The sequence below is a fragment of the Spermophilus citellus genome, assembly GCF_964194105.1.
Source record: "Spermophilus citellus genome assembly, chromosome: 2".
NCBI classification, from domain to species: domain Eukaryota; kingdom Metazoa; phylum Chordata; class Mammalia; order Rodentia; family Sciuridae; genus Spermophilus; species Spermophilus citellus.
In genome coordinates, this window is record NC_138183.1 from 238,875,719 (window position 1) to 238,947,302 (window position 71,584).

At 46.6% G+C, this 71,584-nt stretch overlaps 4 protein-coding genes and 1 pseudogene across 6 annotated transcripts in view; 2 read left to right on the plus strand and 3 right to left on the minus strand.

Moving 5' to 3' along the window:
* Positions 1–7,386: 7,386 nt before the first annotated feature.
* On the minus strand, positions 7,387–30,594 carry NLRP5 (NLR family pyrin domain containing 5; the record flags this gene model as incomplete). The annotated part of the gene is made up of 12 exons (XM_081280396.1): positions 7,387–7,519; positions 9,519–9,689; positions 9,952–10,016; positions 10,081–10,171; positions 11,514–11,684; positions 13,265–13,441; positions 14,358–14,528; positions 15,488–15,658; positions 17,916–18,083; positions 19,864–20,034; positions 23,155–24,730; positions 30,282–30,594. The coding sequence occupies 12 exons, from the start codon at positions 30,592–30,594 to the stop codon at positions 7,387–7,389; spliced, it is 3,378 nt and encodes a 1,125-aa protein (XP_081136522.1).
* An 11,286-nt stretch (positions 30,595–41,880) lies between these two features.
* LOC308641806 (olfactory receptor 4B1-like) lies at positions 41,881–43,431 on the plus strand (annotated as a pseudogene). Its single transcript has 2 exons — positions 41,881–42,426; positions 43,259–43,431. The product of its transcript is annotated as an olfactory receptor 4B1-like (transcript).
* A 1,262-nt stretch (positions 43,432–44,693) lies between these two features.
* On the minus strand, positions 44,694–45,648 carry LOC308639545 (olfactory receptor 4X2-like; the record flags this gene model as incomplete). Its single annotated transcript, XM_081277751.1, has 1 exon — positions 44,694–45,648. Exon 1 carries the CDS (start codon positions 45,621–45,623, stop codon positions 44,694–44,696), a length of 930 nt encoding a protein of 309 aa, XP_081133877.1. The 5' UTR covers positions 45,624–45,648.
* Positions 45,649–59,491: 13,843 nt separating this feature from the next.
* LOC308641807 (olfactory receptor 4B1) lies at positions 59,492–60,424 on the plus strand (the record flags this gene model as incomplete). Its single annotated transcript, XM_081280397.1, has 1 exon — positions 59,492–60,424. The coding sequence occupies one exon, from the start codon at positions 59,492–59,494 to the stop codon at positions 60,422–60,424; it is 933 nt and encodes a 310-aa protein (XP_081136523.1).
* A 5,536-nt stretch (positions 60,425–65,960) lies between these two features.
* LOC308639349 (olfactory receptor 4B1-like) overlaps positions 65,961–71,584 on the minus strand; it is a gene marked incomplete at both ends in the record, with an annotated part of 70,573 nt that continues 64,949 nt past the window's right edge. The window contains one exon of one of the 2 annotated variants that reach the window (XM_081277618.1): positions 65,961–66,751. In XM_081277618.1, the coding sequence (XP_081133744.1) occupies positions 65,961–66,751 (791 nt within the window). The remainder of the gene's footprint in view (positions 66,752–71,584) is intronic. The other variant, XM_081277617.1, reaches the window with a different exon arrangement.

Sequence of the window (71,584 nt, forward strand, 5' to 3'; positions counted from 1 at the left end):
GTAATATGTCTCTCTTTTGCCTTTGTATATTCGGAACTATCTTTCACTGCAGCTTTCCTGTATTTCACTTACATTTGCTTGTTGTCTAAATCTGGTTTCCAAAACAGTGTTTTCACCCTGTCCACATGCCCTTCTGGGTCTTCAGAAGAGATGTCCTGTGGTGCACCTGCACTCAGCACCCCCAAGAAGACCACAACGTTTTGTCTGAGTCTTTATTTCTACTCCTCCTATTTCTTGTCCTCTAAACATGGTCTCTGTGTGACCTTATTGCTTTCTAAGGATCTATTCAATTCATGCATGATTCTCCTCATGGGCACTTTTCCTCAGTGGCCATTCAACCTCTGACTCAACCCTCTCTACCTCCTAGTCTCTCAACATTGTCATCACCAAGATTCTCCACTGACTGATATGCAGGTAGTCCTGCTCCTTTCTGTACTTTGTCTGAGCTAGCTGAGGTCAATGTACATGAGCCGTGGTCTCACATAATGAGACTCTAGAGCACCTGATACTGGAGCCAGATGACTAACCCTCATACCACAAAGCTTCCTTTCTCCAGTGATGGAGACAGCCTGAGGTGGTTAAGCACCATCAGGACCCAGAGAAAACTCATAGAGAGAACTTACAGTTATACATACAAAGAGAAGTCAAGGTTCATAGTAAGTTCTTAGATTCCTGGGCTATTCTACCAAGCCATTCATGGAAGACAGCTTATGTCTGCTAACAGTCTGGGGTCATATGCATGTGTTTTTCAGATAGTATCTATGTGATATTGCAAACTATTTCTCTCTTTCTTGTACTAGGGATTGAACTCAGGGCCCGGCACATGCTAGCTAAGCATTCTAACACTGACCTTCACACTCAGGCTTTTATTTTTTATTTTTAGACAGTATCTCCCTATATTTCCTAGGGAGACCTCCAACTTGGGATTCTTCTGATTCATATTCAGGCTAGCACCACTGTGTCTACCTAGAGAGTAATTTAACCTCTTCCTCACTCAGGGCCCAACTAACATGCTGATCATAGCTACCTCAGAGATAGACGTCGTGACTCCCACTCCCAGGTCTGTCCCAGGGTAAGTTCTGTTCCTGTCCTCTGTGCTGCCTTGGATATTTCTCAGTTAGGAAATCCATATTGTCAGGCCAGAGTCTCTCACAGCCAGTGGCCCCCTTTCCCTTGGATATTTTGGAATCACAGGGCTTCACATTGGATTATATTGTTTTATGTGGCCACCTACCTCCTGCAGCATGGGTCTCCTAAGGGAGAGACTGCATCTTCTCACCACGCCATCTCCACCACATGCTGACTTCTGTGACCACCAACTAATAGCACTCAGTGAGTGCCAGGGGTTGAGTGACCCTGGGTGGGTGTCTTCCCTGGCCTTCTAAGCACAGTATTTGCGATATCATAGGTTTCCAGTAACTCTGAAAGAACAAAGGTCCTCAAGGACCAAGAGCATATCTTCTTCATTCCTCAATCCCAGAGCCTGGCACAGAATTGCCCCCAACACCCACACAAGAAAACTTTGTGAAACCCCACATGCCTCAGGACCCCAGTCCTGTGCTTTAAGAGGGAAATCAATCATCACATACCAAAGAAGCCCATGTTCACACAACAAAAGTGACACCAGTGTTTCTGTCCTTTGCTGAGCTCACCACAGTGACCTTTTCCGTTCTGAAGTCAGAGATGCAAATTCCTCCTTGGGCACAGCTCTGGGCTCTGGGAAGCTGCCAGTTAGCCAGTGGAGAAGCCTTAGGCCAATCTAGGACCAGAACTCCTGCTTTCCAGGAACCTTAAGACGGGGGATCTGCTCCACTTGCAGCTTTAGACTTAGGTAAGTGGGAGACTGAGGCACAGGGTCCCATAGGTTCCTGAATTTAAAAACAAGAGCCAGGTAGACTCACCTCCCAGGTGCTTCACAGAGAACTAAGAACCCTGGCAGCTCAGCCTTAAGTCAGCTGTTTATGGGACACCTGGGGGGGAAGGCATGATCAGGTGAGAGGAGGTCTCTAGGGATCTGTACCCTTTCCCCTTCCTAATCAGGCAGAATATCTCAGGGGAAGCAGGACCTGCACAAGCCTAGTAGGAAAAAAATAATTGGGAAATGAGAACAAATTAAATTCACCCAGAATTCACAGAGCTCTCACCTACATCACACTGTTCACAAGGCAATGATTCCTCTCCTGCTCATCAGGAGCTTGATCCTGGGGCTTGATATAAAATGACAGTACTCAATAGTGTGGGTCCAAGGCTTAGGGAAACTGACATAGCACATCTCAAAGCCTGTGTGTGGAAGAGGAATAGATGGGTGTTTCCCATCCAGGGGTGATTTACCCCAGAGGACACTGGGTAATGTGTGGAGCCATTGGCTGTTGTCCAAGCTGGCTGGTGAGGGAGGGGTTGCTGACACGAAGCAGGGAGAGCCCAGGGAGGCTGTGACACATCCTACAGACCAAGACTGTCCATATAGAAGAGTACCCAGCCCAGTGTCCATAGGACTGCCCTGGAGATGCCCTGCTATAGCTGAATCAGATTTGCTCTGAATTCATAAGCATTGAAATGAGGCGTGGAGAACATGGGGATTCCTTACAGTGCTTTGACCACACCTGTGTGTGTTGTAAATTTAGTGTGATGGAATGTCTTAGAGATGCCACTAGGGTACTTTGTAATATGAATAGGATTTCTTCAAGCCTCATTCACTAATATCAACTCAGCCTGAAATCAAAGTGTCTCAAGTGTAAACTAATGACTAAGGAGAAAACTATGAAGAGACAGTTTATGATTTAGGACAATGTTTGACAAGATTACTTTTCCACCTGTGATAACTGAGTTAACCATTGTCCTCCACAGAGAAAGAAACCTAAGAAAGGAGGTTAGCAGGTACTTACATCAAAGCCTGAAGTATTCATGCAAAACCTCTATGTATTCCACAATATATCCTCAAGAAATTGAATTTCTGTCAAATCTGTGAAAGTATTGTCATATTGGAAGTTTCAGCTTTTTAATAAACCTGAGTTAGATTTATCTTAATATGAATCTTTGAGTGTTACAGGGAAACTATATTGTTAAACTTATTTGTGTTGTTAGACTGTGCCTGCTTACTTAAAATTATACTTTTTGGCTTCAGAGGTTGATTTTATTTCTTATTCTGGTAAAGATTATTAACCCATTGAGTATGGCCTTTTTTTTTTCATTTCAATTAGATCCCAATCCTTTTCCTTTCAGAAATAGGAATATATTTATTCACAACCTTCTTTGTGAAAAGTTATTTGGTGTGTTCAATAAACGAATGGCTATCAGTTCATGCTTTTCTCTTAACAAATGGAAATGTTAAGAACCCATTGTAGCAGAGCTTGTTTACTACAGTCAGTTACTGAAATCAATGCCATGTCTACCTATAAGAGAATCTCTTTTTTATTGTGGTGTTTTCCATTTATGAAATGGAAAACTACTTATTAAATACAAAGAACAACCTCTTGGAGGCCACAACACAGATGACTCTCCAAAACATTACATTGAGAGAATGGAGCCAGATAGAAGAGTGTACGTGCTTCATGCTTGCATTCATAGGAGGCTAGGAAGAAGCTAAAGAATTCCATGATGATAGATTAGATGAGCAGGTGCCAGTTGGCCAGCCAGGGTTAGAGATTACCTGGGAGGAGTCATGAGTAGTTTCTGGGGTAATAGAAATATTTCCTTTTAGTTTGGGGTGTTGGCTCCACAGTGTATAAATTTGTCAAAAATTATTGAATTTATTGGAATGTGAAAATTTATTGAACTCAAGGTCTTGACATTCCATGGAATCACAGAATTTCAATTGTTTGTGAGGTTTCACAATTTTAGGTGGTAGATTTGGATTTTGTTCAGTCAGTGGGGCATCAGAGTCAATTGCTTACCTACCTCACTGTGCCCAGGTGCACCTCACCAAAACCCCTGTGGTAGACTCTCCCTCTTCACATTTTAGCATATCACATAATCCCATTGTCTTTTGCCAATGCTCACTCTCTCAGCATATTTGCATATAGGGGTGGACCCCTGACTTAGTTCTGGCCAATAAGAATGAAAAAAGAAAAAGAAATCCTGCAGGAGATTTCTCATAATTATTTCTCAAAATGTGAGCTGGGACTTTACCATCCTATATATGAAGATATGATGCTTGGAGCAGCTGCTGTACTGCATCTTGCAACCCTTACAACAGCCTAGGGAGCCAAGCAATGCCAATCCAGACTGCCATCGTCACAGAATTAAAAGTCATCCTGGGAACATTGACCTCCAAACTTCTCCTCAAATCAGCAATACATGATTCTGTGGCTCCAACCAAGGCCAAACAGTCTTTTTCCGTAAAATAAGAGAATAAATATTGAGGGCTTTATGGACTACGCAGTCTCTGTCCCATTCTGCTCTTATAGTGTGGAAACAGACACAGAGAACATGCAAAATATGGGCCTGGCTGTCATCCAATAAAACTGTATTATGAACATAAACATTTGAATTTCATGCTAATGTGTGTCACCAAAACTTCTTTTTTGATTATTTTTCCTCAACCATTAAAAAATTTAAGAGCCTTTCTTAGGTCACAGTGCACACAGGAATAAGCAGTGAGATTGGTTTGATTGAAGCTACTCTTCACTAGGTTGAAGCAAACACAGTCCTAGCTACATCACTTCTTTCCCTGAGACCACAGATAACCACTGTTTAGAAAGAAGAGTCTTTGGAAATTGTTCAGATGTAGATGATAATGGTTAATAATGGCTATCTTGTATTTTGTCACTCCTGCTTTGAGACATGTGCCTTCTAATAAATTCCCATCTTGGTCATTAAATAAGACTTCTACTACTGAATTTCAGGCAAGAGAACCAGGCAAATGGGAGGAAGGCACCCAAGGAAGGAGAGAATCTGTCCTGGGGTCTCCCAAGATCATTCTGGTAAGGAGAACTGGCCACAGCATGGACCTTTGTCTGCAAGTGCCACGATCCTTCTATCTATCACTACATGCTAACCCCAGAGGTGCAGTGAGTACAGCCAAGGTCACACTGCTGAGAGGTGACTGGGTGGAATTCCATTTCATGGGATCCATCCTCCATTCTAAACACTGTGCAGTGCTGATTACTGCAGAAGAGGGAGAAGGTGTCCCAATGTGATCACACTGGAAACCACTGACCACTAGGACAGGACGTGAAGTCCTAGCATGAGGTTAAAGTGGCCCATTTAACCTGCAGGAAAACAGAGGTAGGTGAACTCTGCTCCTTCACAGTTGACTGAACTCAGATTGCACTTTGAGTCCTCTGCTCCTGGTGTTCCTGGCTCATGTTTTCATTTTCACTCCATCCTTGAGTTCACCTCTAGCCCCTGGAGCTCCTCGTGGCAGTTTTACCCTCACGTTTCTCCATGTGCAGATGATGGGATTTAGCTTGGGGGTGATGACCATGAAGAGCACAACCACCAGTTTGTCCTCAGTGACTGCAGAGGACAGCTGTTGTTAGAGGAAGATGGCAGGCTCAGAAGTCTGCTGGGCATGTAGCTCAGACGTGGCGTGCTTGCCTAGCATGAGTGAGGCACTGAGTTCATCCAATGGTCACCACCCACCTGGTCTGCAAGTGGGGTGGTCCTGGCAGGAGCCCATGTTCTACAGGAGGTGGAGGCATCTCTAGCTTGGAATACTACTTGGTGTCCCCCTCCCCATTTCCCTGGTCCACCCATGTCCTGCCCCATGCTAACCTCACTCTCAGCACCCACAGTTAGACTGACTCTCCCACAAAGAGGATCAAGTATTCCTGCAAAGCTGCCAGCTGGCTGAGGAAATCGCTAAGAGCAAGCAGACTGAGTAGGTGTCCCTGCTGCTCAGAGGGCAGCTATTCCTCAGCCGCATGGCAGAGGGGCAGTTGGACCACCTGAGCTGCTCTCTCAAGACCAACTTGGAAATAATCCAGGTGGGAGAGGTGCTTTTTTAAGCAGGTGGTTCGTGGCCTGCGGGAGAAGGGCGTCTCTGGCTTGAGTGGGCGCTGCTGCTCACTGGCTCTGCCTTCATAGGCCCCTTGTGCCCAAGTCCTCGTCCAAGAGATGAGCTGGAGGTGGAGTTAGTGTACAGATGCTAAGAACAGAGCCGGGCCCACAGTCAGGGCCCGGTAAACAGCTCATCGTCCACCATAGGACACCAGTAGCATAAGACGAGTCCAAGGCTGCAGCTGGACCTAAAATGTCCCCAGAGTGGTGGGAGGTGGAGGGACTCTTGGGAGGTTGGCCCAGGGAGGTCCTGGTTCATGAGGGTGTCCCTCAGGGGGACCCTGGTCCTTTCTCCTGTAGTCATGAGTCTCCTCAAGGGGTACCAAGGTCCCTTCCCCTCTTTCTCACCCTATTCTGAGATGAGCAGGTCTTGCTCTGCCTGAGCTCCCCCCATGACCAGCTGCCTCACTACCTTGGGTCAAGCAGCCGGCCCCAGAGAAGACTCTCAAGATGCCCAAGCCCACTGGCCAACCTGCGTCATGCCTGGGCCACAGCTGGTCACACACATGCCAAGCCTTGGTAAACCCTCTGCTGCCAGGACACCACCGCCCCCTTGTGTGTGTGTGTATGTGTGTGGGGGGTCCTGGATTCCTTGATGCTGCAGGTTCCTTTCTCCAGCGTCTGGGCCACATGTGGACTGAAGCCTCCAAAGCCGTGGGCCCAAGCAGCCTCTGCCCTTTGTGAGCCAGTTGCCCTGGGTGTGCTTTAGGGTGGTGAGCTGACCAATACCACTCTTTAGGACAGAAGAGCCATTCTGCAGCCTGATACTCAATAGGGGCCACCCAAGAGTTCTTGGCCTGCCCAACCCATCCAGCGACTTGCCAGGGAAAGTGCCTTCCACGAGCCACACAGTGGCTGCCCTTTGTTTCTGGGGCTTCTTGATGACACACTGCGTGCTATGAGCCAGCCCACACTGGAGCACCCAGTCCTGGAACCCCCGCCTGCAGAGACCATGGCAGACCTGCTCTCGTCACCCCAGGCAGGGGCTCCAGCTTTGTTTGGAGGTGAGAGTGGCAGGTCACTATCCAGATGACCAGCCAGAGCAGAGCTTCAGAGCCAGCAACAGTGTGATGCCTGTGGGGTCACCTCTCAGGACCCAGGTCCTCCCACCCTGTCCCTACACCCTCACTCCCAGCTGGTGGAGACGCCCATTCGGGTACATTTCCAAATGTTGTGTTTATTTTACTCCCTCTGTGCTCACTGTGGGACCGACATAGATGCCAAGGTCCTGTGACTTGAAGGTCCCCACCTTCAAATGCAGCAACCAAGTTGTGTGGGAAGAGAATCACCACCACCATGGGGAGGGGACAGAGAGCCAGATCATCCTGCAGCCCTGAGGAGCCACTCCTAAAGGTCCAGATGGCTGCAGATGGAGGTCTCCCATCTTTAGCTTTTCCACCAGTACCGGTTGTCCTCGTCAAAGGAGTACCAGCTGCTGTCGATCACCACGTGGGGCCTGAGCCGCTGCACATCCTCCAGCAGCCATCTTATCTGCACGGGATACTGCTCCTTCCACAGGCTGTGGGCAGAGAGGGCACCCGTTACGCCGAGACCTTGACTCCCCCTTCCTCCAGCCTCCTGGGATCCTGGAGAAGGATCCAGCCTTCTCCCCCACACACACCTGAGGGGGACAGTACGTTCCCCACAGAACACGGGTCAGACCCTTCAGGCAAAGGAACCCCTGGATATGTCAGAGGCCACCCTGGGCTCCCATCCTGTTCACTGTCACCAGCCCTTCCCAAGGATCTCTGTGCTAGGCCTTATCATGAGGTCTGGAGGAACAGTGATGGACAGAGCAGTCCCCAACTTCACTCATCTGAGGAGAGAAACAGGTATTTAAGTAGATTTTGTAGAAGGGAAAATGGGCTCAGAAAAGGTCAGTCAGCAGAAACCACGTCCGCTTCTCCACCACGTCCACAGTCACACGATCCCCAAAGACTGCTGGACCTAGAATGTCCCCAGAGTAGTGGGAGGTGGCAGGACCCTTGGGAGGTGGGCCCAGGGAGGTCCTTGTTCATGAGGGTGTCCTTGGGCCTGCTCTCCCAGCCCTGTGCCTGCTGTTCCAGCATTGGGTCAAGCAGCCAGCCCTGGAGAAGCTTGTCGACTCTCAAGATGCTCAAGCCCACTGGCCAACCTGCGTCATGCCTGGGCCACAGCTGGTCACACACATGCCAAGCCTTGGTAAACCCTCTGCTGCCAGGACACCACCGCCCCCCTTTGTGTGTTGAGGGGGGGTCCTTGATTCCGCAGGCTCCTTTCTCCAGCGTCAAATCATAGCCCCGCTCACCATCAGGATGAAGGCTTTAGCTTCTACTGATAGTTTCCGTGTTTGGCAGGGAAACTGTCTCTGTGCTGTGGCCTTCATGGGAAAGAGATCTTGTTCTTAAAGGATGGGACCCTTGGCCCCTGGGAACTCCCTAAAGTGGCTCCATCCATGCAGCACAGCAGTGTGGGGCAGACTCTTCAGCCTGGCTCTCACTAGTGCCGCCCTCTGGGGCTGGGCCACCTCTGTTTGTCCTGTTCTGGATCTTGCCCAAGCTCCTGTGTCACATGTCACCACACCTTAGATACAGAGCTGCTGGAGGCCTTCCTGGATCCTAAAGATCAGATTTTAAAAATCTGGACTGAGGCTCTCCCTGACCACGGGCTTATCGTCCACCATCCTGTCAACCCCAGCTTTTTACCACTGCTCCCTCTTCTCATTACCTTCCCTGGACTCTCAGCCAGGAATGCTCCCACCTCACCGTGTGCCCTGAGGGCTCAGATCAAGTGCCTGCTGCTGGGGAGCACTGTGACCTGCGAGTGCCTCCTCAAGTCTACGGCTCTTACATCTCACGCCCTCCTTGGCATTGACCATCTGCAGTGACCCCGAACCTTATATTTTAATTTAACCTTTAATACACTTAAAAATGACTGCTTACTCTCTTCTAAGTGCAGTCCGGGACAGTGAATACACTTGTGTTGTTGGACACTCCTGCAGAACTTGTGTGTCGTCCCCAGCTGCCCAGTCCCCAGCCACTTCCCCTCGCACCCGGAGACCAGGCTATGTACTTCACGGGAGAGCACATCAGTGTCCTGGCTCACTCAGTGTAGTGTCCTCAAGGCTCCCCTGCGGGGCCAGGTCAGAACTGCCCTTCAAGGCACCATGTTCCACTGCCTACGTGGATGGCACTGCTCACCCATCACCTGCCTCTTGGCTACCACTGGGTGCTGCTGCTGCGGCAGGGGTGCCAGCGACTAAGGTCTTGCTTTTAGCTGCTGAGTAGAGCCATTCTGTTGATTTCTGGGCTTGAATATCAGTAGACTCCCTCCTCCTCCTCCCCCTCCCCAGCCCACCTGAAAGCAAGTTCCTGAGATGCTGAACCTCCACCTCTAACTCCATATGCTCCCGGCGTCCAGCATGGAGCCTGCGGCCCAGCCAGTACTCACAGCTGGGGACAGAGCTAGCTGCTTCTCACCAGCTAGCCTGCCTGCCTGAGAAGTAGGCCTGTGCCCCAGAACACTCGCCAGGGACTCACCCAATTATTCTTAGGTTGCACGTGGGCCGGGAGAAGGCGGAGCACAGCAGGGTCATCCCTGAGGGGTCGAAGTTGTTGCACAGCAGATTCAGGCTGGTCAGGTAGTGGTTGCAGGACAGGGCGGAGGACAGCACCTCGCAGCAATCAGTGGTCAGTCTGCAGGCCTCCAGCCTGCAGCAGCGGGTGCCCAAGAAAACCCAGGATCAGTGCCGTGTCCTGCACCAACCCGTGGATTTCATCTCAATGTCAAAGAAAAAGTGGGGGGTTGCACCCCATCTCTGGCTGGGCAGTTCCAGGAAAGACTCAAAGGTTCCCATTCAGACACATTCCAAAGCGGTGCTACTGCCCCTGAGCTCCCTTTGAGGGCTGCTGGGTGACCCAGATCAAGTTGTGGGAAGAAGGATGAAGGCCGAGAGCTGAAGGAGAGCAGCACGGGGGCAGCAGGGACTGCAGAGGTGGCGGCAGTGTCTGCAGGACCCCACCCTTGCCGGGGGCATGCTGGAGAGCACATGGCCACAGCTCAGCCACAGGCAGTGGCGAGGGCCAGGCTTTGAGGGTTTACCACACGATAGCGGAAAGCCCTAGAGTAAGGCCCAGTGAAGACGTGGAGCCGCCTAGGTGTCCAGAGGCAGAACACGGAGCCCCCCGGCTTGCTGCAACAGGGACAGACAGGGTAGTGACGCCCAGGAGTGCAGGAGGTGGCTTTATGTTCATTGTGGATTTTGAGGTTCTAAACTCACATGATAGAGTGTGGGGCTGGGCACAGGGTCATGTCTTGGTTTTGGTTCTGGAGCAGTTAAAGACAGAAAACGCCCATCAGGGAGGCCAAGGACAGGGCATGGGGGTCAGGGGACAGCAGCACTAGGCGCTGTGCAGGCAGGACCTGGGGTCTCTGCTGCTGGCGATGTTGACTCTGCATTAGGGAGGCAGTGGCTGCAGACCCCGAGGGCTCTCTGGAAGCTCATCCCATGCTTTCCTCACATGGGTTGCGCGGTGTCTGGAGGGGTGGTGTCATTTAAGCCCTAGAGGTTTACAGGCATGGAGTTGGTTTGAAATAAATGTCACTGGGAAGGGAAAAAAGATTAGCTGGAAAACTGATGCTGGGAAGGTAGGAAGTGATGTCCATGATCCTCAAGTGCCCCTGTCCCCAGCCCGCCTGTGCCCGTCACTTCAGAGCCTGTGGTTCCCAGGTCCTGAGGGCAGGCTGGGATGTGGGGAGCACTTCAGGTGGAGGCCACAGCACCCACATGACAGGACATGGAGACCCAGATGGCTCTAAAGAAGGTCACGTGGGGTGGGTGGCCCTGGAGGGGGCCATACAGAACATGATACCGGCGCCTGGGTGGTGTCCAGTGAGTGCAGCGGAGCCCCCAGTGGACCCCCTGGCGGAGCTGGGGGGCCACACCTCCACCTAGCTCCCTAGCTTCCTCCTCACCACGGGGGCAGGCACTGTGCCTCCCCCTCCCAGCCCCTGGCACCCCATCGACCTCGTCTATGGGGTTGACTGTCCTGCTTTTCTCCCCATCAATGGAATCAACACGTGTGACCTTGTGTATCTGGTCCCTTTCACATAGTGTGTTTCCAAGGTTCGCACGTGCTGTGGCAGGTACCAACACGGCTGAGCCGTGTTCCAAGCATGATCCAGGAGTGTCCTACAGAGCCCCAGTGACTGACGCCCACTGGAGCTGGGAGCCACTGGGGTGACTGCTCAAGTGCCGTCCTTCCCCTAAATGGCCACACCAGGCCCCCCACCCCATTTCCCAGCACCACGGGCTGCTTGGGGGTGCCCAGGGCTTTCTCCTGCAGACCCTGTGCCCATGCCCCGCTGCCCCTCATCTCATCCACAGTAGGGGGCTGGAATTGAAGCTCAGGCCTGTGTTAGCTGTGCCCGTCCAACCTGGCAGGGCTGCTGGCCTCAGTGGGCCTTCCTCCTCCACACGGGGGCCCTCAGGCTTCCTCCCAGCCCTGCCCTCCGAGGTTATCCCAGGAGCTTACCCGAGTCTCCTCAGCGAGCCGTCAGGCTGCCGCAGTCCCTCGCACAGCGCCGTCACTCCACTGTCCCCCAGGGCATTGGCGGCCAGGTCCAAGCTCTGGAGGTGCTTGTTCCTGGTGATCACGCAGGACAGGTTCTTGCAGCAGTCCGCAGTGAGCTGGCAACTCACCAACCTGCAGAGACCAGAGGCGGCCGACCTTCAGGGACAGTGCCACAGTGGGGCAAGGTCAGAGACCCCTGTGGGTTTCGTTCACTCCCCGTGGCTCAGAAGGGGGCGGGCTGCTGGCACCAGAGGGCCCTCTTGGGGAAAAGTGAGCAGGTCAGAGCTCGAGCCTCTCCTGGAGGGGCCCAGGTCCTTGGGGGTGGGGTGCGGGGAGCAGAACAGAAAAAGGAGAAACTGGCAGAGCCCAGAGGGGAGGGGTCAGCAGGGGCTGCCACAGGCTGGTGGCCTGGGTCCCAAGGCCACATGGGCAGTGGGGGTGGAGCAGCTGAGGAATGGCTGCAGAGCTCATCTGAGTGACAATGACCGAGGGGGGTCCATGACCACCCAGGCTCAGCATCCCAAACCCAAAATGCTCCAAAAGTCAAACCCAGTACTGATGAGAAGCCACAAATGGCAACACCAGTCTATACCTGTCCTCGTGTGCCAGGTCAGTCAACTCAGGGGCCTGAAGACTCTACAAAAATCGCCTTCAGGCCCCGGGGATGGTGCACTTGAGAGAAGTGATTTGTGTGTAGACTTGGGTCCTTCCCTGACATCTCCGTCTACAAACATTCCAAACTGTGAGGTAGATCCAAAGTCCAGAACACTCCTGGCTCAAGCATTTTGGACAAGGGACATTCTACTTGCATCTTCAGCTTGGAAACCATAGGTAGAGTGACCCTGGGGTCAGAGAGTCCTCCTGAGGCATGTGGCTCAAGACAGGGAGGGACTCAGCTATGAGAGCTCACATCTGAGGGTCGGGGGCAAGATTGTCTTAGGGACAGCGGGCAAACGATGACAAACTGAGGATCCCCTAAGCGCCCAGCAGTTTAGTGCAATCCCAAAGGAAGGGAGTCTCCATTCGACCAAGAGTAAAGTTCTATACCACCCAGAAGTAGGGCCTGAAATTAAAACCAATGAGGAATTCATATTCAGCGGCATAGTGGGAGGGCAGAGATTTCCAAATCGCCCTGCTTTTTTGTCTACCAATTCCACCTTTGTAACTGATTGACAATGCTATTAAATGTTCATGACTGTTGGGGCTTGGATGTGGCTCAAGCGGTAGCGTGCTCGCCTGGCATGCGTGCGGCCCAGGTTCGATCCTCAGCACCACAAACAAAGAAAGATGTTGTGTCTGCAGAAAACTAAAAAATAAATATTGAAATTCTCTCTCTTTAAAAAAAAAAGTTTATGACTGAGACACTGGACCTAAGGGAAGTGCCCACCTTTAGGGGATTTTAAAGGTCACATCCACCATTGAGTGGGGTGCTGGGTCATGCTGTAGCATACCCTATCAAGGGCAGAGTATGGGACAAAGCAGAGGTTTCCATCTTTGACACTCTAGTTCCTGCTGGCTCGGTAGCACCCTCTGAGGTTGGATAGAGGAGTGCATTAAGTACCCACCCCCAGGACCTCCAGTGCAGGGCATCTGCCCTTGCACACTCTCTGTGACCCCACACTTCACCTTGCCACAGGAAACATGAGCTCCTGTGGACCCCGGCACCCCAGGCCTGCAGAGTGCAGGCTGCCTCCGACCCCCGTGGTACTCACTCCAGGTCCTGGAGGTGGCAGCAGGGTTCCTGCAGGACCTCACACAGAAGCTTCAACCCTTTGTCCTTCAAAGGGTTCCTGTTGAGGCTCAGGTGCGTCAGCCCCAGATGTGGGTTGCTCGTGAAGGCCAATGCCAGGAAGCCGCAGCCCACCACGTCCAGGTCGCACTGGTTTAGTCTGTGGGACACAAGGGCAAGGAAGGGGTTGGGCCCACTCCCCTCAGGAAGGGCCATGTCTGATCAGGAGGGCTGTGGGGCTCAGGGTAGTGGCACTAGGCACATGGGGTGCCAGATCCTCCTCTTTACCTCTCCTCGGACCCTGAGGATTACCTTCCCGTGGCTGCCATTCACAAGTGGCCACGACGTAGTAGCCTAGGACTCGAACCTACCATCTTAGGATGGAAGTCCATGCGGCATGGGCTTCCTGGGCCAGGGCCTAGCAGGGAATAGGGCCGTGTTCCCCACAGGCTCCAGGAGGAGCTGCTCCTGCCCTTCCCAGACTTCAGGACCATCCTCCAATGGCTGGTTGATAGCATCACTTGGATGCCCACCTCCTGCTTCTCTGCACCCCTCTTTTAAGGGCCCCTGTGATTACCACTGGCCATCCCCATAATCTACCAGGGGCCTCCCATCTCAAAATCCTCAGTCTCAGCCATGGAGTCCCTTTGCCCTGTAAGGCAGCATGTTCACAGGCCCCAGGGATGAGGTGTGGCAGCTGGTGGGAGGCGCCATTCCACCTCCAGGGTTCAGCATCCCCCATCCACCTGGGAGCCCTCGGGCCTGGAAGGCACCTTGTGCTTAAGGTCATGTTCTTCCTTGGCCTGTGTATTAGGGGCTGAACCCAGGGGTGCAGACCACCGAGCCACATCCCCAGCCGTTGTTGGTTTTTTATACTTTGACACAGTGTCTCGCCAAGTTTCTGAGGCATCTATGGGGGTCCCAGGCCCCATCCTGCAGATCCCGGGGACACTTGTCTCTGGTCCCTTTGTGGCAGCACCCTCCACATTCTGCCCCGGTTCTGTGCTTCGGGAACCACAGGGGCTACGTTAGAAGGCTGTGTGGCCACCCTCGGGCAGCGGGGCAGACAGACTCACATCAGCCTCTGGAGGGCACAGTGGGGAAGCCGGAGGGAGCGGCACAGCAGGCCCAGCCCTTCGCTCCCCAGCTGGTTGTTGGACAGGCACAGGTGCGTCAAGCTGTGGTTGTGGACCAGGATGGAGGCCAGATCTTGGCAGCCAGCGGCTGTGAGGCCACAGGTGTCCAGCCTTTAGAAGTGAGCCCGGGAAGAAATGAGTTTTTCCCCCCGAGGCCCTCCCTTGTCCCCATGAAGTTTTCCTGTCCCCCTCCCTTCCAGCACTGTGAGCCTGTGGGGAGTCCCGTTTGTGTGGCATTAGGCTCCCAGGGCCTCCTGGTTGGAGCTGTTTGAAGGAAGCTCTGCATCTGAAAACCAGAGCAAACCAGAGCAATCCAGAGCCCGACAGCTGCTCTCCCAGGGCTGTGGCTATACTAACGGGGTCAGCATGCCACGTGCCTGGCACACGGGCCCTGGGTGGACCACGAGAGCTCTTCCTGTGAGGAGGTCGACTGGCTGGCTTGGGCCAGTGGAGGGGGGGCCCCTGGCTCCTATCGAGATCCTCCATCCTTCTCTGGCTTCAAGAGGGTAATTTGTGCTACCGTTCTCAACCCTGGCTGTGACTCTGGACCTAAGGTGATGTGCTCCGGTGACAGCCAGGCCACAGCCTGGAGACCGGTCAGGGGTCGAATCCCTGCTTCCCTGCCTGATAAAGTTGGTGGGCATGCAGCTCTACCTTGCCCCCCCAGGCCTGCTAGACCATGCCTGAACCTGTCCCTCCCCTGCCCTTGGGCAGCAGGCAGAGGAATCTCACTGGGATTGTGGCTGATGCTCTGAGGGACCCGTCTGGCCCAGTCTGTGCTGGAACCTGGGTGCTCTGTTCTGCCCTTCCGTCACCGAAGACCAATCTCCCCATCTGTGGAGGCACCGCCTCCTTCTGAAAGGCTTCAAGTGGACACGTGGTTGCTTTCTGGGGTGGATTCCTGCTGCTGCCCTCACATGGCTCAGAAGTGGAGGCAGACATTACTTACTGGGTCCTCCTGACACTGGGGCACTCCAAAACGCCATCCTCCCATGTGTCCCCACTTTAGGTTGTAGGGGGACAACCCCATTGTGCAGAGGGCCTCAGCCCTGGTGAGGGGAGCCACTTACACCAGCTCTGTCAGGGTGCACAGCGAGGTCCTCAGGGCTTCACAGAGCGGCTCCAGGCCCTTGTCTGTCACCTCGTTCCTTGCCAGGCTGAGGGATTTTAGGCTGGTGGCTGTAGCGAGCATCTGGGAGATCACTGGGTAGCAGGCTTGGGTCAACCCACAGGAGTCCAGCCTGCAGAGACGGGCAGCATGAAGGCATCTCCCCTCGTGCAGGCCTGTTCCTCTGCTCACCTTCCTGGTCCTTGGATGCTGCTCCTGCCGCAGCATCTGAGCACAGGCCTGGCCCCAGGTCCTCATGGGTTTGGCTCCTCACTCAAGTATCCTGGGTTTCACTTCTTTGGAGTGAGCTGCACGGACTACCTTATACTGCCCACCGAGTTTCCCATAGCAGTGAGCACCTGGGGGTGTCCCTGTATGTCTACCTCCCTGCCTAGAACGTCACCTCTGTGAGGTAGAGGCTGGCTTGCCTGGCTCCCCACTGCATTCCAGCAGCCACAGGACTGCCTGGCACACAGACAGCACTTGGCATCTGCCAGAAGGCCCAACCTGAGACCTCTGGCTGTGTCGGAGGGCAGAATGTACATTTGGCCTGTTGCCCAGCCATCCCACTCCAAGTCCACCTGCCACTCAAGCACCTGCTCGGCAAGCAGCTTACCGTCCTTGGAACTGCCCAGTTTATCCTCTGGAAAACGGGGATGATGCCCCCACGCCAAGCACGTGAGATGTCCAACAGATGCGCAGGTTGGATCCAGCCACAGTAGATGCCAGCCATGCCCACCTGCTTGTCACGTGTGGAGTGGGACCACATTGCCCAGCCTGCCTTGCAGCAGGTCCTTTCACAAGACTGAGAGCCAGCTAAGGTGGCGAGGGAACCCTCTGACCCCCTCCAGCAGCCCCTCAGTGCCCATAGAGGGTTGGTGTCAGCATGGCTTTGGGTACCAAATACCCCAGATGCAAAAATGGCATAATCCTTGCTTAGGACCACACAGCCCTCCCATGGGCCCTCATCTGGAGACTTAATACCCAATATGGGGCAAACACCACAGGGAGCTGCCATGCTATGTTCCCTGGGAACAGTGATGGGATAAAGGTCTGCCTGTTCTCACGGACAGTTTCTTTTAACACTTCCAATACCTCCAGGTTGATGAGCCTGTGGGCACGAACCTGTTCCAGTCCTATAAACAGGATGTCAGCTAAGCAAAAGAATCTGACCTACAGGATTCCGAGCTTCACAATGTGGCCCACCTGCTATCCACGTCAGGTCCTGACCAGGGAGCCAGCCAGTCCACCCTGCACCCTTTCACCAACACTTGGGACATGACATAGGCCACATGTCCATAGGCCTTGGGGATACGGTGGTGAGGGAAATCGAGGTACCCTGCTGTCCGGAGCCACCAGGAGCAAACCCAATATGCCTTTGGATTGCTGTTGTCCCCACTCCAGGCTCTGAATGGCCTGTCCTGTCCCCCTCCTGTCTGGCAACGTCCCCTATTTTCCCTTTGAACCCCAGCCCTGACTGGTGGAGGAGGGGAGAGTTGGCAGCTGTCTCATGTGTGAGCCACACACTGGGCAGCCCTTCTCGCCCTCAGGACATCTCTGGCTGGCTGGGTGGCTGCACCGTGAAGATAAAGGGCCCAAGTCACAGGCCCAAGCCCATGTGGCAGTGGCACAGCCCCTGGTCTTCCCTGGCTGCCGGGCATCAGTGATGGAGCCTGAAGCAGGGTCCAGGTTGCCTGTAGGGGAGTCCATGAGTACGGCATTGCTAGACTAGGCTCTCCTGACTAATCTGGTCGTCATTGCCAGAAGCTGGACACACCAAGACACCTCTGGTCAGGTGAGCCTTAAGCCGACTGTGGCACGGCCCGGTCACCCGTTGGCACTTGGCCACAGAGGAGCCCACCTAATGGCCCATGCAGGGAAGGACCTCACAGGCTGGAGGAGGAGTCTGTCTCAGGCAATGACACCATGATTCTACCTTATGGCATCCTCCAGTGGCTGAATTGGAGGGAGAACACCAGGGGCCACAGGGCTCAGTGGGGAGGCTGCGGAGGGAATGAGACCAGGGAGGGGCGGTGCCAGAAGGCCTCCTGGGTACAGGGATGGGCATGGATTTGTGCTGAAAAGGTTATTGGAGGGGCACTCATGTGCCAGGGCCTCCTGCTGTTGACGCTGTGGTGAGGTCATGTAGGACGTGACAACTGGGGGGACTGCCTGGGGGTGCAGCGACCTCCAGTGACAGCTGTTTTTAACCTTTGTGAAACTCTGGAGGTCGTTACTGCTGTGCGGTAACAAAGCCCGTCTTCATGATGTCTGAGACAGTTTGTTGCCTTAGCCGTTTTTAACTGTGCCATTCAATGGCACCAAGCACCTGCCTGGGTGGAGACACCCTCAGCACCACCCATCCCAGTGTCCTCAGACCCGAGGCTCACCTCAGGGCCTCTAGCAGGCAGCTGGGGTGCCGCAGGGCCTCACAGGCCACCTTCACGTCCTTCTCCCGCAGGGCCGTGCTGCCCAGGTCCAGCCGTCGTATGTTCCGGTTGATGATGAGTGTCATCCAGAGGTACTGCAGGCCGGGTGTGACCTCCGCATCTTTAAATCTGCAGAGCAGAGGGGACGTGAGGTGCCAGACACCGACGTGGCTTTGCCTCCTCGCCCTTCTCCTGTGCCAGCTCTCAAGTCGCTTTTTGAGTTTTAATTTTAAAACAACATACAGGAACATGGAGAGAGAGCACTGGGCACAGGAAGAGAGGACACAACAGTGCTGGCTGGGGGCAGACTCGGCCTGCTGAGAACGGGGTGGAGCTGGAGACGTGCAGCCCAGTCCAGGGAAAGCCGGCTGGGTGCTCCCCTCTGGGATGAGGCGGCATTGGAAAGCAGTATGGAGGTTCCTTGGAAAACTTGGAATGGAACCACCATTTGACCCAGCTACCCCCCTCTCCTCGGTCTATACCCAAAGGACTTAAAATCAGCATACTACAAGGACGCAGCCACATCAATGTGTATAGCAGCCCAATTCACAATAGTTAAACTGTGGAACCAACTTACATGCCCTTCAGTAGATGAATGGAAAAAGAAACTGTGGTATATATACATAATGAAATATTACTCAGCTTTAAAAGAATAAAATCATGGCATTTGCAGGTAAATGGATGGAGTTGGAGAATATAATGCTAAGTGAAGTAAGCCAGTCCCCCAAAACCAAAGGACGAATGTTCTCTCTGGTAAGTGGATGTGGATTCCATATGGGAGTGGCGGGGTGTGTGTGTGTGTGTGTGTGTGTGTGTGTGTGGGAAGAATGGAGGGACTGTGGTTGGGCAAAGTGGGGGGAGGAGAGGGGAGGGGCATGGGGGCAGGAAAGAAGGGTGGAATGAGGCAGACATCATTATCCTGGGTACATGTATAACTGCACATGTGGTGCGATGCTACATCGTGTATAACCAGAGAAATGAAAAGTTATGCTCCATTTGTGTACAATGGATCAAAATGCATTTTGCTGTCATAGACCTAATTAGAATAAATAAATAAATAAACAAAAAATAATAAAAAAATGTCACTGCAGGAGCATTCAGGGAATGCTAAGGACGACAGCTGTGAGCTAGGGGACCAGTGAGCCACTGCCCGAATCTCCACCACTGCTGGGTACAGTGATGCCCACAGACATGCTGCTGGGCAGGGGTGGGGTAGGGTGGAGGAGGTTCCCGGGGAGTAGCACTTAGAGGGACAGCCAACCCTGGGGAAGTCCAGGTCACCATGGGGTGTGAGGAGGAGGGATTCCTCCTTATTCCGGAGCCAAACTCCTCAGTCCAGCTGGCTGAAGAAAACTGGTCACAGAGAGAGGGGCAGGGTAGAGGGGGAGGTTAGCAACCGAAAACTTGAATACCCTCATCCTGGTGTTGCATGAACGTCACTTGGTCTTGGACACAAAGTAGGCAGCAGAGCTTCTGAAGTAGACCTGGCGCTTGGTCCTGCTCCAGGAGCCTAGAACAGTGCCCCAGCTCCATGCTACACCTAGAGCTCATTGGGCCCTCCTGGTTGGTGCTATGCTCGGTCCCCATCACGGAGGACAGGTTTCACAGGGTCTGTGGACCACGTGTTTTGTACTCACTGTTGCCTCCAGCTCTACCATCACCCGGGATGAGCTCTCCTCACGTTTTCCCCTCCTAACCAACTCCTACTCACCCTTCAAAACCCAGAGTAAGGGAACCTGCTTCAACAATCTAGTCGCACAGCACGGTTTCTAGTCACTCCCCACCACCTTCCACAGCACGTATCCCCTCAGCACATCTGTGGGGTTACAGCTGGGTCTCCTCTCAGGACAGGGAGAACTGTGACAGTCCTGGGAAGAGCCTCTCTAGTACTGGGGCTGGGCAGCCTTACATCAGATTCTGTATTTTACAGGTCGGCCATCTTAGCTTGAGGCAGAGTGTCTTCATGGCCCATTTATTCAGGATGCTGTTTCCCAGGTGGAGCTGCTGCAGATTCGGGTGGGTGCCTAGGACAGAGCAGAAGCTTTCCCACCACTCGTCGACGAGGGCCTTCTGCTGCAGCCTGTTGGAGACACAGATGTGAGAGATGCACCTGGATGCCAGCAGCCCTGGGACAAAGAGGAGCGAGATGACCAGGTACAGCAAGATGGGCCCCTTTCAGGCCCCCTTCGTGCACTGCAGACTGGCTCTTACCCAGATATATACATATGGTGCCATGCTACATCGTGTATAACCAGAGAAATGAAAAGTTATGCTCCATTTGTGTACAATGAATCAAAATGCATTCTGCTGTCATATAGACCTAATTAGAATAAGTAAATAAATAAAAATAATAAAAAAGGATGTCACTGCAGGAGCATTCAGGGAATGCTAAGGACGACAGTTGTGAGCTAGGGGCATGAGGGTGTGTAGGCGCTACCTGCTCTGGGGCGGGGCATGAGGGTGTGTAGGCGCTACCTGCTCTCAAGCCACATTAGAGTTCTAGGTCCCCCGATAGATGCTGTGTCCACTGTGAAAACTGTGGCCATCCCACAAGAAATAAAAACAACCACGGCATGACACAGCAATCTCACTTCTGTGCAGCTCCCCCAAAGACCTGAAATCTGAAGAGGTATTGGCACCACAGCCTAGACCTGGGAGCAACCTGATGTCCCTCAGTGGATAAATGGATACAGAAGTGGTCTCTACACACAATGGAATTTTTATTTTGCCTTAAAGAAAATTTCCATTTTCAACAACAGATGAATCCAGGGGATGTTAAGCTGAGGGGAACAAGCAGGTCACAGAAGGACAACTACTGTGTGACAACTCAGGTGAGGGACCCAGGATGGGTCAGCTAGAGCAGGGCCACCAGGGCCTCTGAAGGAAGGCGATGGAGTCACAGCTCTGAGTCCAAGACTCGGTCCCCGAGGCCCGCAGCAGAATTAGCATTAGCGATACTGATTTACACGTGAAACAGCGGTCACCTGTTCATGGTGGCCACCTCACCACTGGGCTGATGTTTCCAGGATGCTGACTGATCTCACTGGAGTGCTCAAGGAATCAATAAAAAAAGCAAATGACAAACCTGAAAGACAGCATGGGAAATGAGTAACCCAGGCACAGAGGGACGAGCAATGATCTCACGAGGAATCTGAACAAGCCAGTGATCATGAGCTGGGTAGTGGCTGCTGGAGCCTGGTGGGGCAGGGCAGACACTGGCCAAGGGACAACAGTTTGGTGAGGAGGAACAGGTTTCAGTGATCACTTGCACAGCATGGTGACCACAGTTACTATTTATCTTAAAATTGTTTAAAGGGTAGTTTTAAGATGTCCTCACTACAAAGAATTGTACCCAGGGGAGAGGATGGGTACGCTACTCTGCTTGATTAAATGCTGTTAGTACCTACATCACATCACATTGTACCCCTCAAACATGCAGCTCTCAACTGAAAACAGAACGGGAAGTGTGTGGCAGTGCTGAGGAGCACACTCTGGCGCAATTATGAAGACTTTGTAAACAGAGCCAGCTCAGGGCATCCTTAACATATTCCCAGCTTCTCAACAGGAAGGTGCCTGGGCCTATGCTCCCCTGGCTGTGGAAAGGCAGAGCAAGGTGACAGGCCAGGCACTGCCCCAGTGCAAGCTCCTCCAGCAGAGCAAGCTTCAGACCTAATCATTCCCCACCATCAGCCACTGCCTTGCCAGTGCCTGGGTGTTTTTTCAAGCACCGTGCTAGCTCCCTGTGTGGGAATTTGCTGTAGTTCTAAGTCCAAGAGGTTGGAGCTACTTCCCCATGTTGTCAATGACACAAAGCTTGTTAAGGGAAGAGGTAAAATTCAAAACCAAGTTTGCCCAGTGTTCTTTGCTGAATTACGCCCGCCCTTGATTATCTGTGATGGTATTACCACCCAACATCTGTGTGCTAACCAAGTGCCATAGTTCCCAGGTGCTTCAGCTATGATCTCATATAGCTAGATTGGTAAATGCCATTATGTCCATTTTGCAGATGAGAAAACAGGCTCAGGCAGTTGGGGAACTTTCCTGAGGTCACACTCTGGGAAGTACTATGACCTACTATTTCCTACTACAGCTTAATTCCCTCGTAAGATCAGGAGCCATCTTGTCAAAAGGTATGAAAGATTCATTCCTGTTTTCTGTAAAATATTAGGATTTCTATTTGGCCTGGCCATATTTTGATGTTTTAAACTTGCTCGGAATGCCTGCCCATGCCTTGAACTCACCCATGCCTGGCTTTCCCTGACCAGATAACAACCCACTCTGAAACCTGAGTGGTGCCTCATAAATTTTGGCTTTACCTGACCAGATAACAACCCTCTCTGAAACCCTAATAGTGCCTCATAAATTCTGATGCTGGGATCTAAATTTACTCCCTAAGTGCTGAACCATTTACACCATTAACCTACCACCTGCCTTTGTATTTGCTTGTCAAAATTCTGTTATCTGTAAGTTCTCAAGACACGCCCCTTTTGCAACTTTTTGTGCTATAAAACTGCGTTCCTAGAGAGTTGGAGTACCGTCGTCTTCTATCCCACGGATTTTTGGAGAGAGAGTCCCAGCTAGTCAGAATTACAAGCTTGCTTTGATTTGACTTAAAATTGGAGTTGGTGGTCTTTTCTTTGTGTCATGGTTTAACAAGAGCCACCTTCTTGACTGGGTTTCTATGTGGGTCCTGGGAGGATGGGCAATTGGATAGACACGCGCCTCACCATTGAGGACACACTGTAAACTCTCCATCCACGTGTGGCCATGTAAATATAAGCAAGTTGTAATGGAATAAGATTAAGGGTCCACTTACCTCCTCGAGAAGTCTCAAGGCATTTTAAGAGCGCAATAGGCACATGTGGCTAGTGGGCGCCATATTGGATAAAGTATTGTGGAACACTTCCATCACTGCAGAAAATTCTATTAGCACAGCTCTGGACCCTACACTAGAGGGCAGTGTGTGAGTCAAAAGGATCAAATTGATAGAGAGCTTTGAAAAAATTCCACATGCCCCCCGGCGTTCCAGGCCCAGATCCTCTCCTTCAACAGTCTTCAGTGGGCCCAGTGTTTTTCAAGAGCTTATCCCACAGTGAGCCAGATTTGGGTCCTGTCACTTAGCTTGGGGATCTAGATGATTTGTCCTACAAGGATCTGGAACCATGTCAAACCCCAGAACTGAACTGCGGGAGGCACTCACCTTGGGGGAGCCACAGGGCACATTTCAGCAAGCTCGCTCCTCACGAAGATGTCTCTGACGTCCACCCGAATCTTCTGCAATTGCTGGCAGCGCTGGAGGCAGAAGGAGGAGGCCACGAGGTCCTCCCTCTGGTTGATGGGAAGCCGCATTTCCTGAAAGCTGCTCAACGCAGAAAGGACAAACTCTTCATCTTGAGTCTCGAAGAGGCAGTGGAAGGAGTCCAGCACATCCCGGGGGGTGGCCGTGGTGGCCCGCGGGGCCAGCAGAGACACCCAGCGCAGGAGTCTCTGCTTCACCCCCAGGAACACCTGGCAGCCCAGCAGGTCCTCTAGTGCCTTTAGTATGTCCTTGTTCATGAGCCCGAATAAGAACCGCTTCATGCCGAGCAGGTGAGAGCCCAAGGCCATCTGCTGAAGCTCCTTCAGCTCCGGCATGTTCTCGATTAACAGGAGGCAGCGGTCCTGCTCCGTCTCCCGTCCTTCCAGGAGGTAGTACAGGGCGGCGCAGAACTCCTGCAGGCTGGGGTGCAGGAAGGTATAAGTGCTCTCCCCGCGGTCCTCCTGGAGGAGGACGTCCATGTGGAACAGGGCGCACAGCGCGTCCACCCTCAGCCCGTGTACCCGCAGGTTGTCCTTGTAGAACACGGAGCGCGTGGTCCACACGCCCTCGGCTGCCATCCGGCATAAGCTCTTCAGGGTCACCCTCTCCCCCTGGTTGAGGCAGCGCAGTGGTACATCTCGGGGCCTGAGCTGGTGGAACAGGAAGGCGGCATACAGGCCTGTGAGGGTCCGGCAGACGGGAGCCGAGCTGCTCCTCAGCCGCAGGGCCATGCTGAGCATCAGGCACACTGTGGAGACCTGGCATTGGTCCAGGAGCCGGTGACTGTCCACTACTGAGCGCAGGAGCTGTGTCCGGGAAGGGTCATCTGTGATGTGCTCAAGGAGCAGTCGAGTCCTCCTCTCCACTGACATGCCCCCCACCATCAGGTAAAGGGGGCACTGGACCAGTGACTTGAGCTTCTCCACGCCCACGTCTGTGACAGTGACCAGCAGGGAGGACTCCGGCAGCAGCACCTTCCTCAGCAGACTGCGCATCAGGACTGAGGCCGGCTGCTCTTCGGCCCAGTCTCCACAGAGCTGCTCGTCATCCTCCCCGAGCCTGGTGTCCAGGTCATCAAAGTTGTCCACCACAAACAAGAGCTTCTCGGGCTGGGACATAATCTCTGCCACTGGAGCCTGGGAGTCTGGCCACTCTCTGGTGATCAACTTTGCAAAACTGCTCTCCTCCATCCATCGGATCTCCCTGGCCTGGAGAAAGAAGGCGTAGGAGAAGGTGTCCTGGTGGAATGTGCCCTGCGCCCAGCTCAGCATGAGCCTTCGGGCCAAAACCGACTTCCCTGTGCCTGACTTGCCATGCAGGACCACGGTGCGCACCCGGAAGCCCCTCTGGTCTGCGTGAAAAGCGTCAACCAGTGTTTGTATTTCTGTCCAGCCGGCAGTACTCTGCAAGCGGGGGTGTCTGTCTAACTCTGCGGTGAATCTGGTTATCACACGGTCCTTGTAGTCCTGCGAGGCACCTGGGCATGAGGCAGACAGGAGAGAGTGGCAGAAAGACAAAATTGGAACCAAGTGGTTTTTAGTACAAGTGAAACACCAGCAGGGAGAATGTAATTGGCAATAGGGTTATTTTCTATCTCAAAGAATCTGAATGTAGAAATGAGAGTTTAATGATGGCTACACTAGTTACTCCCCAATGCATACACGGATCCAAACACACTGTACCTCCACACGTATGAGCACAATAACACGCACAAAACGTTCCTGGGCCAGAATCAGTGGATCCTGGTGCAGACGGCTCAAGTGCTGGGTCTTTTGCTCCTTCCTCGCAATATGCTGTTGATGGGCTCTGCCCCTTCTCCCCTGAAACTGTGGCTCCCTCAGAAGCTCCAAAAACTCTGCTTGTCCCGACATCTCTCAGACCTCAAGATATGCTGTGCTACGTTTGCTTACTATCTCTACCCATCCATTCTGCTTGTGGACTTTCCTGCTCATGGGGGTCTTCAGCATTTCTAACAGTGCCTGGGGCCCATTGAGTAATTTCTGTAGACTCTGAAAGACAGGAGCCTGGGGGAGCTGAGGGTCTTGCACCATGACATTAACATCTACATGTGCAAGAGAAGTGCAGCCTCAGCTACTGTGGAGACCCCTAGGGGGTCTACAGAAAAGGGGGCATGTCCCTTGGAGTTGGTGCCCGAGTGGAGTCCCAGCTCCACTGCAGTGTCCATGTGACCTGAGACATGGATCTCGTACTCTGGGCTCCAGTTCCCCACCTCTGAAGTCCTCCTGTGGTTTGGTGAGAGATTTAAGAAGGAGTACTCAACCTTCACTAGCTCAGGCCGGCCGAGCGTGCCAGGTAGTGCCCGTGAACCATACGGTCGTTACCCTGCTGACTTTTATCGACAAGCTCAAACTCATTCTTCCTTGCATTTTGCACACACTACAAGAATAGTGCTTTGCCCTTCACCTGGGCCTGTCCAATGCCTTCAGCTGTCTGTTCAAGTACCCAGCAGGTAGCTGATAAATACCAAATATCCGTATCTTGGGACCTTCAATTTCCTGCTCCTACCATTATGCTGCCAAAAAACAAAAACAAAAACCAAAAAAAACCTCATAGCAAGATTCTCTGTACCAACGTTATGTGATTACTAAAATACAAAAACCTATGCAGAACTCTTAAAACTTCTACTTCATGGCAATACGAGGGAAAGCCGCTAACAGATCCACATTGCAGCTGTCGGAAGGAGACCTGGAGCTTGAAGCCTGTGCTTGAGGAGCCTGGACCCAGGTCCTCCTCACAGGACTGGCTGTGCCAGTGGAGTTAGGGGTTCCAGAGGCAGGAAGACACTACAGTAGACCCAGGCTTCTTTGCTTCCTCCTCAGCTACCTCTTTTCTTCCATGGGTCTAATTGTCAAGAGTGCAAAACTCAAGACCTCCCTAGAGCCCAGGCCCCTGAATCCAATTCATCAGCCTCAGGAAACCCAGGGACCTCAAAGCATGAAAACCCACCTCATCGTTTACCTCCAGCCCCCAACTCATTCCTTCTCTTAGTTTCCTGTAAGTCATAATCGGAATAAGGCTTATAGTGCAAGGTAACTGGAAATAGATATGGATCTCCTTGTTCTGGACATGAATGTATTTCTGGCCTCTTCCATCCTCCATGACAGACTGCTCAGGGACACAGTGGGGACACCAGTACCTCCCTGTGAAGCTGGGACAAGGGCGACGTGATGATCAAACATGGAGATCACCACCTGGCCCTGGGTGAGTGTCCTAGGCAAGTCTTCAAGGGTGCATTTGAAGTCAACAATTCCGGCAACCAGTACTTTTTCTTATATTGGTGGAATGGAAGGTTAGTAACACACAGTCGGCGCGTTATGCTGTACCCATGGAATAAGAGCCCAGCTTGACACGATTTCAGAGTCTGGGACTGTAGTTATGACTCCCTCATTACCGCCCAATGGCCTCTCCTAACAGCAAGTGTGGGCAGCTATCATTCCTGTTTTCTGAGGCGGCTAGTCATCAGGTTCTGCCATCCGAATGTCATGAGCCAGGTCACCAATTGCCATCACTGCCTCTGAGCACAGGTGTTCACAGCATCTTTTACCACAGCCCAAAGTGGGCACAACCCAGGTTCCCACCAGCCAGCGGGGAACAGATGGAGACAATGTGGAAGGCCCAGCTGTCAGGCACCAAAGCCAACCAGAGTCTGACCCCTGACAACCTGGATGAACCCTGATGGCTCAAGGTCAAGGAAGCCCACCACCAAGTCCACACTCTTCATTTACATAAAGTGTGGGCATGGGGGTGGGGTGGGTGGGTGTGTTCCTGGCCATAGCCCAGGGCCTGGTGGCAGAGGCCTTGGGGATTGAGTATCATGGCCTGGGGCTTGAGAGAGGAAGTGTAAAATCTGATGAATTAGCCCAGTGAACTACCCAGGTGGGCTTCACAGCCCCCTCCTCCACCCAGATGCCTCCAGCTGCCAAAGGAACTGGGGCTTCCCTCACCTGGTCTGCGTGTCTCTGCAGCTGTCCCACCGTCTTGCTGCATAGTTTGCGAAGCTTCTGCAAGAGAAGTGTAAGGCCTGTTTACCGAAAGCCACAAAACAATTGAAAGAGGCCTCAAAGCAATGGTAAGACCACCCTGTGTTCATGGTTAATAATACTCCCAGTATTGATCTATGTAATTTCATGCCATGCATGTCAAAATCCCAGAGGATGGCTTCTTTTACCAAATCGTCAAGCTGGTCCTAAAATTCATATGGAGATCCAAGGGGCACCGAATGGCTCAGAAATCTTGAGGACAAATTGGAGAATCACACCTCCTGATGTCAAAGCTTACCAAGAATCAACAGTGGCTGGGTCTATGTCGTATTGCCACAAAAAAGACACACAGATCCATTGAATAGGACCGTCCAAAAGCAAACCCCTGCCTCTGTTCAACTCATTAGAAAGAGCACTTGACAGTTGAGTTTTTAAGAACAGACTTCAACAATTGTTACTGGAATTGGAAATTCCCCAGCCAAGGGATGAAGATAGATCCCTACACCTCATACAATCAACTCAATATACGACTTGCTCACGTCAAGCTAGTGTTCTAGTGCTGAGCTACATCCCCTGCTTGAACTAATTGCTCTCTTAAGAGCTATGATTATAAAACTCTTAAGAAAATACTGACATAAACCATGATCTTGGGCTAGGGAATAGATTTTAGATTGGACACTAAAAGCTCAAGAAAATTTGCCTTCATAAAAATTTAAACCTTTTGTTTTGAAGGACACTATTAAGAGAGTGAAAAGAAAATCCAAACAATGAGAAAATATTTGCTGATCATGTATCTGTTTAGGACCTCGTATCCAAAAAACAGAGACATTATAGCCCAATGACAGTTAAATGGATGAAGGCTTTGAATGTACATTTCTCTGAATATGGAGATAGCCAACGAGCACGTGAAAAGATTCAACATGATCTGGGGACTGACATTTACCATATGGAACAAGTGCATCCATCCTTCCACCTCCCACCCTCACCTCCCCCACAAACCTGGTGCTTCTTCTCCACCCGGTCCTTGGGTAGTCTTTGGTAGCTCAGACTTTGAGATCTGAGACATTGAACATGCTAGAACAGAGAAGAGAAAATGATGTAAGCTGTAGCAACCACCCAAGCCAGGGGCAAGCTCAGGCCTGCCCACATTACTGAAGGACCTAGAGGAGCCCAGGAGATCAGTTTATCCCATGTGGAGCCCGTGGTGGGCACATGGGGTCAGTCCTATGCCTGGAGCACAGTGAGGTGGCAACTAACAGGAAAGGATGCTCTGTGGTTCACCTGCCTGCCGTGTGGCCCTGGTAGGTGGTGTGCTGGGGTGGTACACTGTGGTCACTAAATGCTCACATTCAGGAGCCATCCTCCAACCCTCTCACTTCCGACCCAGTCAACCACCTACCTGAGGCCTTGAGTTACACAAATGGGACATCCTCAAGCTATGTGGTCCAAGGTGGGTCCAAGGCAGACAGACCCTTGCCTTACCCCAGTGCTTCCTGGGATGAGGCCACGCAGCTCCACCCACCTGGTGTCTCCCTCCAGAAACCCAGGTACCATCCTGACACCATCTTCTCTCAAGTCCTTATATGATTCTGCCTGCTTCAGATCATCTCCCAGTTGTGCTTCTGCATCCTTCTCTACCACCTTGTCCAGGCGGCCTCCACGTCTCTCCTGGCTTCCTTAGAACAGCCTTGGCCTTCCCACAGCTCCTTTGGGTCTCAGCCCTTCAGCAGCAGCAGCACTGAAACGCCTGCTGTCCCAGCCCCACCCACGGGACACTGCTCAGGAACTGCTCAGGCTTGCCAGCATTTTGGAGACGCTGTGACCTCACCAGCCCCTTCTCCACATCCAGCCCCGAGCCCTCTCTTCACCAAGGCTTCCTACCACTGCTGCCTCTTGCTCAGAACCTTCTGTACCATGCCCTATTCCTCTTCCTCCAAAGATTTCTTCTTCTAGAAGTGATCCTAGACTTCAGATCCCTCTGGTCTGCTGTAGAAACCTCTCAATTTTGCCATACCATCCATTTTTTAAGATGAAGGCCCACGTGTCTCTGCCATGCTGAAAGCCAAGTCCTTGATGGTGGACAGAGGACAATTTAAATATATGCTAAACAAGTGTTACCCAAAGTCACTGGTGGGCTCCCCAGAGCAGCCAGGTTGCAGGACTTGAAAGCAGCTCTGCTTCAGCTTCTGCTGGGGGAGCCCATTTCATGGGGAGGGCTCGAGGACCAGCCTCAGGGCCCACGGACATTTCCGTGTGACTGTGACCTACTGCAGTGACTCAGTAGAATCAGCTACCCTAGCTTCCTGCAAGGAGCCCAATGTGTCTCCCACACAGGCTTCTCTATGGCTCAGAGGGGACAGGATGAGCCATGTGTGGATGAGTGACGGATGACGAGCAGACCCAAGATTCCCAGTCAGCAGGGCTGCTTCGGCTGCCCAGTCCTGGAGCTTTTTACAATACGTTCTCAGTCTACAGTTGAAGAGACTTTCTTCTGATGAAGGAGAACTTCGTTTTAAAATGATCTTTCTCCTAAAGACCCCCAAATAACTTCTGATGGAAGTCCACTGCTAAGGTAGAGTCACATGTCTGATCCGAGTCTCCTGCCGAGACTCCAGTGCAACCATCTAGGGGAGGCCAACCCCTCAGTCAGCACCATTAGCCTCGTCCTTCTGCCTGGGGCTGGGGCAGACACAGACATTAGACATTGATGTGCATCGTCACGTGGAGCCTTTGCAAAACACACACACATTCTATTGCTAGGAGCTGCCATTCCCAGACGTGGAATCCAAGGGTAGAATAGCAGAGACCCACGCAAGCTTGCACCAGAAGTATAACCTAACACTTACCACTCGAATCCTCTTAAACCCAGCCAACTTCTGCCTGGGTGGAGACGCTGTGCACTGCTTCTCCCTGTGCCAAGTTCCAGCTGCTGAGGACACAGTGGCTTCTCACCATTCAGAGTCCCATGGCAGAGTGGACCTGGATGACGGTGGCCCCGTCCCCATCCTGAACCTGCCCCCGTCTTACCTTTCCTCTCCTCATCCTGTGCTTTCTCTGTGAGCGTGAAGAGGCTCATCTCTTGAAAGATGTTAATGCAGACATTCCAGGCTAGGTGCCCCACATAGTACTCAAGCAGGAGGGCGGCCAGACCCTCGGGGCCGGCGGCATCCACCTCTGCCCAAGGGATGGGGTTCTTGGTCAGCTCCGAGTACCTCTCCTTCAGCAGTTTCTTGAAGGTGTGGAACTCTTCCTTATCCAACTCCTTGAGGCACCACTGCAGCCCGTAGTTGGTCAAGGTGTACAACTGGTCCGTTTCCATTGCTGCGGAGGCCTGAGCCATGGCCTTCGGGGAAGGTGGACTTTCCCGTTATGCAGAGCAAGTGGGACCTGGGGGGAGAGGTCCAGGCTCAGCCCACAGCACTGACTCAGGTGCCTTGGGGGTGGGCAAGGGTCTCCTTCCCTCATGGGAAATATTAGAGACACACAACACACAGATGACAACTCTTCAAAGAGCCAGGATTACAGCTGAGAATGTTGGCACATGCCTGTCATCCCAGGGGCTTGAAAGGCTGAGGCAGGAGGACTGCAGAGTCAAAGCCAGCCTCAGCAATTTAGCAAGACTGTAAGCAACCCAGGGAGACCCTGTCTGGGGGGGGGGGGAAGGAAGCATCAATGGCCACTGTCCATCCTGTCATCAGGAGTTCTGGGATAGTGTGTTGCCGACTCCTCAGTCCCTCAAAAGTGCACCTGGCACAGATAAAGCTTAACATGCCCATCTGAGGCTCCTGGCTCAAGGAAGAGCAGTTGGGTTCCCAGCAGTTGCCACCAGCCTGCCCCATGGTGTCCAATCAGCCGAGGGCCACTGTGTGCTTAGCAGGAGTCTCACAAATGTGGGAAATAGTCCTGGTAGAAGAATTACTGAAATATCTGAAAAATCTTACGGATAATGGACTTATACTTGGGTAATATAAAAGTTCAAAGAGGCAATCTGAAGTGAGCCAAGGACCTGGGAAGGCACTTCCCCAGGAGGAGGTACAGAGGGCTGAGCAGTGGTCCTCAGGCTAGACTCCCCAGGGTCCCCTGGACTTGCGACAGGTACGGGCAAGATCTCTGCCGCATGCTGCCTTGCCAGCCCTGAAGGGCTGGTCCTGACAGACACTTTGCAGTGTTAGTGGCGCCTGGGAGCCATTCTCAATGCTGCCGACCCCTCCTCTTGCTATGTTGCAATCTCTGAAAAGGGAGAGCAGGATGGGGTGGTGGTTTAGGGCTCGTCTGGTTTTCTACCTGGTGGTAGAAAGTAGCTTTAGAAAGTTGCTTAATCCATGGGAAGCAACACAGTACCCCTAGACTACAGCAGGTGGGCCTTTTCTGAGGGCCACTGCGAGGGGTGGGGGATGTTATCCTTGCTTGCCACCTGTGCCTACACAGCTCTCTCTGCCTTGACTTGCTGATATGCTAGGGTCCCGGCTAGAACATGCCAGCCTGGGAGGTGCCACCAGCCTGCAGCCATGCTGTCTCCACTTGCTTCCACAGACTGGCCGTCTGCTGTGGCTCCCTGATCTAGGAGACCAGCTCCCTCCTGGGGGTTAGTGCCCTCAGTCCTGCCTGCCATCCTCCAACTAGGGAGGCTCAGGAGGGGTTTGCCGAGATCACCTTCACAGGAGGGCTGGAGGATGCTGTGGTACTGGTGTGTCCCTCAGAGCTCACTGGAAACAGACCCCATGGAGCTGTGCTGGGAAAGGGGCAGCCACGAGGGCCCTGCCCTCCCTCCCGAGCGGCCTGATGTGGCCTCAAGGAGGGGCAGCTACCATCTCAGCCTCCCTTGCCCCTCCACCTCAACCTCCACCATGGGAGGTTCTGTGCTTCACAGCCTCTGGAATGTGAGCCAAATAACTGCCCCTTGTAGGTTACTTGGTCTCAGTTATAACAGCAGAAAATGGACTCAGAAAATGAAGAAAACAAAGTTTATGAAACACATGGAAGAAAACCGGCACAAGGCCTGGAGACCCATGAAGAAAGACCTCCTCAAAGGCTCCTTTCTAACGCTGCTCCGCTGCTCCTGGGGGCTTCCCTGGGGTTCAGGGACGGGTCAGCAATGGGAACCTCCTGGGGTGTGGTGTACCAGCAGGGCAAGGCTCTTTCCCAGATGAGGGTCACAGGGCAGTGCTGCCTGCAAAGGCTGGTGCCTCCCTTATTCCCTCGTGTTCCTGAGAGTGCTCTGCGACAGTGGATTGGCCTCAGCCAGCTTGGTAACTCACAGGAGACTCAGACGCAGGAGGCCCAAGCCTGTAGTGCGAGGCTGGGCGCCCAGGGCAGACTCCATGCTCAAGTCCTGCTCTGCAGCTGTCCCAGGCATCCCCAGGCAAGCAGCCACTGTCCCTGCCCCTGCCCTGTGGGACTCGAGCACCCACTTCCCCAGGCCTATGTGAAGCCCACAGAGTTCACACAGCTGTCAGCAGGTGGATCCCCAGGGACGCCCCTGACCGACCTCCCAGGCAGAGCACAGTGTGCACCTGGGTCTCAGAGCACTTAACCAGGAATAGTCAGGAAACAGAATTCACGCCAACATGAGTACTGAGTCAGTTGTGGTGACACTCACAGAGCAGTAAGGTCAGATTGCGGGGTCTCAGTGGACACACTGGCAGTGCCCACAGGAAGAGCCTTCAATGCATCCAGTAAGGTTTTCTAGTGTAAAAGCTGCAGGCAGGCAGACAGACCTAGTGGTGAATAACGCTTGCCCCACAAGCCGATCTGTTGACCCAGAGGGAATCCAATGGGATGGTAGCCACGGACATTGCTGGCCAGTTTTGTCCTCTCCACCTGCACGTCCTCTGGGTCCCACTGTTTTATAATTCCATGGTTTACATTACCTTTGGTATCAAAGCAGATGGAGAAATGTGGGGTGTAAATGACAAAGGTAAAAACTGACATTCATAGGTGGGTATGCTCACTCTGGAAAGTCCTTGAAAAACTTCTATAAATCATGAAGTCATTGAATTCAGTTAGTAATAGATTAATGGGTAATCCCAGGGACTTGGGTTGCTGAGGCAGGAGGGTCACAAGTTCAAGGCCAGCCTGGAGCAACTTAGTGCAACCTAGGGTTTTTTTTTTTTAAAAAAAAGGACTGTGGCTCATTGGTAGAGCACCCCTGGGGTCAATTCCCCAATTCCCAGCATTAAAAGAAAAAGAAGATATGCTCAAGTTATGAAATATTTGTGTTCATGAATTTCTACTTTATATTTAATCCCCAAATAATCTGTAGATGGAACAGAACATTTCAATCCAATAGTAGAAAAGCCAGATAGAAATTCATTTGACTCAGTCCCCTTCCTAATCCATAAAAACAAAAGTAGCATATCAATATTTACATCTTTCCTGAAAAAGCAAACTGGTGAACATACATTTGAAATATATGAAGAGTAGTTTATATAAATCTCTCTTCTGATCCATGGAAAGGATCAACAGCTCAAAGCATTGAAATGAGCAAAGAATTTGAGCAGGTCCAAATACCTGGTCTGGCCTTTTTTTTGGGGGGGGGATACTGGGGATTGAACCCAGGGGCCTTAACCTCTGAGCCACATCCAAAGCCCTTTTTAATATCTTATTTAGAGACAGGGTCTTGCTGTGTTGCTTGGAGTCTCACTAAGCTGCTGAGGCTGGCTTTGAACTTGTGATCCTCCTGCCTCAGCCTCTGGAGCCCTTAGGATGACTGGTGTGCTCCAGGGTGTGCAGCTGGTCTATGGCTTTTGATGCACAAGACCACCAGTGACAATGTGTTAACCAAGAACCACTGTGATGTGCTGTGCTTAATGTGCCCAGCTGACCTGTCCTGCATGCCTGACTGAACTCACTTCCCTATGGATGAGGGAAGAGGGCCAACCACTGGTGCAAGAGCAAACAAGCGACATCTGCTGAGGGATACCACCCCCCTTAAACCCTGGCATCATCAGACACAGCCTTGCTCAAACAGCAGAACTGGAGGCATCCTGGAGCCCATCAGTAGCAGGTGGGATGGCTCAAGCACGCACCCTGCCATCAGCACAGGCCTCAGTGAGGCTGGCACCCACACAGGTGCAGAGGATCAGGGCAAGAGGACACCTCATGGGGGTGGGGGGACGGGAGAGACAGCTGCCCTCTCAGTGAGCAATGAGGGGTACCCCTGCTTAGAAATCACAATAGTGGAGGCCCACAGAGGCCAGCTCACCCAGACAACCAGGACCACTTCACCATTGCCCAACGACAACAGAAAACAGCTGTAGAAGGACGTCAGAGACCACCAAAGGTCAAGCCCTGGATGGCTCAGAACAGAAGCCAGCAGGGAGCCAGCATATTGGCGCCTTCCTCGGGGAAGGCAGCAAAGATCGACTGTGATGCGGTAGAGGAGAAGTATGTATTTATCAGTTAAAAAGGTCACATCATAACTGCACATCAAAATTCCCAAGTTTCCCCCCTCCCTCTCATTCAATGTGAGAACCACCCGATGCCTGGGTGTTGGAAAACAAAACGCTCTCAGCTGCTGGGTTGAGAGGCTAAGCTAGGAAGGAAGGCTGCTGAGACTGGGCTTCAGCTCTCCTAAACACTTCCATGTTCACGCTCCCGAGCTGCGGCACATGCCCCAAGTTCAGGGCTGAAGGGACCCAGCACTGAACCTCAGCGGAGGGGATCAGTGCCCTGGATTAACATCAGGGAGAGATGAAGTTCCCAGAGCCCAGGGAGGGAAGCACACAGAACAGGGCACTTCATCTTCCCTATGGACTTTCATAGGGGATTCGGACATCTCCATTAGCCTTAGGGAAGCACATCAACATGGAGTGTTATTGTTCTCACGCCAGTGCCAAAGCTCAGCGGGGGAGTGGAGCAGGTAGCACGCTCAGGAAGATTTCATGCCACCCCTGATCAAGATGCTCCATCCCTCCAGGGCAGGGGAGTGTGTGCCCTTAAACCCAGAGAGGAGGGGCTGCCACCAGGGCTCAGAACCCACGGAGGCCTCAGAGCCCTTTTCTCCCTGGAGTCCTCAGCCTGGAGGGCCTGGGGAGCAGGGAGGACGCCATTCCAGTCCCCACAGGTCTGCAGTCTCCAGCTGCCCGCAGGAGGCCTCCCAGAGCTCCGCTGCCCTGCGGCCCAGCTTTGCTTATAGAACCAGTGGAGACGGGGCTTGATGCCCCGCAGTCCCAGCCTTGAACACTTGCAACCTGTGACCCAGGGGAGCGCTCACCTGCCTGCAGCTTATCATAGACCAGCCCCCCAGCAATAAATGACTTTTCCACCTCTAGGAATCCAGGTAACCTGTCACTAGCGGGTCAATGCCCTGCCCTACCCTCACTTTAGGACTCAAACCTGGGAGGGGACCCGCCCAAGTGCCTTGAATACACATCTAAAGAGGACTGTGCAGAAACCCGGGTGTCTGCTCTGTTCTCCACGGGGTCTTAGGTCCTGGGTATCCTGGAGAGAACTAGGGCAGGCTTGGGGCCGTAAAACGTGCTCTCAGCAGTGATGGAGAAGGCACTCACCGACAGCTCACCTCCGGATTCAGGGCCAACTCTCTGGCAGGCAAGCCTGGAGGAAAAAGGCGAAGCCACGCCCACGCGGGGGTCCTCCTCTGCACGCCTCGCTGCTCATTGGCTGCACGTGCTCAAATGGCCAGCCCAGAGGAAAGGGGCTGCTTCCTGCACCTCCTGCTGGTGGGGAGCTTTGGTTCATCTGGCTCATCTGCTTCACCTGCTCAGCACCACGGGCGGGCGGAGCGCATGGGCAGGTGCACGTGTGTTGGATGTCCTTATTTCCACAACCTGGAACCTGCGCTTGGCTTTCAGCAGTTATGGAGAAAGGGGTGGGAACAGAGGAGAAAGGACACGCTGGACAGTTCACCTCTGGGATCAGGGCACTTGGGTATTTAAAAAAAATTATTATAAAAAAATTAAGTGTAGTCATAATGTATAGGGTCTGATGTGAGGTTATATATATTCATTGTGGAATGATTGAATTAATATAATTCCTATATGGGGCACCTCCAATGCTTATTGTTTGTGCTGACAGACACGGCAATTTTGGAATGCGCAGTACATTATTATTACCTATGGTCATCGCAGGTCTCTGTTGTGCAGATCTGTATCTGAAGCTCCCTTTCCTTTTATCCCCGCCCTGTGGCCTCAGGTAACCCTACCCTTCTGTTCTCTGCTGCTGTGGGCTCAACTGAGAGATGCTGTGTAGGTGTGACCATGACCAACCTTTTTTTTAGGCCTGGCTTATTTCATTTAGGTAATGTCTTCCAGTTCATCCCTGTTGTTGCAAATAGCAGGATTTCCTTCTTTTTGAAGGCTAAATACTATTCCATTATGTACGTATGTGTGTCTGTCTGCCTGTCTATCTATGTATCTTTCTATCTATCTATATATCTATCTCACACTTCTCTATGCATTCCTCCATGATGGACACTTAGGTTATTTCTGTATCTTGGCTGTTGTGGATAGTGCGATTGTGGACCTTGGATTGCAGCTGTCTCTCAGACAAACTGATTTTGTAGAGTCAGAATTCAGGAAAGTGGTTGCCTGGGGTTGAGGGGAGGGGAAAGCAGAGATGTTGTTTAATGGGGACAGAGTTTCAGTTTTGCACCATGAAAAAGTTCTACAAATGGATTCCACACAAGATGAATACAGTTAACACTACTCACATAAACACTTAAAAGCAGATAAGATGGTGAATTTTGTGTTGTGTGTTTTATCAAAATTAAAAATAGAAAAGGATTTTATGCTCATTGTAGAAGAAGTTGGAGAAGGTAGAAAGAAATACACTTAAACTTCATCACCCTGATATTAACCTTTTAACATATTTAGACAAACTGATTGCTGAATAAATGCAAAGGGTAGTCTTTTATTTCATATTGACTTTGTAGATGTACCACAATTCGTCCTACATCAAATAAATAGCCTGTGTGTTCTCGTCAGGGTGGATTTCTAGAGAAAGGACTTTCAGGTGGGAGGATAAAAGGGTCCTGTATCTTTCTAGGTATTTCCCTACAGGGACCAGCCATTGTGTATCCCCAGTAGCCACATCTGACAGTGTGTGTTTCCTCAAAGACCCACCAATAGTCGTTTCCTCCTCTATCTTATAATTAAGAGATGGGACCTCTGTGAATTTTTAATTTGCATTTCAAGGAGCTCCAGCTTCTTTGAAGGTTGAGGGCCATGACATTTCTTTGCAAGGAAAAGAAAGAAGGAGCCAAGAGAGCTACTCTATTTCATTCATTCATTAATTTCTCTATTCCATTTCAGTATTTCCTCAACATTTAGAAGCTCCTTATAAATTAGTCATTGAAGTACACTTTTCAGCTTGTCATTTGTCCTTTTTATTTTGCCTAATGTATTTTTTTAAAAAATACAAATGCTTTAAAAAACTTTCATAATTTATCTTTTCTCTAATTGCTTTTGAACTTAGAATCTTTGTTAAGGATGTTTTCTCCAGTGACGGGTTGTAGAGACACTGAGCTGTTTTCTTCTAGTGCTTGCATGGTTTACTGCTCATTTATTCATTCGAGTCTCTGATCCATTTGGAAATTGTTCTGTGGGGTGGTGTGAGAACAGACCTGTGTGTCACATCACTTATTAAAAATCCATTCCACCACCTGACAGAAACGCCCTCTTTGTCAGACTTGCATGGGATTTAATCCTGCGTCTGGGCGCCTAGTCTGTGCGTTTGCTCAGTCTGTGCATCTGTCATTACTCTGTTGTAAGGATGAAGCTTTATGGAGTACCCTGATGTCTGGAGGTTTTCCCTCCTCCTTCCTCTTCTTTCCCAGGATTTTCCTGGATATTCATGTTTATTTGTCAAGTTGCCTTCTATAACATGCATCTCCAGCTCCAGGGTTTGTGCTGGAGAGAAGTGACCCACCTTGCTCAGTCTTCCAAGCAGGTGTGTGGCTGTCTTTCCTTAAGGGTTAAGTTTACTTTTAGGTCTTATGAGAATGTACTTTGGGGTTTTTCTCATTTAAGTTTTTATTATTGTTAAGCTTAAAGTAGGCATTTTCTTTTTTCTTTTTGCTGTAGTAAGGGGTCTTTTCCATTGTTTATTCTCATTTTCATTTTGAAGTCTGTTGATTATTTTGAAGTCTGTTGATTTTTGCGTGCTTGGCTGATCACCTGCTGTGTTGTTATCCAATTCTCTTTTTGTCAGTAGTGGCTTTTCTATGGAGTCTTTTGGGTTTTCCAAATCTGTAATCAAATCATCTGTGATTGCAGTTTTACCTGTTTCTTTCCAGTTCTTATGCCTTTCTCTACTGGCTTTCTGATTGCCAATTTAAAGTCATTACTTAAACATGAAGTTGCTGCTTACCATTGCTAACAATCTCTGCCGCCTCCTCTGGGTGTGGCGCAGGAGCGGGTGGGGCGGCGGTGTCTGGTTCCTGACGCCCAGTGTCTGTGATGGGCGGCTTCACTGGTGTTCTCCTGCAGAAGTGGTCACTTAAGTGGCCTGTGTTCTTCCCGGCCTCCTGTACTGGGGTGTGAGATCTCTCTGGCAGTGGGAGAGGTGTCATGTGCTCTGGCAACCCTCTGCTGGCTGGGGTCCTGCAGGAATCTCCACCAGGATCAGGAGTTTGCTGCCCACCCCACCTCCTCTCTGCAGGAGCTGCAGCCTCTGGGCCAAGATTCCCCAGAGTCCCTTCCTCCAGAGCTCTTGCACTGCTGTGCTAGGGACCCTGAGCTCCTGTGCCCTGCAGGCTCCATGGGACACTCCTCAACTCCACAGAAAGCCTTTATTGATCCATGCTTCTGTGTCACCTCAAGAGCCTGGTGGATACCGCGTGCACCTTGACATGCTCTGCTCCAATGAGAGTTGATCCTGGCTGTCCAGCTCTACGCACTGTGACATGGGAACCCCCCTACCTGCCAACACGTCCGTAACTCAATGCCAAATAGGGGAGGGTGATGCCGAAGCTGCTGGGCTGCACTGAGCTGGGAGAACTGAGTCTCCTGGGGAGCAGGGGGAATATCACCCTGGAGACCACATTTCCTTCCGAGGGTCTATTTAGTGCCTGCTTTTTGCCTAGACAAATGTCACAGCGCTTCCTCCTGCATTTTGCTTTGGGCCTTACACTTTTTTTTTTTTTTACATTTATTTTATTTATTTATTTTTATGTGGTGCTGAGGATGGAACCCAGTGCCTCAGCTCTCCTACCTCTGGGTCTTACACTTTTGTCTTTCATCCACACTGAGCTGATTTCTCTACAAGGTGTGAATTGAGGGTCTCGTTCTCGTTTTTTTTTGTTTGTTTGTTTTGTTTCCCCAGCACATTTCTTGAAGACGCTGCCCCTGCCCCACTCTGTTCTCGACTTCTTTGAGACCTGGTTGTGCACTGTGGCTCTGGGGCCTCTCTTCTGTTCCATCCGTCCTCTGGTCTGGTCCTTTGACTACCACTGCTTTGCGGTGCTCTGAGGCCAGTTACAGGCTGTCGCGGCTTCCTTCCTTCTCCTCAGGAGGGCTTCGGCTGTTCCCCTGTGAATTATAGGATTTTTTTTTCTATTTCTATGAAAAATGCCATTGAACTTTGATAGGATTGCTATCTTTTGAATAAATGCTGTGTTTTCGGTTATTCAATTTTTTTTTTGCCTTTTTAAAATTTGCTGGGCAGCGTTCTGGTTACAGACCTAGAGGTGGAATTCCAGGAATAACGGAAGAGCTGGGCTGGGCAAGAGATGTCCAGGGGGGCACCCGCAAGAGCCACAGCTCTTGAGCTTGGCACCAGTCCCCTGTGCCTGGTAAGCTGATCTTCTCATCACCAAACCATATTCTCTTTACAACCTCAGATTTTGCAGGAATTAAATCACATACTATGCCCTGAGTGTGGCAGGCACTTGTGGACGCAGCTCCTGTGGTGACAGTCTCCATCACTCCATCCTCCTGGGATTCGCTGATGGCAGGGTGCACTTCTGATGCTCCTTCGTCAGCACTGTCCTCCGGCTTTCCCCCCAACCTCCACCTGGGGGGGGGGAAGGGCCTGTTGGTGCAGATGTGTTAATGTGCCCAGGGTAGGAACAGGCACTCCAGGATCAGTGAACGGAGCTGGGAGAACACGTTCCTTCCTAGTGGTCCAGCTGCTCTTATATCCTGTCACCTGTCACCCTGGCAGTGGAGGGAAGGGGGAGTCCTTGCCGTGTGATAGTAGGAGCAAATGTGACTCCATTTTGTTTTATGACTTCATCCTGTAAAACAACCATGCCAAGTAGAAGGGTCATGACTGGGGCAAGATGTTCTTTTCTTTTTGTTATAGAAACCTTTAAGAACACGGAACTACCTAATGGGGCATTGTTTCTGTAACTAGGTAACGGGGCTCTGTTTCTGTAACTGGGGTGACTGGGCTAACTGTGATTGGTTAGGCTTCCCTCCGCTGGACTGCACTCTCCCGCTTCTGTAACCTGGCTTGCTTGCATTGGCTAGACCCCCCTGAACATCCCTTTTGTGGTTTTCAGGCTTATAAGGAGTGCCCTTGCAATTGTTCAGGGCTAATCAGGGGAACAGCTTTATGTTCTGGTCAGCTGCCACCGGTGTGCTTCAATAAAGGCTTGATTCCATTACACGTGAGTGGTCTGGAAGTCAGTTTATGAAACCCTGGGACGAAGCTTTAACTATAACAGCTGTTCTCCACTTAAGTGGGAGATTCTACAACTTTCCCAGTCTTCCTCTTTCATGATCTTCAGCTCCCCCCTGCTTTATTGTGATAAAATATGCAGAACATAAAACTCAGCATTTTTTCAGTACTAGGGATTGAACCCAGGGTGCTCTAACACTAGCTACATCCTTTTCTTCTGTTGTTATTGAGATAGGGTCTTGCCAAGTTGCTGAGGCTGGCTTTGAACTCAGGATCCTCCTGTCTCAGCTTCCTGAGTTGCTGGGATTACAGGTGTGCAACACTGTGCCCAGCTAAAACCCACCATTTTAAAGTGTGCAGTTCTGTGGCTTGCAGGCTAGACTAACAGTGAAGATAACTTGCAGAATAATGTACATAGCGTGATATTGGTAATGTATAAAAAGCTCAGTGCTGTCACTGACGGACACAGCTGAGCACACAAATGGTGTTGGAAGGCTGTCTACTAATCTCATGACAGGGTTGCCTGTGGAGCTTAGGGACAGGGGAATGGCACAGGCTTGGTTTGCCTCTGCCTGTAGTGTTAGGTAGAAGGAGTGGGTGATTGTATAAAAATGTGGTTTTAGAATGCCTTTGTCAAGAGAGTGAAGAAAACAGTCCCTTAGACCCCTAGTAGGACTCTCAGAAGGGCAGTCAAGCTGGCCCAGCCTCTCTAGTGCCTCAATGTGGCCAGCATCTTCCCAAGTCAACCTGCAGAGGCGGCCACAGTGTCTCCAACCCCTGCTCCTGCTTGACATTTACCTGTGACAAATTCTATCTCAGGATGGTGATGGTGAGACCAGCCCATCCCAGTCAGGATCAGCCCCTGCGGCAGGGCCCACTCTCAGTCAGCAGTGATCAGGCAGCCTCACTTGCTGGGATGGTTGACATGCCATAGCAGATAGCTGTGGCTGCCCTGACAGTTTACTCCCTGCCCATTTGCCCCCGTCTTTTGCCACCACAGGGATGGACCCGTGGCTTGCCAGCACCCGCCTGAGGTTGTTATTACATGAATGTTATAAGTCGTCAACTGCGTCACATGCTGGTGGCTGGTTCCTGGCTTGGGGGCTTCATTCACTCCATGATGCAGGTTCCCATCACTATCCCACTGCCCTTCTGTGGTCCCAATGTGATGGACCACTATTTCTGTGACCTCCATCCCTTTTTCAAGCTAGCCTGCAAGGACACCTTTGTGGAGGGGTTTATTGTGTTGCCAACAGTGGATTAATCTCCATCTTCTCCCTCACCATCTTAGTGTCATCCTACATCGTCATCCTGTTCACCCTGAGGAATCGCTCTGCAGAGGGGAGGCACAAAGCCCTGTCCACCTGTGCCTCTCACATCATGGTGGTCATCTTTGTTTTTGGACCTGCCATCTTCATGCAGCCCTCGTCCACCTTCACTGTGGACAAACTGGTGGCTGTGTTCTACATGGTCATCACCCCCATGCTGAACCCCATCATCTACACACTCAGAAACGCAGAGGTGAAAATCTCCATGAGGAAGCTGTGGGCCAGAAGGAGAACCCAGGGATGGGAACATGATAGAAAGATGTGTGCCTGATTATTATGTGTTTAAAATGCATTTTTAGTGGGGTATTTTAGAATGGCAGCAACAAATATTGGACTTAATGTTACTACAGCTTTGATTCTCCTTGGTTACCAGGATACCCTGGTGTAACATTTGAGGAGTAGAGGTGAGGAATTCTTCCCAAATCTTATGGAACATGGTTGGCTCCATGATATCCAATAATATAATGGGTTTGGATAATTGGAAGGCTCAAACCAAGGCAAATGCAAAGTGGAGAATTCTACAAATGTCTTGTAGATTAAAATCACTTCCTCACTTTCTTCCTCCCTCTGAAGTAATTTATATGTTTATGAGGGCACAATGTGATGTTTCAATACATGTATGAAATGGGTAATGATCAATCAGATCACATATCAATCACCTAATACAGCTATCATGTGTTTGTGTTGGGAACATTCAAAATTCTCTCCACTCATTATTATGAAATATTAATTAATTACTGTCACCCATAGTTATTCCACTGTGCTATCCCAAAGTACTGTCTACTGGCATCCCTTTACAGAGGACTTTTTGATAAATGTTTTGTAAATTGAAATCACTTATCCTTCCTTCCTCTTTTTCTCCCTTCTGTTTTTCCCTATATCAAATGTTTATGTGTTGTTGAATTCAGTTTGCTGCTATTTTGTTGAAAAAAATTTTTTTTGGTAATACCGGAGATTGAATCGGGGACCTTACATATGTTAAAGCAAGTGCTCACTGTCACAAGCTGTCCGTGGGCTATATGTGAACTGTTGCACATAGTAGCCTCCTGAGGGCGTAAGGCTGGCATTGGGAACTCCCTGTGGTACCCCCCACAGGGATTGACCACCTGATGCAGGTGAACTTCCCCGTCAACCTCTGTGGAAGATTCCACGCAGCACCTGAGATGGGTGTGACTGCCAAGATGTCCATCAACCTGCTGATTGCAAGAAATCACGAAGCAAGACTTGGCCCTAGAAACCTTATCCCTGCCTTTGATGGACCCCCTTAAGTAAACCACCGGAATCTTTTTGTGTTTTGTCTAGTTCCAGAACCCATGTGGACTAGATCTAACAGGGGCTTCATTTTCTGTAAACACTTCTGAGTATTTGTGCTTTGTTATTTACTAATTATTTGAGATGGTAAGGCTTAAGGTGGCTTGGATTACCCAGGGCAGGAAGAAAGACCCCTTAATGAGATGCTGGCCATTGTCCCTCTGATACTTTACCACCAAGCTATATCCCCAACCCTAAATTAAATGTAGTTTATTTACCTCATCATGTTTTAAAATTTTTCTTATATGGCTAATGAAGAAGTCAATCAAAAACTTACTGGGTAAAAGGAAGAACAATGGAAGGAATCTGACCTAACTCTCCTATGTGCACATATGAATATACTACAGTGAATCTCACCATCATGTACATCCACAAGACAAAAACTATAAGTAGCCAAGAGATCAGTAGAGTAGAAGAAAGGAAATAGGGGGAGGGAAGAGAGGAGGGATAGCAAGATTTCTGGGACAAAATTAGAGTGAATTATATTTCATGCTTTCATAATTATGTTAACATAAATCCTAATGCTATATATATATAACTAATAAAACCCTCACTCTGTTGAAGTCTCTCTCTCTCTCTCTCTCTCTCTCTCTCTCTCTCTCTCTCTCTCTTTCTTGTTCTTTCTTTCCCCTCCCTCCTTCCCTCCCTCCCTCCCTTTCTTTATTTCTTTCTTGCAGTACCAAGGACCAAACCCAAGGCCTCATATAGGTCAGGAAAGACCTAACTCTACCCCTGAGCTATGTCTCTGGCCTCGATGAAAAGTTTTTGAATGTGTGCTTGTCAGGAATATCAGTCAGTAGTTTTCCTTTTCTATTGACTCGTTGTCTGGATTTGATATAAGGGTGATGCTGGTCTTGGAGAAGGAATCTAAAGAGTTCCCTTCTTTTCAATAGTTTTGAATAGTCAGGGTAGAGTTACTCTTTAGGAGAGTAAATTCACCATAGAAAATGAGTCCAAAAATCATAAGTTAGTATAAGATTTCTATTCAAAGATATTTAAAGGAGTATTACTTATAGTACTAAAAATTAGAAGCAACTGAAAATGGTAAGGTATATTCAGTACATCCCTAAGAGGAAACACTTTACAAGTGACTAAAAGGACATTTTTATAGGCAGACACCAGATAAGGTAACTCTAGAATTAATCTCTTTCTATTCATTTTGCCCCTTGAGTTAGGTCTAGCATCATTAAAATACAAGGCTAGTACCAAGGCTCAGCCTCTATGTCCCACCGAATTTCATTGCCCTGGTCCACAGCCTCTTCATGGCCTTCTTCACCTCAGCATTCCTCAGGGAGTAGATGACAGGGTTGAGGAGTGGGGTCACCACTGTGTAGAACACGGCTACCATCTTGTCTGCAGGCAGAGTGGTCGAAGGCCTCATGTAGATGAAGACGCAGGGTACAAAGAACAACATGACCACGGTGATGTGGGACCCACAGGTGGAGAGGGCTTTGCGCCTCCCCTCAGAGCTCCGAGTCCTCAGATGAAGCAGGATGACCACATAGGACACCAAGAGGACCACAAAGCTGACCACAGACAGGGTCCCCCCATTAGCAACAATCAGCAGACCAATGAGGAGAGTGTCTGAGCAGGCCAGTTGGAGCAAGGGGAGCACATCACAGAAATAGTGGTCAATCACATTGGGGCCACAGAAGGGCAGTTGGAAGACGAGAAGGATCTGGGAAAGGGAATGCAGAAATGCTCCTACCCATGCCATTCCCACCAGGACCATGCACACCTGCTGGTTCATGATGGTGGTGTAGTTGAGGGGCTTGCAGATGGCCACATAGCGGTCATAGGCCATCACAGTGAGCAGGAAAATCTCAGTGCCTGCAAAGAAGTGCATGAAGAAAAATTGTGCCAAGCAGCCCCACAGAGGTATGGTTTTCCTTTCAGTCAGCAGATCTGAGAGGAGTTTGGGGACTATAGTGGAGGAATAGCAGATCTCCACGAAGGACAGGTAGCTGAGGAAGAAGTACATGGGGGATCCCAGACTTCTGCTGGTCACAACAGTGAGCACAATGAGGGAATTCCCCAGGATAATCGCCAAGTACAAGAGCAGAAAAATCACAAAGCAAACTCTTTGTACATCCTGATTAGGAGACAGTCCCAGAAAAATGAATTCAGTCACGTTGTATGTATTCGCCATGAGATCACCACCATGAGGCAGCTATTTGGGTCTTGTGACCTGAAATGATAGAAAACAAAAGACTTCTTCATGAACTGGGTCAGTTACATAGACACTTGCCTGTCTGAGATCTTATGAAGTAGATATTTAAAGATAAGTCCTCTGTATAGAAGAAGGGAAGAGCATTCCAAGATTGGAGAGAGCAACTGTAGATGCATTATATGTGGCTGGATTAAAATGACAAAAGCAAATCAAACTGTTCAAAGAGACTGGTACTAGTGTAAGAAGGGCTGTTACAAATTTGGGGATATATGCTGCAGAAAATAAAAAGTCATGAAGAACGTTTGTCAAGTGGAAAATAAAATCATTTTTTATGCAGAAGTTGGACTAGTGGAAACAGAGCAGAGGAGGGGCAACCTAGTAAAAATACAGCACATCTCCTGATTGGACAATGTGGGCACACAGGACAGTTGTGGCTGGATCTCTGTAGTACATCTTTCTATTGCCTTGGCTAATTGTATTACCTGTCACTGCATTACACTTATATTTACTTGCTTTGTAAAACTGGTTTCCAAAACACTGTTTTCACCCTGTCCACATGCCCTTCAGAGTCTTCGGAAGAGATGTCCCTGGACTCAGTGCCCCGAAGAGGACCACAAAGCTTTGTCTGAGTCCTTATTTCTACTTCCCCTCCTATTTCTTATCCTGTAAACATGTCTCTGTGTGACCTTATTGCTTTCTAAGGATCCATTCAATCCATGCATGATTCTCTTCACGGGCACTTTTCATTTCCTGCAACCATTATGTATCCAATGCCACCAAATTTTCTACACCCCTCCCCAGGGCCCACTCAATCTCTGACTCATCCTCTCTACCTCCTATTCCCCCAACACCTTGTCACCACCAGGATTCTCCACTGACTGATATGCAGGTAGTCCTGCTCCATTCTGGACTGTGTCTGAGCTAGATGAGGTCAACATCTACAAGCCATTCATGGAAGACAGCTTATGTCTGCTAACAGTCTAGTCTCCTGGGGTCATATGCATGTGTTTTTCAGATAGTATCTATGTGATACTGCAAATTATTTCTCTCTTTCCTGTACTAGGGATTGAACTCAGGGCCCGGCACATGCTAGCTAAGCATTCTAACACTGACCTATACCCTCAGTCTTTTATTTTTTATTTTGAGACATGATCTCCCTACATTCCCTAGAGATATGTCCAACTAGTGATTCTCCTGATTGAGATTAAGGCTAGCACCACTGCATCCACCTAGAGTTATTTAACCTCTTCCCCACTCATGGCTCAACTAACATGCAGATCTTACCTACCTCAGAGATAGACGCCATGACTCCCTCTCCGAGTTCCATCCCAGGTAAGTTATTTTCCCTTTCTCTGTGCTTCCTTGGATCAAAGGGTTTCACAACTGGATTATATTGTTTTGTGTGGCCACCTACCTACTTCAGTGTGGGTCTCCTAAGGGAGAGACTGCATCTTCTCACCACGCCGTCTCCACCACATGCTGACTTCTGTGACCACCAACTAATAGCACTCAGTGAGTGCCAGGGGTTGAGTGACCCTGGGTGGGTGTCTTCCATGGCCTTCTAAGCACAGTACTTGCTATATCAAAGTTTTCCAGTAAATCTTGAAAGAACAAAGGGCTCCAAGGACCAAGACCATATCTTTTCCATTCCCGAATCTCAGAGTGTGGCACAAAGCTACCTTCAACACTCACACAAGAAAACTTTGTAAAACATCATATGCCTCAGGGACCCCATTCCTGTGCTTTAAGGGGGAAATCAATCATCACATACCAAAGAAGCCCATGTTCACACAACAAAAGTGACACCAGTGTTTCTGTCCTTTGCTGAGCTCACCACAGTGACCTTTTCCGTTCTGAAGACAGAGATGCAAATTCCTCCTTGGGCACAGCACTGGGCTCTGGGAAGCTGCCAGTTAGCCAGTGGAGAAGCCTTAGGCCAATCTAGGACCAGAACTCCTGCTTTCCAGGAAACTTAAGACAGGGTAATGTGTTCCCCTTGCAGCTTTAGACTTGTGAAAATGGGAGAGTGAGTCACCAGGGTCCCAGATCCACCTGAACTTAAAAACCAAGTAGACTTGCCTCCCAGGTGCTCCACAGAGAACTAAGAACCCTGGCAGCTCAGCCCTAAGTCAGCTGCTTATGGGACACCTGGGGGGAAGGCATGATCAGGTGAGCGGAGGTCTCCAGGGACCTGTACCCTTTCCCCTTCCTAATCAGGCAGAAGGTCTCAGGAGAAGCAGGACCTGCACAAGCCAGGTAGGAAAAAAATAATTGGGAAATGAGAACAAATTAAATTCACCCAGAATTCACAGAGCATTTACCTGCATGGAGTTGTCCACAAGGCAATGATCCCTCTCCTGCTCATCAAGATCTTGATCCTGGGGCTTGATATAAAATGACAGTACTCAAGAGGGTGGGTCCAAAGATTAGGGAAACTGACATAGCACATCTCAAGCCTGTGGTGTGGAAGAGGTACAGAAGGGTGGTTCCCAGCCAGGGGTATTATTACCCCGGAGGACACTGGGTAATGTGTGGAGCCATTGGCTGAGGTTCAAGCTGGCTGGTGAGGGAAGTGCTGGTGACATTAAGCAGGGAGAGTCCAGGCAAGCTGTCACACATCCTATAAGGTACAGGACTGTCCATACATTAGAGAATTATCCAGCAATACTCTCCATAGGACTGCCCTGGAGATGCCCTACTATAGCTGAAGCAGATTTGCTCTGAATTCATAAGCATTGAAATGAGGTGTGGAGAACATGGGGATTCCTTACGTGCTTTGACCACACCTGTGTGTGTTGTAAATTTAGAGTGATGGAATGAATGTCTTAGAGATGCCACAGGAGAACTTTGTAAAATGAATGGGCTCTATGTAAGTGTTACTAATGTCAACTCAGCCTTGAATCAAAGTGTCCCAAGTGTCAACTAATGACTAAGGAGAAAACTATGATGAAGCATTTTATGATTTAGGACAATGTTTGACAAGATTGCTTTTCTACCTGTAATAACTGAGTTAATCATTCTCCTTCACAAAGAAAGTTATACCTAGGGTAGAAGTTTAGCAGGTAATTACATCAAAGCCTGGATTATTCATGCAATACCTGTATATATTCTGCAATACATTCTCATGGAATTGAAATTTCTGCAAAAATCTGCCAACCAAAGTATTGTCATATTGAAAGGTTTGGATTTTTGATAAAACTAAGTGAGATCAATCTTAATATGAATATTTGAGTGTTTGTTATAGGGAAACTACATTTTAAAACTTATTTGTGTTTTTAGACTATGCCTGCTTACTTAAAACTATAATTTTTTTTGACTTCAGAGTTTGATTTTATTTCCTATGCTGGTAAAGATTATTAACCCATTGACTGCTATCTTAGTTTTTCCAGTTCCAATTAGATCCCAATCCTTTTCTTTGCAGAAATAGGACCTTTCACACCTTTCCTTGTGAAGAATTTATTTGGCATGTATAATAAATTAATGATTTTAAGTTCATTTGTTCTTTTTTAAAAAATATTTATTTTTTAGTTGGATACAATCCTTTATTTTATTTATTTATTTTTATGTGGTGCTGAGGTTCGAATCCAGGGCCTCGCACATCCTAGGCAAGGGATCTACCACTGAGCCACAACCCCAGCCCATCATTTGTTCATTACACAAATGAGACTGTAAAAACACCCACTGTAGCAGAGTTTATTTACCACAGTCAAATACTGAAATCATTGAAAAGTATACCAACAGGAGAATTTTTTTTTACTGTGGTGTTTTTATGAAATGGAATACTACTTACAAATTACCAGGAAGAACAATTTCTTGGAGGCCACAACACAGATGACTCTCCAAAACATTACATTGAGAGAATGGAGCCAGATAGAAGAGTGTACGTGCTTCATGCTTGCATTCAGAGGAAGATAGGGAGAGGCTAAAGAATTCCATGATGATAGAAATTAGATGAGTGAGTACCAGTTGGCCAGCCAGGGTTAGAGATTACCTGGGAGGAGTCATGAGAAGTTTCAGGGGTGATAGAAATATTTCCTTTTAGTTTGGGATGTTTGCGCCACAGTGTATAAATTTGTCAAAAATTATTGAATTTATTGGAATGTGAAAATTTATTGGACTCAAGGTCTTGACATTCCATGGAATCACAGAATTTCAATTGTTTGTGAGGTTTCAAATGTTAGGTGGTAGATTTGGATTTTGTTCAGTCAGTGGGGCATCAGAGTCAAATGCTCACCTACCTCACTGTGCCCAGGTGCACCTCACCAAAACCACCTCACCAAAACCCCTGTGGTGAACTCTCTCTCTTCACATCTAAGCACGTCATGTAATCCCATTCTCTTTTGCCAATGCTCACTCTCCCGCCTTCTTTGCATATAGGGGTGGACCCCTGACCTTGTTTTGGCCAATAAGAATGAAAAAAAAAAATAAAAAAGAACTTCTGCTGGAGATTTTTCATAACTATTTTTCAAAATGTGACCTGGGACTTTACCGCCCTACATATGAAGATATAATGCTTGGAGCAGTTGCTGTACTGCATCTTGTAACCATGAGGACAGCCTAGAGAGCCAAGCAGGTGTCAACCCAGTCTGCCATCATCACAGAATTAAAATTATCCTGGAACCACTGACCTCCAAACTTCTCCTCGAATCAGCAATACATGATTTTGTGGCTTCCACCAAGTCTGGAAAATCTTTTCCTATAAAGTGAGACAATAAGTATTTAGAGTTTTGCAGACTATACAGTCTGTGTCAGATGCTCGATTTTGCCCATGTAGCATGGAAACAGACACAGATAACATATAAAATACATAAATGACTGTCATCCAATAAAATTGGACTGTGAAGACTAATATTTGAATTTCATGCTAACTTTTATGTGTCACAAAACCTTCTTTATCTGATTATTTTTTTTCTTATCTGTTAAAACAATGCATCTCTAGCAATTAGAGAAATGCAAATCAAAACTACTCTAAGATTTCATCTCACTCCTGTCAGAATGGCAGCTGTTAAGAATGCAAACGATAAGTGTTGGTGAGGATGTGGGGGAAAAGGCACACTCATACACTGCTGGTGGGACTGTAAATTGGTGCAGACAATATGTTAAGCAGTATGGAGAATCCTTGGAAAACTTGGAATGGAACTAACATTTGACCCAGCTATCCCACTCCTTGGTCTATACCTGAAGGATTTAAAACCAGCATACTACAGGGACACAGCCACATCAATGTTTATAGCAGTACAATTTATAGTAGCTAAACTGTGGAACCAATCTAGATGCCCTTTGATAGATGAATGGATAAAAAAATGTGGCATATATCCACAGTGGGATATTACTCAGTAATAAAAAAGAATAAAATCAAGACAGTTTCAGGTAAATGGATAAGTTAGAGAATATAATGCTAAGTAAAGTTAGCCAATCCTAAAAAACCAAATGCTGAATGTTTTCTCTGATTTAAGGGTGCTGATTCATAACGTTGTTGGGGGGGCATGGGAGAATTAGATGAACTCTAGATAGGCAAAGAGGAGGGAGGGGAATGGAGGGGGCATGGGGATAGGAAAGATGTTGGAATGGAATGGATATCATTATCCTAAGTACATGTATGAAGACATGAATGGTGTGACTCTACTTTGTGTACAACCAGAGATATGAAAAATTGTGCTCTATATGTGTAATATGAATCATAATTCATTCTGATGTAATATATAACAAATAAAAACATCTAAAAAAACCCTGCACCTGGCATTAATACTTAATGGTGAATTATGGAGAATTTTCTCCTAAGTTTAGAGATAAGACAAATATGTTCTCTTTTACCATTTCTATTGAATATTATTCTTGCTATAACATTTCTATATTTAATTTCTAAATAATTAAATTTCCCAATACCTATTTATAAACCTAAAAAAATGTAAGAGCCTTTCTTATGTCACAGTGCACACAGGAATGAGCAGTGAGATTGTTTTGACTGAAGCCACTCTTCACCAGGTTGAAACAAACGCAGTCCTAGCTACATCACTTCCTTCCTTGAGACCCCAGGTAACTACTGTTTAGAAAGAAAGATGAGAACCTTTCGAAATTGTTCACATGTAGATGATAATGGTTAATGATGACAATCTTCCACCCTTCCAGATATTTGCCTTTAAGAATTCCCTTCTTACTCCTGAAATAAACCTCCTACCATGGAATTTCAGGCAAGAGAACCAGGCTAATGGGAGGAACGCACCCAAGAATGGAGAGAATCTGTCCTGGAGTCTCCCAAGATCATTCTGGTAAGGAGAACTGGCCACAGCATGGACCTTTGTCTGCAAGTGCCACGATCCTTCTATCTATCACTACATGCTAACCCCAGAGGTGCAGTGAGTACTGCCAAGGTCACACTGCTGAGAGGTGACTGGGTGGAATTGCATTTCATGGGATCCATCCTCCATTCTAAACACTGTGCAGTGCTGATTACTGCAGAAGAGGGAGGAGGTGTCCCAATGTGACCACACTGGAAACCACTGACCACTAGGACAGGACGTGAAGTCCTAGCATGAGGTTAAAGCGGCCCATTTATCCTACAGGAAAACAGAGGCAGGTGAACTCTGCTCCTTCACAGTTGACTGATCTCAGATCGCACTTTGAGTCCTCTGCTCCTGGTGTTCCTGGCTCATGTTTTCATTTTCACTCCATCCTCGAGTTCACCTCTAGCCCCTGGAGCTCCTCGTGGCAGTTTTCAGCCTCCCGTTTCTCCATGTGCAGATGATGGGATTTAGCTTGGGGGTGATGACCATGAAGAGCACAGCCACCAGTTTGTCCTCAGTGAAGGCAGAGGACAGCTGTCATTAGTGGAAGATGGCAGGCTCAGAAGTCTGCTGGGCATGTAGCTCAGAGGTGGTGTGCTTGCCTAGCATGAGTGAGGCACTGAGTTCAACCCTCAGGACCACAAACAAAATAGAACAACAACCAAGATGACTGTGTTAGTTACCTTTCCACTGCTCTGAAAACATTCCTAATGTGAATAGACCTAAGGAGCAAAATTTTATTTTGGCTCATGGTTGTTTGGCCATGTTGCTTTAGTTTCTGGTGACATGGGACATCACGGCAGGAGTGCATGATGGAGGAAGCCTGCTCACCCCATGGTAACTGAGAACTAAGAGAGACAGAAAGGGGCCATGTCCCAATGCTCACTTTGCGGTCATAACACCAGTGACCCAAATCCATCCTGTAGCCTCCCTTCCTGAAGGTTTTACCATCTCTCAATACTGTATAGACCATTTGTCAACACTTTAACACATGGGTCTTTGTGTCACATTCCTGCTCTAAATTTTAGTAATGACCACTGTGATGTGAAAAGATCAGGTGAAGAGAGCCATTCATCCCTCCTCAGAAGTCTTCCTCAAGTTATCCAGGATGACAGCGTAGCAAGATAGCAGGATGAGGATGGAGAAAATACAGATCAACTCACTGTTGGTCAACATAGTAACCTTGTCAGTAAAACTCTCAGCCCAGGTAATCTGTTTTAAATTTTTTTTATTTGTTCTTTTTGGTTATACATGATGGTGGAATATATTTTGAGATATCATACATATATGGATATCATACATATAACTTCCCATTCTTGTGGTTGTACATGATGGGGAGTTATACTGATTGTGTATTCATATACGAACATAGGAAGTTATATCCATTTCATTCTCCTCTCTTTCTCATTCCTATCCCCCACCCTTCTCCCTCTCCTCCCCAGTCCAACATGGTAACCTCCACTTCTCCTCTTGACTTGTGTGTTAGCATCCGAATATCACAGAGAACATTTGGCCTTTGTTTTTTTGGGATTGGTTTATTTCACTTAGCATGATTGCCCCCATTTCCATCCACCTACCAGTAAATGCCATAATTTTATTCTTCTTTATGGTGAGTAACATTCCATTGTGTATATATACCACATTTTCTTTATCCACTCATCTGTTGAAGGGCACCTAGGTTGGTTCCATATCTTACCTATTGCGAATTGAGCTGCTATAAACATTCTTGTGGACTCATCACTATAGTATGCTGATTTTAAATTCTTTGAATATATACTGAGGAGTGGGATAACTAGGTCAAATGCTGATTCTATTTCAAGTTTTCTGAGGAATCTCCATACTGCTTTCCATAGTGGTTGCACCAATTTGCAGTCCCACCTACAATGTATGACTGTATCTTTTCCCCCACATTGTTACCAACATTTACTGTTACTTGTATTCTATTTTAAATTTTTTTTAGTTTGTAAATGGACACAATACCTTTATTATTTATTTATCTTTATGTGATCCAGAGGATCAAACCCAGTGCCTCACACATGTGAAGCAAGCACTCTGCCACTGAGCTACAACCCCAGCCCCCATTATTTGTATTCTTGATAATTGCCATTCTGACTAGAATGAGATGAAATTTCCATGTAGTCTTAATATTTATGTCTCTAATTGTTAGTGATGTTGAACATTTTTCATATATTGGTTGATTAATTATATTTCTTCTTCTGTGAAGTGTCTTTCAGTTCCTTTGCCCATTTACTGATTGGGTTATTTGTTTTACTGGTGTAAAGTTTTTTGAGTTCATAACCTTGAGGTTAATGCTTTATCTGAGGTACAGGTGAAAAAGAGTTTCTCCCATTCTGTAGATTCTCTGTTCATGCTCTTGATTGTTTCCTTTGCTGCAAAGAAGCTTTTTAGTTTGATACTATACCATTTATTGATTCTTGATTTTGCTTCTTGCACTTTAGGATTCTTGTTGAGGAATTTGGTTCCTCTGTCAATATGATGGAAAGTTAGGCCTACATTTTCTTCTAGTAGGTTCAGGGTCTCTTGTTTATTCTTTGTGGTTTATAAACACTTATTAGTCAATCATTCAGTCAATATGTACTAAGTAACAGTTACTACTGGTAATCTAACACTTCAAATGATTCAAATTTATTTACTTTTATTATTAGAAAATAAGGCTCAGAGAAATGGTTATTTGCCCAAGATCACAGAGAAAACAGTGAATGATCCTGGCACAAGAGACCCTTTCTTATTATCTTACACAAATTAATTTCTAACAGCTTTCCCTATCATCTTAGTTTATTTTTTGTCATAACTGTGAAAGTTGGATACCATCTGACTTACACAGCAAGTTTTGTTCACTTGTTGTCTGTCTCTCCCTCCATGAAGTCTTGGAGGGGACATGAAGGTTTTAACCTCCATGAATCTAGGAGCCTTTTTCCCTGAATGGCAAAGACCCAGTACTTAGAACAGTGATTGGTACTTCATAGGATACATTACTCTTTGTTGAATAAATGGCTGGCTGAATAAGTAAGTAAATGAACAGTGAATGAATGACATATTTGGGAGGAAATTCTTACCATATTCCAAGACTATGACCAATATCTTCATTGAGAGGTGTGTGTGTGTGTGGGGGGGGGCCCAGGGAGAATTACTGAATTTAAACATGAGTGTTACACATGATCACGTGACTGCTAGAGTAGAAAGGTGAGTGATAATCCAGGTGAACTCTGTCATCTCATATGGAAATGGACACACAGGAGAGTAAGAAGGGAAGAGGTGCAAGGGCCTGGGCAAAACTGGAGAGTCAGTCCCTTGCCAAAACACGGCTAGTGCCACTGCTGTATTTGTTCACTGTTGGTTCTTGTATTTATTTTCAGTTGACCAGTCTCTGCATGAGAGCTTTCCATATGTGTTACTTTCAACTTTCTTCATTGACTTCCTTGTTTTTGTGTGAAAAAAATGATTCTGTTAATGTCTCTAAAGCAATTGAAATAGATTTTGACCTTCCTTCAAGTCACAGTTTATCTGCAAATTTTTACTCTAGAGAAAAGAAATTCCATAGGGAAGTTGGTCCCTTGATTGCAGTGTTAGTGTAATAAGTAGTTCAAGGATCTCAGTAATTCATCACAACCTTTGGGCTACAGAGTGGTGTGTAGATGTTCACATCAAAAAAGACCTTAAAATATTTGGTTTTGCTGATGTGTATGGCTCTTGTTTATTTCTAAAATGTTACAAATCCAAATCTTAATCTCGATACAGATCCTCTGAATTTTCCTTTGTGGTTTACCTTAGACTTAATCTCCTTTGTTTTCTAACAGTTCCCATGAACATTGTTCATTTTTCTTTGTGAGAAAAGGAGATCTTTGAATTGCAGTAGCACCTACCACCTACTCCATTAGAAGACAGCCTAATGCTGAGGAAAGAGCACTTATATCTGAGTTAGAACGTGGCAAGTAACTAGTGTATGAGATTGGCAGCCAGTGAATGTGTCTGTTGCCTCATCTATAATCAAAGGGAATTAGAGTAAAATCTGTGAAAATTCTTCCATCACTATTCTCAGAGTGTCTCAGCTGAGTGTGACCTGCCTTTGTCCACTGGGGGTGTTGAGTGAGAAATCTGCTGTGTGGTAACATAGCCCAGGGCACTTTCTTGCTCAAGGACCAGAATTTGCAGGGAGGGAACTAATACCCCTTGCTATCTTTGTTTTCTCAGAACATCTCTTTGAGTAACCATCTATCTCAGTGGAGTGTCTAGCTTCATGCTGAATTGGAGTCTCCTGAGAGGATTTGAGAGCCACCTGGTCCAATTTTTTGTTCCAAGGCAACATAAAACCACACCAGCTCTTCTGACCCAAAGGTAGGTGATGTGACTAGAAATAAGGCATAAAGTTTCTAAGCAGCCATAGGATGTTGGGCAACTTGATTATGTACTTAGAGTCACAAGAGCTCATTTGTGCAATGAGTTGGTTTTATTTGATAAATTATTTTTGTGGGGAACTGAATAACGAATTAAATTGATCATTTTTATTGCAATTAAATGTACACAGGAAAAAATTGGGTGACTTTTAAATACCTTTATTATTTTGAATTCTGTGAAGTAGCATTTGTGAATCACCATGTGGGAACCTGTGTTTGGGGTAGAGCTTCCCTTACTGCACCCTAGTGTCAGTCACACTTGGCAAGTCAAGCTGTTTTATCATTTAGCTCCGGTTCAAAGACCAGTCAGTTGCTTGACGCTGGCCACCTTTACTTTCTGAACTTCTAGGTGAGGTGGTATTGGCTGGGGGTTGGGGAGGTATTTCTCAAAAGGTAAATGGAGATATGGTGGTTAGAGGTAGCAGAAAGGGGAATTAATGGCGAAAAGACAGATGACAGGAAAGGAAGGATAAGTTTCCAGGAAAAGCGTCATCAGTTGTTTCTTTGTTGGAGATAAAGTCTGGAAAAATGGGATGCTCCATAATTATCTTCTTATCTCTGAGTAATTTCTGAGATTGATTTTTTTAGTATATTTACCTTAATTTCTCCACTGAGTCAAAAACAGATCAAGTTCAAACTCAGATAAGAGGGTATGTGTTTGTATGGGTCAAATGAATGAATGTACCTTCGACTGCTAATAAAGGTTGTATTTAATTTTCACAATGCATTATGCATCGATCCAAAGACCTACCATTCAGTGGATATACAGTCTATTATCAAATACTGATTTGCACTTTTCTATGCTGGTCCCTCTTGCTTTGTGCCATGCATCTGTACATACCGTGTCCTTGCTAACGGAACATGGTATTGTGAAAAAGCACGGGACCTGTGGTTGGGCTGCCTGCTTTCCATTCCTGGCTCCAATACTATGAAGCCTTTGGCAACTTACTTTACTTCTTGGTTTGTCTGTTTTCCTATGTGTAAAAAAGGGGTAATAATAAGTAGACTACTTCACAGGTTTCTTGTGAAAAAATGAATGAATAAATGTCTATAGAGTACTTGTAAATTGTGTGGAATATAGTAAGTATTATTGAGATACTAGCTATTACCATCTACCAAAAATGTAAATAATAGATTTAAGAAAATATCAGACATTTTTTTGAGTGCGAGAATACTGTATTTCTTGGTAAGTGATATAGAGCAAAAGCTACAATTACAAAACAATTTGTTAATTGCTATGAAACGTATATGATGATATATCCTTGTTAGCTTTTTGTAGCCATGGCCAAAATACTTGACAAAAACAACTTAGGTGAAGACAAGTTGCTTTGTTCATGGCAACTGAGATGGAAGTGTATATATGATACATTCTTTATCCATTTATCTGTTGATGGACACCAGAACTAATCCCATGACTTTGCTATTATAAATTGTGCATGCACATCTATTTCTTATAGATTTAGAAAATTTTTATATGTTGGAACTACTGAGTATTTTCAAATACATTGAGTACTTTTCCCATTGGATCATTTGTATAAGACCTTTTTTATGCACAAATTTTTGCTGTTTAAAAGTTGTGTGTGTGTGTAGTCAAAAATCTAGCATCTATGTCCAAGTTCTAGAGGCATTTGTACTATCAAATTATGATCACATTCACCAATTCTACTTGTTATTCTTTAATAATTTAAATTCTCATTCTTAAATGTTTAATTTGGAATTATTTTGATGGTAGTATATAGTTGGTCATCAAATATACATTTCCCCTAAAGGTTGTACCAATTGTTCCTCTATTATCTTTTGAGCATTCTTTCTTAAATATACTTGGCTATGGCAAATGTTTCATCATGTCAGTTTTTGAGAATTATATAATTATTTCTTTCTCATCCATTATTAAACTTCTTTAAATACAGCCACTAAAACAAAACAAAATAAAACAAAAAACAATAATATCTGAAGGACAAACACTTCATTAATTTTTTAGTATAATTATAGCTGTTATTTTTCCTTGTAGATGAACTTTAGCATAATTTTGTTTAATTATAGAAAGAAATTTCATTGGATCATAGTTGAGGATACATATTTTGGGATTAATTAAAGAAGAATTGAAATTCACAGAGAATTGAAGCAATTCCCTACATTGTCTTTTACTATTTAAAAACATGATTTCATAAATTATTTTGTGATGACATGTGTCTTCTCTTGCCTTAATATAACATTATTTAATGTTCTTCACTAGAGTTTTAGGATTTTCTCTCTGGGTATTTTACATTTCTAGTGCTTTATATTTATAAAAAGTTTCTTACTGTTATACACACAATATTTTTCAGTTGTGCTTTCTAATCAGTGATTCCATTTGAAGTTTCTCATTATTTTGCTCATTATTTATTATTATTATTATTAGTGCTCATAAATGGTTTAATCCATTCATGGGTTAATGGATTAATAGACAATTGAGGAAGAATTGTAAAAGGAAGTCTTTGGCATGCTTGCTGTGCTCACCATGTGATGCTCTCTACCATGCCATGAGCGACAGAGAAGGCCACCACTAGGTGCTGTGCAGAGACCCAGGCCACACTTTTGGACTTTACAGCCTGCAGATTTGTGCACTAATTAACCTCTAATTTTTATGATGTTCCCAGTCTAAGGCATCCAGGTATAACAACAGAAAATGGACAAAGATATTCCCTAGAGCAAACATGAAAGCAACAAGGAACACAGGACCAGAAGTGGATCAGGGGGATTCCCCAAGAGGAAGAGCTATCAAAATGCAAGATAGGTAATAGAAATATAGGCTATTTACTTCAATGGCTCCCACATTCAGAATATCTTGCAGTGAATGAGAAAGATGTCTGGGCTCAAGGTCAGAAAGATTGGTTCTGAGTCCCAGAATTCACCACTTTTCTGTGTAATCTTGGGAAAATGACTATAGCTCTTAAATTCCACTTAAAATTAGTAAAATTAAATAAATTAAAATAATACAAAGTGTTACATTGCTAATATTTAATGGTAAATGAGTACTTACTGAAGAGTCTATTATAGATTGGTTTACACTGTCTTATGTGCTTAAATGAGCTGAATCAGAGCTAAAAATTATTGCTCCATTGCAGGCTTTTCACTATCTGATGTCCAGCACACTTGAATTGGATCTATGGCCAGTGCAAACAACGTGACTGAGTTAATCATCACTGGCCTTTTCCAGGATCCCGAGGTGCAGAAAGTGTGCTTTGTGTTGTTTCTCCCTGTGTACCTGGCCACCCTGGTGGGCAATGGCCTCATTGTTGTGACAGTCAGTGTCAGTAAGAGTCTGCGCTCCCCCATGTACTTCTTCCTTGGCTACCTGTCCCTGGTAGAGATAACTTACTCCTCTACGATAGTCCCTAAATTCATCACTGACTTACTTGTTAAGGTTAAAACCATCTCCCTGAAGGGCTGTCTGGTCCAGATCTTCTTTTCCCACTTTTTTGGGGTCACTGAGATCCTTTTGCTTATGGTGATGGCTTATGACCGCTATGTGGCCATCTGCAAGCCTCTTCATTACACGAACATTATGAGTCGTCAACTGTGTCACATGTTGGTGGCTGGTTCCTGGCTGGGGGGCTTCATCCACTCCATAATTCAGGTTCTCATCACCATCCCACTGCCCTTCTGTGGTCCCAATATGATTGACCACTATTTCTGTGACCTACAGCCTTTATTCAAGCTAGCCTGCAAGGACACCTTTGTGGAGGGGGTTGTTGTGTTGGCCAACAGTGGATTAATCTCCATCTTCTCCCTTGTTATCTTGGTATCCTCCTACATCATCATCCTGTTCAACCTGAGGAACCACTCTGCAGAGGGGAGGCGCAAAGCCCTGTCCACCTGTGCCTCTCACATCACAGTGGTCATCTTGTTTTTTGGACCTGCCATCTTCATCTACATGCGGCCCTCATCCACCTTCACTGTGGACAAACTGGTGGCTGTGTTCTACACGGTCATCACCCCCATGCTGAACCCCATCATCTACACACTCAGAAACGCAGAGGTGAAATTTGCCATAAGGAAGCTGTGGTCCAGAAAGGAGAACTCAGGGATGGGGACATGATAAATAATATGTGTATGATTTTTGTCTTTCTTGGAATGGATTTTAAGTTTTGTATGATTTTCAAGAATGGCAACAACAAATATAAGAACTTCATGTTATTGCTAGGACAATTCTCCTTAGTAACTAGGACTCCCTCGTATATTGGTATAATGGTCCAAGGACAGAGGTCAAATATTCTTGCTGAACCTCATGGAACTTGGTGATTCTCTGATATCCAATAATAGAATGGTTTGGGTAATAGGAGGGACAAATCAAATGTAAATACAAGAATAATATTTTGATGAATGTTTTGTAGGCTAAAATTACTTTCTTGCTTCCTTTTCTTCTTTTATTCTTCCTTCAATAGCAATTTTATATATTTGTGGGGGACAGTGTGACATTTCAATATATGTATACAACGTGTAACATTCAAATTAGGGTAAAAATATATAGATAAGATCAGACAATTATCATTTCTTGTGTTGGGTAAGCTGTCATTGTCTCTACTTGTTATCCATGAAATATTCATTAATTTGTGTCACTGAAAAAATAATTTGTGTCACTGAAAGCCATTGTACTGTGTGATAGAACTTTAGGAGCTATTTCTTCTATCTACCTGTATTGCTAAAAAGAGCTCATTGCTTGGGCTGAGGTTGTGGCTCAGCAGTAGAGCGCTTGCCTAGCACATGAGAGACCCTGAGTTCGATCCTCAGCACCACATAAAAATAAATAAATAAAATAAAGGTATTTAAAAATGACATCATTGCTTAAAATCTGTTCCTTTCCTTTTTTCCTCCCTTCCTCCCTCCCTTTGTAATTTCCCTCCTTTCTTTCCTTCTCCCTTTGTTCAACATCCTTCATTTTAACAACTTATACTTCACATAAAAGAAGATCATCCACAGGAATTAGTAGGGCATATTTGGGTATGAGAGTATAAATCTTTTTTCCTCTTCCAATATGGACAAGAGTATTTTTAAAATGTTCAATTCTTCTTGCTGGCTCTTGGCATCTAATACCATAGCCATGTGATCATGGTCATCAGAAAAGTCCCTAGAGTTCTTTTGACATGTTGACTCACAAGGTAGAATTGGGATGTCTCACGGTGTCCAACACTGATAAACAAAAACAATATCAAAATGGCATCAGTTGTACTTATCAATTGGGAAAAGTGAAGTCAAATTTATTCATAAAAAGGAATTTTTTTTACCTTATCTAGAAGTAGAAATCATAGAATGTTAGACAATATTTACTGCCCCAATTAGAGCATGAAGGTGGGGGTTATACTGTCCATGTGTTTTCAATCTAGAACCATGTCCCTTATTTTTACTCGCCATGGCACATTTATTTTTTTTTAAATGCTTGTTAGTATTTCTTGTTGAAGGGATATGAGAGTCTGGGTCTGTGCTGTTGTTTCACCTCTTGGGGTCTCCATGTCACTCACCCTCTCACATCATTGCGCACAATTTAGAGAGTATCACAGAATTGGCCAATTTTGGAATTCCACGGAGTGGCACTGAGTTTGCACTGCATCCACCAACCTTTTCTGAGGATCAGGTGAAATGCATGCATCCTCCCTGGAAGAGTGATGCAGCATCCTGGGTGTGCTAGAGGCCTTGAGGATCTTTCCCTTTCTCCTGTAGGCACTAGTTCCGAATGTAGGTGAGTAGTGGTTGTAAGGCCCCAGGAAATCTTCATTTTCCTTGGAGTCTCTGCTAATCATACCCATGGATGGCCATTATTAATCCCTGAAGAAATGCTGCTTGTTCTACCTGAAATGACTTCACCTTCCTTTTTATACATTTTTCAGATTGTATTAGTCAGCTTTCCACTGCTGTGATCAAAGTGCCTGACGACAACTTAGAGGAGGAAAACTTATTATGAGCTCATGGTTTCAGTGGTTTTATCCATGGTCAGCTGACTCATTCCATTGCCCTGGACCCAAGATGAGGCAGATCATCATGGCAGAAGGGCCTGGCAGAGAAAAATTGTTCCCCACATGGCAAACAGGAAGAAGAGACAGATTCACAGAGACACAGAAAAGGAATTAGGGACAAATATGATTCAGCTCACAGTGACTTATTTTTTCCAGCTACAATATATGTGCTTACAATTGCCACCCATTAGTCTGTTGAAATTATTTATCCACAAAATGGATTAATCCACTATGAGTTTACAACTCTCATAATCTAGTCATTTCACCTCTGTACATTGCTATATCACCTGTTACATCAATAGATTACTTAAGTATATGATGGTACACCCAGTCAATGAATACCATGAAACTTAAGAAAAAATGAGAGTTTTCCTAGTATCAATATTAAAAAAAATCTCCAATGAGCATTGTTAAATCAGTAAACAAGTTTTATCTCTCTTTATATAGCATGTTATTATTTACATAAAAGGTGGAGATAAATAAGAAACCACCTACTATACATGCGTTTGCTTAAAGAAACTCTGAAAAAATATAAGAAACTGAGAAAAGTAGGACAATGAGAGGATAAATGGAGACAAGAATGGAAAGAAACTTTTCACTTGTGTACCTGTTCATTTTGTTTATTCTTCAAACCTTATGAATATATTACCTGGGCACTAATTAAATTAAAATTTTAAGTAATTTTAAGGCAACATATGAATTTACAATAAGATATTGTAAATACAAAACTAATGGAATAAATCAGTAGAATACATAATTATAATTTATAAAACTGTAAGCTTCTAAAATTTTAATTTCTAAAAATTTTGTAAATAAGGCTAAAAACAAAACATTAGAACATCTGTCTTCACAAAAAAATCAAAGAATGCAAATTGTACAATGTTTTCCCCTTAATTTGCAAAATATTTAAAACTTGTATTGTAAAATAATTTGACTTACATAAATGTTGAAAAGTAGAAAGAATGCCTATTTTCCTTTAATCCAAATTCCACAAATATTAGTATTTTTCCATATTTTCATTGTCATTCATTCTTAACAAATAAAGATACAGTCAAAGGGATAGATATGAAATGAGCAGTATTTAAGAGGGTGGGTCCAAGTATTACTGGAGCACATGCCCACCTGGAAAAAATAAAAACTATATTACCCAGGCTTCTTTATAACTTTGAGGGGATATGTACTGATTTGGTTACTTCCTTTATAAGGTTGACAGGAACTTGGCATTGGGAATGGAGTTCCAACAGCTCTCTGGGGCCATGAGGTAAACACTGGAATGGAAGTTATTAAGGATGGAGAAACATGATAAAGAGAATGTTTCTACTCTGAATCTTTTTATTTTATTTTATTTACTTCTATCTTGTTTCAGATCCTGATCCTTGCAGGCAAAACCTAACCTAAACAACATTTGGACTCTAAAACTATATATTAGGAATAATGAATTCATATTTCATTGACTTCACAGGATTTCCATGAGACTCCAGTGAAGTAATAGATGTGAAATGGCTTTGGAATAATAATAACAAGGTATTATGCAAATATAAGGCATATCAATTACAATATTAACAAATCCAAATATGCCTTCCAGGTATATCCACACAGTTTGGAAAGTTGGTATTGTTTTACTGTGAGATAATGTGTGAATACCTCTTCTATGTCTATGTCTTAGTTATATCTCAATAATAAAATCCTCTCACTTCAAGGGACCACACATCTGACTTAAGCCCTTCCCAAATGATGAAGACAAATGTTGACACAATCTTGACCTTACTCATTCAGCAGCAATTGAGTGTCTATCATCTGTCATAGTGCCAACTGCAAAGTCACATGGAAAAGGGCACAGACACAAGATTTGGGGTGAAGAAGTGAGGCTGAAACTCAGTCTGACCCAAGTAAGTTTGGGTAACACTTGAGAAATCATGCCCAGGTGAAATGTTCCTCTTCTATACTTGGAACTATACTATTCTTTGCTTGAGAAAATAAAACCAAGAGTGAAGAGAAATAGCAACAGCAGTTGACTGATACTAAAACTCATCAAAAGAGAGTATATTTAATCCTTTTACATTCACTGTTTCCAAGAAATTCAAAGATACACAAAAAGTTTCAAACTCCATAAAATCTGCACCACAAATACATTGTTCATTATTGACCTCAACAAGACATAAGAACTACAAGTTTTATAAAGGGTTGATGGAAACATGTTTTGATAGATCAAAATTTCAGGACATTACTTATGTGGTAATTCACCCACATTAGCAAATTGCAATGTGAGGAATGAAATTGCAGTGAATTGGCCCCAGACCTTAAGTACAGGAATACATATGCAAATAGGATCCATTCTCTGTCCTCAAGGACTCTAAGGGTAGTTTGTCCCTGATTCCCAACTCCCAGGCATTCACATCCCAGCTCTGCCTTCTGTCCATCAGAGGGAGATGAAAACTGGGTCTGCTCTTAGGAAAACTGTGACGTTAGGACAACCATCCTGCTCTTTGCCTCCAATTTCCAGGACAAGGTTACAGAATCATGGAGTATTTCAAAGATGCTTATCTCAGGTTATCTAGTCATTCAGTGGTAGATTTGGATTTTATTCAGTCAATCTGGTGACAGAGTCAAATCTTAACTACCTTGCTATGCCCAGGTGTACCAATCTCCAAGAAACCATCTTACCAAACCTCCTATGGACAGCACTCCCTCCATCAAGGCAGACCCTGAGGTTGTTCTAATAGCAATATGCCCAGTCAGGGCAGAAACTCTGCCTCATCTAAGCCCATCATGTAATCCCAACATCATTTCCCAATGCTCTCTTTCCCAGCCTCCTTTTGCATGTAGGGTGACCTCATGACCTCTTTCTGCTAAAAAAAAAAAAAACCCTCAAATTTTGCTGAAACATTTCTCAGAATTATTTCTCAAAATAAGAAATGGGCCTTTCCCACTCTTCATATGAAGAAGATATGAAGCTTGAAGCAGCTGCCATTCTGCATCTTGCATCCTAGGATGACAACATAGAGAGCCAAGGAGGCACCAATCCATGTGCTGCAGTTATAGAATTAGGAAAACACCATCAAACCATTGATCTGCAAAGTTTTAATTTAGAAAACAAAACATGATTCTGTGGCTTTTTTCTGTAAAGGTAGATAATAAATATTTTTGCTTTGCAGACTATGCAGCCTCTGTCATGGCTGCTCAATTTCATGTAGCATAGAGATGAACACAGATAACAAGTCAAATATCAACATGGCTTCCTGGGACTCCTCCACGATAACACCGATAAGGAGAACTGGCCAAAACATGGACTTTGGTCTCCAAGTGCTGTGATAATTCCCCCTACCACTACATGTTAACCTCAGAGGTGAAATGAATACAGCCACGGTGACACTGCTGAGAGGTGACTGGGTGAAATTCCATTTCACATGATCCATTCCTAAATTCTAAACACTTTGAAGTGCTGACTATTGGAGAAGACATGGAAAGCATCCCAATGTGAACACAGTACCACATACAGATAGCTATGACAGGGTTTTAAATGGTACCATGGAGTTAAATTAACTCATTAGAAATACAACAAAATGAATAACAGGTGAACTTTTGCTCTACTCCTTCATGGTTGACTGAAATCAGATTGCACTTTTATTCTATCCTTGACTTCACTTTTTTGCCCCACAACTTCCTAATGGCATTTTTCACCTCTGCGTTTCTTAGTGTGTAGATGATGGGGTTCAGCATGGGGGTGATGACCGTGTAGAACATGGCCACCAGTTTGTCCACAGTGAAGGTGGATGAGGGCCGCATATAAAGGAAGATGGCAGGTCCAAAAAACAAGATGACCACCATGATGTGAGAGGCGCAGGTGGACAGGGCTTTGTGCCTCCCCTCTGCTGAGTGGTTCCTCAGGTTGAACAGGATGACGATGTAGGAGGACACCAAGAAGAGGAAGGAGAATACAGAGAACAATCCACTGTTGATGAACATAATAATGCCAACCACAAATGTGTCTGAACAGGCGATCTTAAATAAAGGATGAAGGTCACAGAAATAATGGTCAATGACATTGGGACCACAGAAAGGCAGTGGGATGGTGATAAAAATCTGAATAATGGAGTGGAAAAAGCCCCCCAGCCAGGAACCAACCACCAGACGGTGGCACACAGGACGGCTCATGATTGCTGTGTAGTAAAGGGGTTTGCAGATGGCCACGTAGTGGTCATAGGCCATCACGGCAAGCAGTAGGGTCTCAGTGACCCCAAAGAAGTGGAAGAAGAAGATCTGGGCCAGACAGCCCTTCAGAGAGATGGTTTTGACCTTGGCAAGTAAGTCCGTGATGAATTTAGGGACCACAGTAGAGGAGTAACAGATCTCCACCAGGGACAGGTAGCCAAGGAAGAAGTACATGGGGGAGTGTAGTCTCTTACTAACACCGACTGTCACAACAATGAGGCCATTACCCACCACCGTGGCCAGGTACATGGGGAGAAACAACACAAAGAATTGTCTCTGCACCTTTGGGTCCCGGAAAAGGCCTGTGATAATCAACTCAGTCATGTTATTTGCACTGGCCATGGATTCTGTTCAAGTGTGCTTGATGCCTGCAATAAAAAAAACAGTGATTGTAACACAAACTCATCCCATTTGTACCACTTTAGAGAGTGAAAACCAGTTTACTACATGCTTATTACTCAACCATTCATTTAGCCCCTTATTACTCAAGTAAATACTTGTTTGTCCAAGCTAGTTTGAGTTGGTGGCTGTGTCTGAAAGCAAAATTCCTAAGATGGAAACACGGGTGAAACAAAACTCAGTTAAATCAGACACAGAAAGACAAGTACCACAGGATCTCTCTCATATGTGGAAATTAAAGAAAAAAAAAAGATTCTACCTTAATGTAGAATAGTGATTACTTGGAAATTGGAAATGGAGTAGGGAGACGACTGGATTTGATTAGTGCACAGTGTATGCATGCGTTTAAATATCACAATGAACTCCATTAAAATGGACGATTAAGATATGTTAATCAAAATAAAGTAATATAAGCATTTTAGACTACTAGCAACAAGAGAGTTCAAATTAAATTACTATTAGAAAACACAACTGACAAATATTACATGTCCAATTGGTAAGAAATTTTTAAAATACAAAAGCTTTAAAATGTGAAATGCACATAAAGAAAAAACCATAAAAATCTACTGAAGGATATTAAACAACAAGTGAATTAATGGAAAAGCATATTATATCCATCACACAAAAGATTTAATCATGTTTTTCAATAACAAAACTCAATGACTTATGTTCTAATTCCTCCTAATTTAAATTTTCCTAATCTAAAAATACATGCATTGTTTCATTGCTATTTTGTTGTCAAGAAAAATCAAGAGTGATCTTTCTATGTGATATGACAAAATTTTTCCAAAGTTATGTGCATTAAAAATTCTAAAACCACTAAAACATACTAAAAGAGATTAATGATGTTAGGTTTCCTTTCAAATGTTGCTTTTTAAAGTGACTACAAGTTAAAGACTAAGGGAAAGATGATTATGTAAGTTTTTAAATTGAAAATTATGTATGAGAATTAATTATATAAAAGTATAAATAGGATATACTGTTCAAGATATGATGTTAAATCAATTGCTATGCCCTTTGGGGAAGAAATGAAATTTGATGACCAGACTTTCACTCCTATCAAAAAAAGTATGAATTAAAGAATTAAAAATAAAAATTTAAAATTTAAAAAAACACAAAGAGGACTTGGTGATAATAATATGGAGGTAGAAAGACCTTTAGAAATCTGACATAAATGATAGTAGATAATATTTGACTATAAAAAACCTAAAACTTTTGAAGAAAGTCAAAAAAGCATAAAAAAGTCATTATTCAAATGATAAAATCAGAAAAATGCTAAAATATTTATGAGAAGACTCAAAGTCCACTATTTAAAAAATCTTTCATATCTATAAGAAATGTTCATGCATCCTGGTGGAAAATGAGCAAAGGTTATGAACAGGAAAATCATGAAAGAGTAACAAGATCAATACACATATGCAAGAACATTCAGCTTCATGAATAATCAAACAAATATCCACAAAACATAACAAATACCACTTTTAATATAAGTAACAGATGGTTCTTGGAAAGTTAGTGAGGATAAGTTAGCGCACATTAGGGTTGGTGTGAGACTCATATTCTATGGCAGAACTAAAGATCAGTAAAAGCATACTGAATAGCAAACTGATAGTGTAAATCAAATATAAACATACATTCTACCTCCAATAACATATCCCAGAAGGCACTGGTTAAGTGTTGGAGGCATAGATGTGTGGGACACCTCAGACTGACTTTGGATGCACCTTTTTTCCAATCCACATTCAGAAGTGTTGCCTAGGTAGCCTGAAATCATCTGAGCTGGGAATATATGCACATTGAAAATCAGCAAACACTTCAAAGAAGAACTATTTCTTAAGAAAAGCCCATTATTAAACTGTTTTAGTAAATGTTTTCATTGCTATGATCAACATACCTGACAAGAACAGCTTAGAGGAGAAGAAGTTTATTTTGGCTCACAGTTTCAGAGGTTTGGTCCATGATTGGTCAACTCCATAGCACTGGCCCAGGACTGAGGCAAAACATCAGGATAGAAGAATGCAACAGAGGAAAGCAGCTCAGGACATGGTAATCAAGAAGAAGAGTGAGGATCCACTCATGAGGGACAAAATATAAATCCCCAAATAATTCCCCCCACCCCATGATCTACTTCCTCCAGCCACACCTGCCTACAGCTACTACCCAGTTAACCTCTGAATCATTTGGAATCTCATCTAGTTGTTTACCTTTGAACATTCTTGCATCATCTCAAACATGAGCTTTTGGGAGACACCTCATATCTAAACCATAACATTCCACCCTGGCCTTAAAAAACTCATGCCCATTTCACACTACATATATAGTTCTTTAACTGTTCCATTATTACCCCCAAATCCAAGTCCAAAGTCTCCTCAAAGACTGAAGACAAACTCATGGATATTTTCCCCTGTAGAGAATAAAAGCAAGTCACATATATCCAACACATAATGGCATAGAAACATTGCCATTGACAAGGGAGAAATAAGGGCATAGAGAGAAGGGATGGGACCAAAGAAAGACCAAAATTCAGCTGAGTCCTGTACCCTATGACCAGCATCTAGAACACATAGCATTGTGTTGTTCTCTCCAAAAGGCCTATGTAGCTCCTCCCCTATGACCTTGCTGGTTGCAGCCCACATGGTCTCTTGCTTGGCTCATTCCTGTTTGAATCCTGCAGCTTTGTTCCACACTACTGGTATCTCTTAATCTTAGGGTTCTCCACATGGTAGCCTTGGATTCATTCTCACATCCTCACAATTACATTCTTGGGGCCTACCTGCAGAGCTTTCAACTCTGCTACACTTTTCCTGGCCTCCCAGGTCTTCCTTAGAAATATCAGTGGACGCCTTCATGACCCCCTATCTCCAGCATCCTGCATTGCTGCAGAACGAGGACCACATGGTTGATGTCAAGGTCTGCCACCATTTCAAATAGTAGTCAGTCCTCCTGGAACCCTCATTGCAGAAGCTTCTAAATGTCTGGGTGACTGAGCACAGTGAGACAACTTCCTAGCCATCCTGGGCAAGCAGTGTGCCCCTGTAGTCTTTTCTCAGAGGAATTATTACTTTTATACCCTTGAACCTGGGATGGGTGTCCTCTTGCCAATTCCTGAGATGTCCTCAAGTCACCATTCCTACTGTTTGTGTGCAAACTACTTAGCACCTATTTAGAGATTCTAATTGTCTTTAACAACCACAACTATCTCAGCCCAAGTTTTACTTGCACTGTTCTGTCCAAACTGCAAGTTTCTTCTCCTGATTATCACAGTAACCTTAGCTAAAAGCTACCAGCAATATCCATAGCACTACCTGACTGCTGTGCTTCCTTGAAATTTCCTCCAACAAATTAGTTTGTTACCTTTAAATTCAGCCTCATGTCTCAAGATATGGGACAATATAGACAACTTCTTTGTCAGAATGTAACATGAATGGCTCTAGTCCACTTTCCAATAGAGTCCTCCTTCTCCCAAATCTCATGAACCAGTCTGTAGTGTTCATAGTCCTATTGGCATTCTGGTCTTTTGAGCTTCCACCAGAATCACCCATTCTAAAACTTTCCCTACTTGTATCTTTTTTTTTTAACCTTTATTTTATTTATTTATTGCTTTATGTGGTGCTGAGGATTGAACCCAGGGCCTTGAACATGCTAGGTGAACACTCTACCTCTGAGCCACTACCCCAGCCCGACTTGTATCTTTAACTCTTTAAAATTCAGTCCTCAAACCAAAAACAAAGGTTTCTGATCCATGTGACCAGGTTAGTGACAGCATTGATCACACTCATGGTACCAATTTGTCTTTTGGGAATTTGGTCAGTTTGTATTGCTGTGACCAACATATCTGGCGCTAAAGTTTTCTTTGGCTCACAGTTTCAGAGGTTTGGTTCCATGGTTGGTCAACTCCATAGCTCTGGATCCAGGGTGAGGCAGAACGTCACGGGGGAAGGATTCAGCAGAGGAAAGAAGCTCAGTACATGGTAACCAGGAAGAAGAGAGAGGGCTCCACTTACTGGAGACAAAACAAAAACCTCAATGTCACACCCCCACTCTATGACTTTCTTCCTCCAGACACATTTTATCTGCCTACTCCTACCATTCAAGAGACATTAGGCACATACAGGTGGGCCCTTCCACTATCCTTCTTCTCTTAAATGAAATGCAGCAGAGAACACACTTTCTGCCCAGCCTCTGTCTTTGGGGTGCAGTCTGGATCCTCTGTTGGGTGGGTCCAGTGGTGCCATGACTGGGTGTGCATGTTTACCTAATTCTGGGATGAGTTTTAGGAAGGTCCCTTGTGACTGATGTAACCCACCATCTCAATAATTGTCTTTATAATCAGTAACAAAGGCTATATTTTTCCCAAAGTGACTTATTTCCAAATTAGTTAGCATTCATATAAGGAAGAGATATGTTAAGTTTCTCAAAAGTCCTAAAATGATATCTCTCTTAATTGGTTTAAAGCAGAAAAAATTAAACAACCCGAATATATATCAAAGGTGTAGGCTTTTCTGTCTACCAATAAAGGAGTATAGGCTTTTCTGTCTACCCATAAAGGAGTCATAGCTGTTTCATGTTTTAGACAGAATGTCTGCTACAGGGGAATTAAGAGGAGTGGCACCTGGTGGAAGAAAAGGAAATCAGAC